The sequence below is a fragment of the Sitophilus oryzae genome, unplaced genomic scaffold (assembly GCF_002938485.1).
Source record: "Sitophilus oryzae breed Bouriz unplaced genomic scaffold, Soryzae_2.0 scaffold_1625_pilon_pilon, whole genome shotgun sequence".
Lineage (NCBI taxonomy): Eukaryota > Metazoa > Arthropoda > Insecta > Coleoptera > Curculionidae > Sitophilus > Sitophilus oryzae.
In genome coordinates this window covers 666,591-719,791 of record NW_022146309.1, presented here as the reverse complement: position 1 = coordinate 719,791, position 53,201 = coordinate 666,591, and the positions used below count along the sequence as shown (strand labels likewise).

Here is a 53,201-nt window from a genome sequence, read left to right as displayed (position 1 = left end):
ATCATTGTACTTCGTTCAGTTACGTATTGTAAACTTATTTCTAAAATTTTAAAAATAATTAATTTATACAGGGTGCTACAAATTTGGGGTACGAGCATTGGTATCGTGTATTGGTAATTGTAATAGATACGAACATGGTTAAAGTGAGACAAAGTTTTGCTCTTTGGGATGTTCACCAAGATGTTATCAAAACAGTTTTTAAAAATTTCAAAATTGCTGAGTTTTTGGAAATGAAGGGATTTTTGAAAAGTCAATTTTATTTTCCTGTGAATTACTTTAAAAGAAACAAATTATACATTCTCACTAGCCACTTTATTAGGGCTATCTGATAATGTTTTTAGACTTGCAAATTAGCTGACAATTTGTGAGATACCAACAATTTCATAGGCCAAATCTGTGATAGACTAACTTAAAAATAAATAAAATTGATTTTCAAAAATTTTTTTTTTTTTTAAAAAAAACTCAGCAATCATGGGGGTACGTCTTTTTGATTGCATCTTGGTAGAACATCCAAAGCGCAACTAATTTAACCAGCAATTAAACCTAATACAGTTATAAAATATCCATATATAATGTTCGTACCTCGAATTTCTAGTACCCTGAATATAGAAACAATAGGAATAGATAAAAATATACAGGGGTATTATTCCCCGAGGGGTATCTCACTTGGGTACAAAATGTGCATGTACTGCCAAAATATCATTTTACAATGGCGACTGCTAATGACTGCGAAGAAGACTGCCACATAATTGTAGTCGACTGCTGTAAGACTGAAGCCAACGACTGGCCAAGAAAATGAACAAATGAACATGTAATTCCAACACTAAGACACCCCTCGGTCTCTACTGTGTGGGCCACCAGGAGTAAGCAATAATTATTTAGAGGATATTGCATTAAAATTTGAACTGTCAAAAATCTGTTGTTTTGTTTTGATTCGGTATTTACTATACACAAATGGTACATAAGAAATAAGTATACGTTAATAATAATATAAAGGTATATCATCATATTTTCTAATACTTAGGTGATTATATGATTGGATTACCAGTTTGTGGTGATGGAAATTCATACAATAAAGAACTTCATGAAACGCTTTGTCTCAGATGGTACATAGCAGCAGCGTCCATGCCTTATTTCCGCATATCTTCAGGTAACTAAACAACCAAGCAGGGGCGGATACAGGAATTTATTTTAGGGGCCCAAAATATAAAATATTAATGTAGAATATGCTTTTTAGGGCGCCATTTTTAACTCAAAAGCATAATATTTAACACAATTTACAAATTTCAGGGGGGGGGCCTCTGTATCCGCCACTGCAACCAAGTTTACAGAATAATAATGTGAAACTTTTAATGACATATTTTTTTTTAGAATTTAGAATGAGTGGGAGGGGGGTTAATCACTTCGACCTTACAGATCCATTGTGTCCCCCTGTCTTGAATCATAACTCATCATACAGTCCCAGGGCTTTTGGCAAAGCCATTATCTGGGACGGTTTTTTATAGAAAGGGAAGCCAGTTCTCCATCTCAATATCAGTCGTGGGCTGCTTTGAATGGTTGTCGTCTCGGCGCGCTCAGTGATGAGGTGTACTGATATTCATCTTCCCAGAATCTGCATTGTAGATTTTCAGCGCTTGGTTTTCAATCTATTGAGGTGTTCATTGAGGAGACAGTGTCCTGTTAAAAACCCCGTGACAATCAGAATATTGTTCTTACTCGAACCCAGGAAGATCTCTGATTTTTCTTGATCATAAGCCCTCAGAAACTGTCGAGTGTTTTTAGACCATTGCAGATTTCCATTCCAGGTTGCGGATGGAATCTTCCGGATGGAAGTTCTTGAGTTCCGCCTTGAGTTGGTTACCACTTGGAAAGCAGAACGTTCTGGTCAGTTATTTGGGTGTTCGCTCCTTTCCTAGCTAGATTATTTGCTTTTTGTTGCCTTCTATCCCTTGGTGAGCAGGCACCCAGTGTAGGAGGACTTTGTTTTCTTTGCCCAATTTATTAAGCTTCTCTATGCATTCTTTGACCAATTTCGAATTGATTGATGCTGGAGTTTAGTCGCGCTTTACTTAAGCTATAGATGAGTAAACTTCTTCTGCTAACTTTGATAGTTCCTCTCAAAAGATAGTTGTACACTTCAATGGCATGGAATTTCCTACCCTGCAGAGATACTAGGGTAAGTGCCCATTGGTTCGGAGTAATTGGCTCTCGGCCCAAACACTCCGATCCCTGTTCCGTATTGGTTTTGGAAGCATCAGTATACCAAGTTATGGTATGGTCTTTTTTAACTGCTACAGACAAGCCCGTTTCGCTCTTCAATCCCTTCTTATTGCTCAATACTACATGACATGTTGTCAAAGTTGTACGTTCTTGGCATATCGTCCACTGGGAGTTGCAGGAGTGGGATTTCCTTTTTTTGAGGGGTGTTCCAAGGCCCTGATCTGACAATTCTACCAGTATTGTTTCCGACACTGACCATTCTAATCATTGTCGCATTGGCATATCTACCAATGACAATGTGCAGTAGTGTTAGATCTAGAATGACCTCCATTGCTGCTGTTGGACAGGTTCTCATGGCTCCTGTGATGCAAACACATGCTAGTCTCTGGACTTTGCATAGGTTTAGCCTTGCCGTCCGTTGCTCTAGTTTTGTGAACCAGGCAACTGCTCCATAAGTAATCATTTTTTTTATCATTACTATCATGGTATAAATCCAGCCCAAAATGTTAGAGGAGCAGCCCCATCTATTTCCGGCCAGTCTTCTGCATATCATGAGAGCCTTTATGGCTTTGCTGGTAGTGTTCTTAATATGCCTGTTCCACAGGAGTTTACTGTCCAGGGTTATTCCCAGGTAATTAACTTCCTGTGTTGGCGTCCTTTTCATCTAGTTGGATTCTTTTCAAGTTTTCGGACTTCGCCTTCTGGTGAATGGCACTATCGCAGTTTTGTCTGAGTTATTACTCAGCCCGACAGTCCTACACCATCTCAGTGATACGGAGTCCTCTTTGGATAATATCACACAAAGTGCCTTCATGTTTCCCCAGAGCGATCATGACTATGTCATCTGCATACCCAATGCAGTGTATTCCCGCTAGAGTTAATTCATCTAGTAGTTCATCCACCACCAAGCTCCACAGCAAAGGGAGGTTACTCCACCTTGTGTGTGGGTTCCTTACTGTTTAACAGCTACAGTTTTGGTGCCCATCTGAGCCTCTGTTGTTCGTGTTGACAGCATTTTCCAAAACCAGCGAATAATAGTTCTGTTCACCCCTCTTGTTTCTAGAGATCGTCTGACCACCTTATGTGGTATATTGTCAAACGCCCCTCCAATGTCCAAGAAGGCACATAGTGCTGTTTCTTTGCTATCCAGACTTGCCTGTATTAGCTCCGTTAATTGGTACAGAGCAGTTTCTGCGGATCTGCCCGTTCTATATGCATGCTGACTATCATGCAGTGGTTTAATCTTTAGATGATTTTCTCCAATATGGTTGTCAACTACTTTTTCCAGCGTTTTTAGTATGAACAATGTGAGACTAATAGGCCTAAATGACTTGGGATTTGTCCAGTCAGTTTTGCCTATTTTGGGTATGAAGATTACTTTTGCTCTTCTCCATGTGGTTGGTATATATCCCATCGCTAGACTGCTTCTTGTAATGCTTAGTAGATGGTGAGTAGCTATTTGCTGACCCTCCTTTAGAAGGGCAGGAAAGATCCCATCCACTCCTGCTGCTTTATAGGGCTGAAAGGTGTCGATCGCCCATTTCAGCTTTTGTTCTCTTATTACTAGCTTGGCCACTGGACGTTAATTTTAATTTATCATTGACATTTTTAGACGATCCATATCGCGATCCGAATAGCTTAAATACGCTGTATACAACAAATGCCGTCACAACGACCATATCAAGGAGAAAATTATTTCAAGAGTATTTTTACACGATACTCAGTAAAAAGGAACCACTTATACGTCCAATGTATTACGATTATTATAGTAATAATGCTACATATTCATTAGAAAGGTATGTATATAATTTTAAATTAGTATAAATCTAAATAAATCTAATAAACGAAGGGAAATATAATACCTTATTAATTTCTAATAAAAGAAGGGAAATTAACAACTATTATATAACTATCTCTAAAACTTTTAAAATTGTTTAGAAATTGATATGTTATGTAAAATCACAGAAAATTAAATAAAAAATAATATATTTCTATATTTGCTAAATACAAACTACACTCACCGGCACGAAAAACGGGCACCTAAAAATTTTGATGTATTTTAAAAATTAATAGATTTTGTTCTATTGGGCCGACTTTGATGATTTTTTAAGCAGTTTGTAGCTGAATTATTTGACTTTTTAGTATCTCTTTCCAAATTCAAATTGAAAGTTTCCATCTGTCAATTATACGAGGTAAAACAAGGTTTGGTGAAAGTTTGAAACATCCCGTGGAATATGTTAACAAAGCAAAGAATTTAAAAATCATTTTATATCACAGTTTATTTTTTTATTCATCTCAATAGCTTTATTTTATTGGAGATATTAGTTTTTGAATAAGACAGTAATGATTTACAGCAATTTTAGCATTGATATTAGGTTCTCATTAATACACTTATAAAATAGTGTTTATTGTTTTTGTAATAGCATTGTCATTGAAAAGTCATACTATTATTGTTTTTTAATGTTTAGTAGAGATGGTTTTAACTTCTAAATTATCGGCTATTGTGTTGCTTTAATTGATCGTGGTACAGATTAACTTTTGAACTGAAGACAATGACATTACATAAATCATAAACACTGTTTTATAGGTCTGTTGACTAGGACCAAAAGCGAAGGCACGGTTTGGTCTTCAAAAGTCAATATGTCAAAAAAAATAAAGCTATTGAGATGAATCCAAAAACAAACTATTGAGAAATGATACACCTAAACGATGAAATGATTTTTAAAGGCCTTGCTCTTTTGACGTACTCCACAGGATGTTTCAAACTTTCATGGAAATGTAGTAGTTTAGGCTTTCGCGGCCATCGTTTGAAGAATTTTGGTTTTTCGGGTTATTAGGCCGTCGTCGGTTAGAATTGCTTCCTAACGTTTCGCTAGCGCGAGTGGCTAGCATCTTCAGAGGTGTGTTTGCTCCGATTGCTCACACTAGACTGATGGTGAGTGTGTCTAGTGTGAGCAATCGGAGCAAACACACCTCTGAAGATGCTAGCCACTCGTGCTAGCGAAACGTTAGGAAGCAATTCTAACCGACGACGGCCTAATAACCCGAAAAACCAAAATTCTTTCATGGAAATATCAACATTTTGTTTTCCCTCGTGTAATTTACAGATGACAACTTTCATTTTTAATTTAGAAAAAGGTACTAAAAAGTCAAATAATTTAGCTACAAATTGCTTAAAATCTCATCAAAATCGGCTAGAACACCAGATATAAACCTTGTGAGTATAAAAATTATTTAAATAGTCCAGTCAATAAGCCAATAATAATCAAAAATCCTAGAATCCAATAACTCCTATAAAGACCTACATTGGAACAAGACCTATGTGTATGGAAGTGATGTTATAACAATAAGACTGAAAAAAGTACTACTTGATACGTTCAGTAATTTTTTATAATTGATTATGATGCCTTCTCTACATACTTTTGTAATATTTCTTTTTTAGTCAATATGCTATTGGTACAGATGTTATAGTTGCTCAACCTCTGACATCGGGTAAATCAAAGCTTCAAGTATATCTGCCCGAAAAGAGAAAGATATGGTATGAATTATGGGGAGGTGCTATGTTTACTCCGGCGAAAAAAGATAATTATTATGTTACTATTGATATTATCGAAACGGATTGGATTGCATTTGTAGCTCAAGGATCTATAGTTGCCCTCACTGTAAGATTTTATCGTTATTTAAGACATCTGCAAACTTAATAAAATTCTGCCATAAAAAATATTAATTATAATTGATGCGGGTAAGGTATAACGACATTCATCATCTATAAAATTTAAAAAAACTTTACTGATGTTAAAAGCACAAAAAATAATGTGCCGTTTACTACACAATTCGATTAATTGCACTTTTGGTAAGTCTTAATTTTCAGTGTAAAACCACTTAGTATATTCATAACTTGTTTTTATTAAGGTGCCCGTTTTTCTTGCGCATCTTTCCAAATATTAGAAAATGGTACCCTCTGATGTTTGGAAGAATGTTATAAATGTAAAAAAAATATAAATATCTCAAGTGGTTTCACACTTAATTTTAAGATTTTTCAAATAGTGGAGTAAATCGAATTGTGTGAACGACTCAAATGCACTGTCAATTTTATTAAAAAAAAAATAACAAAATAAAAACACTAAATCACCACAATACACCAAAACACTTTTACTTGCGAAACGCGCGTCCAGTGTAAAAGTAAAAGTGTTTTGGTGTATTGTGGTGATTTAGTGTTTTTATTTTGCTGTGTAACATCAAAGGTTTCAACCCCCAACTGTAATAAAAAAAAATTTAAACAAACAAAATATTTGGTTACTTAAGCAGTATTTAATTATTAGGGAACAACTAGATGAGATACTTCTTCATAATTGTTTAGATATCATGTAAAAAATAAAAAAAAATATTTTGATTGTACGTGTATTTAAAGGCTGACTTATGTTTTACTGAAGTTATTAGCTGTTTGACTTAAGCTATTTTCAATAATTATTTTGGATTCCTTTTGCATTTTGCTTTTTACGACAATAGAAGATTTATCCATCAAGTGTTTTTTGTTGGTTAGACGAGTGTTTGAAGTGAAATTTCTTTACCCGCGATGGAAGTAAAAATTCAAGGCCGTGACACACGAGCGAGAGAAAAGTGGTAACGGCAGTGTTGCCACAGCCACCCCATTCGGGGTAGATCTACCCCTTCATAAAACAATTTAACCCCTCTATCTCGATGAAAAATAAGCTTGTGGCAACACTGGGTAACGATCTGTGCCATAAGCGGCGCGGTTAAGAAAATCAATATAATAAACTTGATATTGTACCAACCTTGATGTTGTACCTCTGGTTGTGTCCTAGAAGGTAAATTTTCATGCATATTTTCATCGATAGGTTTGAAGCTTCTGAAGCATCTACCATCATTTGCCAGCTCAGAATTAGAATTATTAGAGCTAGTAACTCGCATTTTCATTGGAGGACTGTCATATTTATTTCAAACCAATAATCAACTAGAATATTTGCATAATTTAATAAAATTACTGCAAATCACTATAAATAATGAATAATGAACAAAACATTTAAACAAAAACAGACCACAGACACACAAAACAACTTGTTGGTTAGTAGTAGTCAAAGTAGATTGATTTAGTAGTACATATTTTGGTTTAATGGTCACAGCTGCCAGGGCTATCCGGCCGGTTGATAGAATTATGTTTTTTTGATGAAATGTAAAAACACATTATAAAATTATAAAGCTAGAATAGCTTACGGTTTTATATTAACTCTAATTTTTTTGAAGTTTATAAAAAGCATTCATAAAAAAATATATATCCTTCAAATCCTTTAATGTAATAGTTATTAGTAAGAAGTTTTACTTCAAATATGCGCACATAGTGCACACACTGATTTTTTTGGAAGTAAAAAGCTACTGAGTAGCTGTTTATGTTTGGAACTGACACAGTGGCATATTCTAAACACCAAACTTTGTTTGTTCTGGTTCAGTAGCAATAATGTTGCAGTTTTTTAATTGGTAAAATACTTTCAACATTTTGTAATATTTTATAAAAAATATGGTTTCTATGTCTAAGTTTTATATTAATTCTACTGAACAGTTTTTTCGTAATACAACGGTAACTGATATTCTTTGACATCACGTCGTATAAGTTTGAGGAGGATTGGATATATTTCCTATTGCAAAATACAACACTAATTCATCACAATATACCAAAACACTTTTGCTGCAATGGACGCGATTCACTAACCATGTTTACGTTATCAGCAGGTGATTAAAACGATCGTCCAGTGTTTAAAAAGTATATTGGTGTATGTGGTACTGCGAGAGTGGTGTATTGTGGTACTGCTAATGAGAGTTTTATTTTGCTATTGTGACACCAAAGGTTTTAACCCCCAACTGTAATATTATCTATCACAACTATTTTACAGTTTTTTCACTGTCAAAGTCAAAGCCCGCTCGATCATAAAACTTTTTGGTTGTACGATACTTTAAATTTATCATGTTAACCTCATACTTACTTCTTTCAGGATTCTAATAAAGTTAACTTATACATAGCATTGGACTGCACTAAAGAATGCACCGCAAATGGCGAATTATACAAGGATGATGTGTATATTTCGTTCACCGCCACTAATACAACTGTCACAGTGAATAATTTGCCCAACAGTTGCCAATATACTCTTGGATATCTAAAATATTACGGATATAATACAACCTCTGGATATGCAGGAAGATACGAAAATAATGAAAATTTATGCCCAGGAGGAGGAAGTTCTACAACGATAACTTATATTACTGATTCTAAATAGGATAAAGCATAATTAAGTAAATGTGTTTATGTATTTTTTATTCAATAAAAATATAAATTATTTTTTTAAAATTAATCGTTCTCTGGAGGAGGAATCCATCCACCAAAATGCCTCTCTAATTCCTCTGCCACGGCTATGCATAATCTGTCTTGATATGGAGCTGCTATTACCTAAATTGAAACCAAAAAAGCATCTGATGTTATTGCAGTTCAAATAAAGAAAAAACAAAGATTAATTCAGTAATCTCTAAATTTAAACAATTATGTACACTACTAAATGACTGGATTATTTCCGATTTGATAAATTTTTAGTAAAATCTAGATTAATTTTCAAATTTTAAACAAAAATAACAATGTGATAATGTTTAAAAATATAACATAAAAATAAATAAAAGTCTCACAGACGGTTGATAAATAGCTATTAATATGCTACTATTAACAGGCAAACTATTAACTTCAATAGCAAAATAAAAATTGAATTTGTGCAGCTTTTAGAAAACAAGCTGTCAATCAGAGTTAATGCTGTCCAGCACGACAATTAATTATTCATAAATTAATGAGCGAATTAATGATATGCCACTGAACTAAAAAATTAAACTAAAACTAGTTTTATTGAACCCTAATCGACATTTGATTTCGGAAAATCGACTATACATATATCATACGCAAAATTGCAAAATTTTCAGGTATTTTGTGCTTAAACGGTTCATTTTAGCGAAAATTTTCATAGAACATATTTTATAGGAAATTCTCTTTAATTTTACTCTCTTCAAATTTTTGCGAAACACGCATAGTTTTCGAGATATTTACAAAATACCAATTTTTGGGCGCCGGCGGCAAGTCTGGAAATGTACATTTTATGGATTTTAGTTAGGGACCCCAAAACCTATAAACCTGCAAAGTTTCAAAACTTCCGGATTTTTTTCCAAGCAGGCCCCTTTTTTGATCCCCAATGACTCAACTATAAGTCTCATCCTGTATATTAACCTTCTGTCTAGTCACATCAGAAACTACTACTAATCAACGCTAGTACTTTAGCAGATAACACATACCTGAACACCAATAGGCATACCATCTTTATCAAATCCGCATGGTATACTTGTAGCAGGTAGACCCAGCGCATTAGCAATAATCATGTAAGCATATCCATTTTTTAAAATCGCCTGATTATGCTTGTGCGCTGGTTCGTGAAACGTCGGTAAAATAATGACACCATTATCTTTAAGTTTTTCCTTAAAATTGAAGTAAATATACTCATAAATTACAGTTAAGCGATAAAGAAAAAATGGTATTAGAACTTACCACTATAAACGTTTTTAATTTGGCATTATCTTGACTGTAATCGCCAACAACATATTTAAAAAGAAGTTCGAAGAAATAGAAAACCATGAGATTATGGGTAAATTTTGATCTTCCAAAAAGGGACTTTGTTAATTCTACTATAAATAAACTATTTTCCTAAAATAGAAATTAAATATAGTTAATAAAAAGTATTTTTTTATTGTTATTTAAAATATTATTATATCTTTTTTGCAATAATTAATTTAGAGAAATTTTATGCTATACCTGGTGCGTCTCAAAAGAGGCTCACCCCTATAACTTTTTTATTTTTATAGATTAAAAAACGAGATTTGATATTTTAGTATATGATATAAATTTGGATTGATTGACGTATTCATTTGTTTTTGGTGTCTTCTTGTTTCACCGGAAATTACTACAACTTTTGATTTTTAAATGGCACTGTCGATTTTTTTATTTTATTCGATAAAAAATGACATTCTAATAGAATGACATATCATATGTCAGCTTTTAATATCCTCTCTTAATAAAAAATCGTATTTCAAAATTCAATCTAGAGTATCATGGCGATGTTAAAAATACTAATTCTTAATCAAGGAGCCTTGGAAAAATATATTTGACCATCTAATGTTTTTAGTGTCTTGTCCTGGCCAGTTAGAAAATGCTCAAATCGTATTTTTAATCATATCTCAATTTTTTCAAATGGAACGAGGGTGGCTCATTAGCATATTTGAAAAAAACATTTTTTTATGGATAATTTGATACCACACACTTGATATTTCGTGTCAAATTTTCGTTACGAACCGCAAGTTATAACTTCAGATAAACCATATGCGAAAATGTCAAAAGTTGACATATGATATGTCATTCTATTCAAAGTGTTATTCTATATCGAATAAAGTAAAAAAACCGAGGGTGCATTCTAAAAAAGTTTTAGTCATTTCCGGTGAAACAGGAAGTGACCGAAAATAATTGAATACGTCAATCAATTCTAATTTATGTCATATACTAACATACCAAATCTCGTTTTTTAAACTAAAAAAAAATAAAAAAGTTATAGGGGTGTGCGGTTTTTAAGACGCACGCGGTATAACAAATTATTTTTCTTTATATTTAATCATGCAATTTGGACTAAACAATTCAGAACTCTCGGTATTATTATCAACTTCTTACCCCCTTCAAAACGTTCGGGATATCTTTTAATGAAAATATCGACGATCCACATACAACAGATACATTTTTGAATTCATCAAATTTATAGTCATGTACTTTTGCACCACAGTGACTCTTCAAATGGCTAACGGAGTCCCTCACAGCTGCTTGTATCTCTTTCGACACTCTAGGCAACGTAACATTAAAATTTAGACTTTCCAAGTAGAAAACGTTTAATTTACTTAAGTCAACCTAAAAATAATAAACGTCTAAATTAAAATAGTCATAGAAAATTGCGTATTAGTATTCGTTACGTGTTCATATAAATTTAATTCTGATCCTATTCGGCTACCACACATTGCGTTCATGATCAATTTAAAATCGCAGGCATATCTTACTAATGGTCCAATTACTAAAAAATCGTAGTATTTCTCATCATGTCCGATTGGAAAATGACCTTTGAGAGGAACTGTTCCTGAAATATTAAAAATTTTGCCTTATGACTTTTATATTTCAGTTTTCAATCTTACTAGGTGTAGGTTTGTGACCAAAAACCCCATTAAAAGCTGCTGGTAATCTCACAGAACCTGCTATGTCTGATCCTATACCTATTAGTGAAGCACAGGCACCGAGAAGTGCCCCCTGAAAATAACTTTAATCATACAAAAAGCTAATGTATGGTTTCATTAAGTAAAACTTAGTGACCCACTACGAATTGATTTATGAAAAGATTTATCAAATAATATATTTGCATGATACATTATTTAATAACTGGTCACTAGCTTCAGAGAACTTTATTTCCATCTTACTAGTAAGTATAATACATTCCTAGTGAACATCTTTTTAATGTCTTCTTTTATATTTTTAATATTTCTTAGAAGAAAAAGATGCAATGTGATGAGAATTTTGCTTTTTTTTTAAATGTTAAGTTCTATTTCTAATAGGTTAAGATATATGGTATTTGGTCAAGTTGGCATATACAGAGAAGACCAGGCTACTAGTAACATAGCAAGTTGCCGGACGAATTTACGTTTACCCGATTGGCGTTCCTACTAGAGATTCACAGAAGTGTCTAGACCTAGATGCAACTATTAAGCTTGACCAATCAGGTTGATTAGCGTAGTTATTTGGAGTGAGTTAATTCATTGGTTTTTGTCAAAAACTCTGACGTGATTGGTCGGGCTTAATAGTTGCCTGCTAGGACTAGACACAAGTGAGATTCACTGCCGGCTAGTCGGCTGGTCAGGCAGTACGCAGTTGCAGTTGTGCTTGGACGGGTCGGTCGTGACAGACTAGGAATACGACGCGAGGAGTGCCGAGTATTTATTATTTTCATTTTACCTTCATTTAAGGTAACATTAAAAATAAAAATACTTAAATATTTATTATTTGAGTGTGTTTACAAGCCAAAATTAAAAATAAATAAATTCTCTAAACCCGAAAAAAACTAAAATATTACTCTAAATAAAAAAAAAGTTATAACAAGTGTTCAAAAAGACCACCTTCTTGTGCTAGACAGAAGCCTAGGCGGTCGTGAAATCCCCGTCTGACATTGGCTAACATATTAGGGCTAATAGTTTGGAAAGCCTCTCATATTTTTACTTGAAGCTCATTTAGATTATTAGCCCTATTATGACCATACACTTTGGATTTTACATAACCCTACAAAAAGAAATCATTGGGAGAAAAATCTGGTGATCTAGCGGGCCACAAAATAGTTCCATATCCACTAATTAAACGGTTGGGAAAAGTATTGTTCAAATATTCATCATTAATCAACACATCAGGCATTTTGTGTTTTTGTGCGGACACGCACCCATGTGTTTCAAAATTATTAATAACTCTTGATGTAGTAGGTAAAGATGGAATTGCCTGTTTACAAAAGTTTGTGGAAAAATTGTTTGTATATCCCGATAAGACCTATATTGGAAATACCATTTTACAATTTACAATTTGAATTTTCTCACGAACTTCGTAAATATCCATTATTTTACTTAAAAAATAAATTTTACACGAGAGCTGTAGCGAGAATCTATGTATTCGTTTTGACTATTAAAACACGAATAAATACAAATTCCGTAACATTCTTATCACATATCTACTTATTTTTATTTTATCGCATTTTTTCGCCTGCTTTTTATCCGGCGGACGGGTATACGCTAATTCGTCCGGTTCTGCCTATGTTACTACTACGGTGATCCGGTCTGTATAAGCTGTTAAATGTCACACCTATCCATAATATAACTACATTTTTGGAAAATAACATACCTAATCACTTTTTTATGTATTGTCTTATTTTAAAAATATTTCTAATTGGTTCTAAGGTAGACATAGTTGGAAGTTGAACTTACGTCCAACAAGAACTAATAACTTTTAAGAAGCTATATAGCTTATATAAGAAGCTATAATTTTTTTTAAGAAGCTGTTGTATAGCTAAACAAGTAAATAAAGTGTAACAAGGCTGCACTGAGTGACATTTATTTTTGTTGCAAAAATACTTTAACTGTCTGACAAGTTGACCAGCTGATTTTCAAAGTATGTCTCAACCGTTGATTAGAAAAATAAGAAGATGCGCAAACCTTATGGAAGATTTTCGTTGTACAAAATATGTCCAAGATATAGGTGGTGTTACCGTTATATGTCCAAGATCAAGTTTAGTTCTGCTCCGCTGTGCGCTGATGTCGTCTACAGCGCAGCAAATAAAGAATATTGTAGCGTAGTTCTGCTTTTAGTCGACAGACTGGCTGGTTGACCAAGACAGTGTTGCCAGAACTACGGATTAATCTGTAGATTTATGTATTTTGAGTACAGTATGTTAATAATACGGATTTTGTGTATCATTAAACAATTTAATATAGTATTATATGATTATACAAAGGCGTCAGAATAGGCTTGGAAATGAAGATCGGTGCTATTTCATATGTAAAATATTATGCAAAATGTTGATCATATGAAATATTCAATACCTATTAAAGAATTTTTATTTTTGTTGTTTATTCTATGTTTAACACGAATACATTTTCAATACATAAAAGCGGATTGTTCATCCAAAGATATTTTCGTCAAATACATTACAGATATTACACATTTTAATATGGCAACACTGTCACTTTCAGTTCCACACCTTGTCACAGCCTTGTTCGATATGCCTTCGTTAGCCGAATTAGAGAAAATGAGTGTTTTATGCGTTGGTCGCAGAACAAGCAAAGGCTCCACCGTACACCACTTGAGACGTAAGAGGAAATCAAATCAGCCTTGCCACGAATTCGCCCATTAGGTTGCGTATCTTCCCAATTCTTCAATCAATGCTTCAACATTAAGCTCCATTAAAAAGGGCCTAACCAAATCAAGCATAAAATAAAATACCTATAATATATAAGAATTTTGAAATTTAAAAAAACGTCAATATTTTATATTAATAATATATTCGATTGTTTTTTTTCGTAATTTGTAATGTTCCCTTATATTAAAAAATAATGATAATTACTGTATGCTGCCACCCTATATAGTCATTTATCACATTATTTATTTTTTTTGATGAAACTAAAAATTAATTTCAGATTGATAATATATCTCTAACATTTTTTTTTTGTATTATATATTCTAACAAAACATTAAACCATCTTTATTATATACTTTTGTATTTTGGTGTTTCAATAACATGTGTATTTAAAGTAACATCTGGTGTAAGCAACATAACGATTAGTACCTATGTTTAATTAATACATTAGAATCTATTTATACTGTTTTGCTTTAAGGTGAAACTAATTTTACATTAATTATCTATTTATTTTAATTTAATTGCATATATGGATATATATTATATATTAATGTTAAAATTATTGGAGCAGTAAAGAACAGTATCGTAAGCAACAACACTGTCAATGTAATTATTATTTTTAAACAATATAAAAAGTTTTTACCATATTTTAGTGACAAACTACATATATTATAGGTACTTTGTACCGGTGTATTGCCTATTAAATTAATTAAATACTTTATTAATAAAATTATAATCATTAAAATGTATAAATTTTCATAGAAATAAAGGAAAAAAAGATAGCAAATTAAATCGTTTTTTATTTATTCAATTCGTCTCTTAGACATCTTAGACAACTCTTAAGAATAAAATGGTTCCATCATGTCTCAAACGTGTCGGTCCTTGAAAAAGCTAACTGCGAGTGTATTGAAGTCATGATTACAAAGTCCCGCTTAAGATGGGCTGGTCACTATGCAGAATGCAAGAAAACCGCATATCAAAATCTCTGCTTTACGGTGAGCTTGTAGACGGTAAGAGGAAGCCGGGTGGACAACTCAAAAGGTACAAGGATATTTTCCACGAAAACTTAAAGGGAATTAACAAGCAGAATGAGTGGGAAGAAGGAGCTCACAATAGAACGGAATGGAGAAGAATTGTAAAGTCGACAACCAAAAAGTAAAGAGGCAACAAAGCAATGAGATTTTTGAATGTCTGGAGTGCGGTAGACAGATAACATCACCTATCGGGCTTTTTAGTCACAGAAAAGCACATGAAAGAAAACGCCTTGCGTGACCATCTTCTGATGGGTGTCAAATACTCATCAGCGAGTAATGGCAGTATGTATGTATGTATGCAATTCGTCTAGATACATTCATTTTATTTAGACAAAAGCAGGTATATGTTATTATAGGTATATATATATATATATATATATATATATATATATATATATATATATATATATATATATATATATATATATATATATATATATATTAGGTATGTTTATTTTCAAGTTATTGAAGTAAATATTCAGCAAAATAAAACACTAGGTAGTTCACCAATACGCAAAAAAACTTTACTTTTAAACACTAAATGTTACAGTGTTTAAAAGTAAAGTCTTTTGCTGTATTGAGCTGAATTGTTGTTTTATTTTCCTGTTGTAACACCCAGATTCCAAAATATTTCAACCCTCAATTGTAATAACTAATATTCAGTAAACTTACTTCACCTCCAGATGATCCTCCAGAAGTACATGTGGTATCGTAGGGATTATTAGTGTAACCATTTACATGATTATAGCATTCCCAAGCCATAGCCATTTCAGGTGCAGCGGATACTAAAAGTACGATTCCTCCACTACTTCTTATCTTTGCTACAGCTTCTCCGTCAGTTTCGGCTTTAAATCCTTTCCTAGATTGGAGCCCAACGCACAAACTTAGATCTAAAAGCACATTATGTATGTAGTTTTTAGAAATGCTATTAGAAATTCTTATATTAGTATACCACGTTATTGATATAACGTATGTCGGATAAAAGTTTATGACATTTAAAAATCGGGTAGTAAAGTCGGTACGATATCAATATATCGTATTGTCTTTTGAATTTTTAAAAATTAAGAAACAATTTTTGATAGTTTAATAACATTATATTTAAATAACATCTATACCTATGTGGCGGGTTCATTTCTTGAAAAAGAGCCTAGGATTTTCGCCGCTGGAAGAGAAATCTGCAAAAAACTTAAATTTTTGTGGAAGCACTGCTACTTAAGCCGGGTCCACATATGTAGCACTCTATTGTATCAGGATCATGTATAACGTATCAAGAGCTTGTATCGTAAGTATGGACGTTTATTTGGGCTGTGTCGACTGAATATGCATATCGTGCCAAAGTAAGCGTCCATACTTATAAAATTCATACGTACCAACGTACAAGCGTGCGTATCATTGTATATGGACGGTACAACAAATCACCTTGTATCGTCGTATCATGTTCATCAATTCTTGTCCAGCGAACCCTCAATGCCTTTGATGATCGGAGAAAAACCGCACAAGACGGGTCACGGCGTATCAAGTCAATTGTATCGTTATACTGTATCAAAACACGTCCAAATGACAGATCGTGATACGTGTATCTGATACGCAGTGTTAAGATACGCGCCAAAATTCGGATTGGCATGTATCAGATACGGTATCACAAAGGTGTACCATATGATCGCGTTAATTCGGCGTCCAAACCAGCGATCATGAAACATGTTGGTGCAACGCGATGGAGATATGATACACGAAGATGCTACATATGTGGACCCGGCTTTACATTGAATCCAAACGGACCAGCTTTACAAAGCCGGGTCCACATATGTAGCACTCTATTGTATCAGGATCATGTATCACGTATCAAGAGCTTGTATCGTAAGTATGGACGTTTATTTGGGCTCTGTCGACTGAATATGCATATCGTGCCAAAGTAAGCGTCCATACTTATAAAATTCATACGTATCAGCGTACAAGCGTGCGTATCAGTGTATGTGGACGGTACAACCCATCACCTTGTATCGTCGTATCATGTTCATCAATATTTTCATTTATATTATCAGGACGGTCAGTACAGTGTCAGCTGTGATTGAATCATGTCATCGTCCGTGACTGCATACGAGAGTTTGTCGTTGTTCATCCCAAGCATCTTTTTTTAATAATCTATTGTAGTAATCCTGTTGGTGGGATTCACAAAACTTCTTTTCTCTTTGTACGCATCAATCCGGTTTTAATACACTTTCACGTTATCCCAACTCATAGTAAAGCGTGTACACTCAGTGCATGGTGGTTACCAAATGGCAATCGACATCAATCGCGTCCGAACTTGTCAGCAGACCCTCGATGCCTTTGATGATCGGAGAAAAACCGCCTCAAGACGGGTCACGGCGTATCAAGTCAATTGTATCGTTATACTGTATCAAAACACGTCCAAATGACAGACCGTGATACGTGTATCCGATACCGCAGTGTTAAGATACGCTCCAAAATTCCGGATTGGCATGTATCCAGATACGGTATCACAAAAGGTGTACCATATGATCGCGTTAATTCGGCGTCAAACTCGCGATCATGATACATGTTGGTGCAACGCGACGGAGATATGATACACAAGATGCTACATATGTAGACCCGGCCTAGCGGCTTTTTACTAGTACAACAAATTTGCCTAACCACTAAAATGCTTATCGTTCCAGATTTTCTAATTATTGCTTCTTTGATTATTTATATACTTCCTTTTTATCTTTTTTATCTTTTTTTATCTTTTTTCTTTTCTATTTTTTACCTTTTTTTTTATTTAACACTACATGACATAAATAAACATAATATAACTGAAAATTATAAAACAAATAAGAAATGATATACAGAAGTATTCTTATTCAAGGTAAGTAATTTTAACAGATCGTCAATAGTTTATAGTAAACGGTATCTGCTGAAAACTAAAAGTATTCTGTGAATTGTTAATATTTGTACTTAAACATGTTTATTTTATTTAATAATATTTTTCAAGATATATTTTCCTTTCTCTTTTTTTCATTTTTTGCTTCTGACGACGGGAAGAGATATATCTCCTGAAACGTTAAGCATTTTGTAATAATATTAAGGTAAGGCAAATTTGTTTACATGGTTATTGCCAAGCTCGCTGGTGTTTGAGTTCGACACTGGTGTTTTGAAAAAATAACTTTTTATTTTTGAGATTTCTCTTCTAGGAGCGAAAAACTTTTGGAGATATATAATGCTTGAGTCAGCAGGTATCGTTAAATTTCCGTTTCAACATGACATTCTGTGATGGAAAACAAAACTTACAATAATATTGACAGTTATTATTAATAAAACTAGTTAGAGTCTAAGAATTTAAAAAAAAGTGTTGATACATTTACACCCTCTTCACTATGCCGAAAAAGCAGTCCGAAGAGAGTCCAAAGCAGATCAAGGTCGTATTTTCTTGTCTAATTTTGTCTTGTCTCGGCTTATCTACGGTTGTCTCCGCTTGAATTGGCCTATTTTCATTTCTTAGAAAGGCCTCGAAACTACTCGTAACAATTATTTCCTTCACTACGCGTGGAGAGATTTTTTTGACTACTTTCGGTTGTCTCTTTTTATCTCGTTTAATTTCGTTTTGTCTCGAGCTACTTCCACGACGCCGTGCCGGCTTCTAAACCCGAGACAAAGGATTTTGTTTCATAAATCTCAGTGAAATAAGTAAACCTAGACATTTCTAAAATGTATGTTGTTACAATGATAATTTGTTAATCACACCTCGTTTTATGTTGATATATAAATATTCCACAATACTAATATTTGAACACGCGTTTATAATATATATATATATATATATATAATATATATATATATATATATATATATATATATATATATATATATATATATATATATATATATATATATATATATATATATAGTAGATATTCAAGAACAACTCTTTTCACATAATCTGCAGGTAATTGCAATACTTTTATTATTTAATTTTATTATAATGAATTAGTAGATATATGTATATAAAATTGTATATGTTATATTTGTTTATGGCTTTAATTGATTAATATAACAATTACATTGCTTGGTGAGCAATACTGGTAACATCATCAATATGTCGAGATGATTACGAAAAGGATTGATTGACCCGATGCCAACAAAAGAAAATATTTTATAACAAAGCAAAAGTATTTCGAGAAATGCTTCAGAAAATGTTTCCAGAATCACGAAAAGAATGTTTTTATTACGAAATATTTCCAGTAACATTTCGGGCATAGTGTAGATGGTTTTTTATACATGCTTATACTATGAAATTAACTTTTATTTACATCTTGTGCATAACATACTATTTTTAAAATCGTGTATTTTATAAGTAGAGAGAGTACTAGTTGCATATTACCAGTTTTTTAAATGAGTATAAAATATTAAATCGACAAATGTATAAGAATTAAGTTGCCTTAAACATTACCGACAACAAACAATAGACAGATTTTTGAATTATGGCTACCATGTTATCAGAAATAATAGGTAATTTAAATAATTACCTACTATTTATTTAGATTCTTTAGACAATTACATAATTATATATCGATCGTAAATTTGAAGGAAATGCTTAATATCACGAATGTGTTTGGATCAAGTGTAATATAATGGCAAGAAAGACTGTAATCACCTTATTCGTAGTAACTTTCACATTTTCCATAAAATTACTGCTATTTTTAAGGAAATTAAAATTAACGCACCACTTATACAATGAAGCACCATTTTTGTTTCAATCGACTATTATATTAGATACTCTCCTACTTTAGTTTATAGCTATTAAATGTTCATATTTAATTATTTACATATATGTCTAAAATTATGGTACCGGGTAGTGCATCGTCGGACGGGACATAGGAATTAATGGGGTCAATTATTGGCTTCCCTAATTATTTTAGAGAATAATTCTATTTAGGTTTATTGAAGAGCAGCACTAAAACCCACATTCAAAAGAATAACTTTACATATTTTTGATTAGCCCGTTTACGAGTTATCGCCGATTTCTTTTTAAATATTTCTCCTTTCTTATGGCCCTGTATTTACTTATGAGCACCAGTCAAGGTAAAAGATAACTGTCAAATGAAGTTGTCATTTCAGAAATTTATCTATTTAGTACTTTATTATTATTATTAAAAACTCATACCTACATCGAAAATATTAACCATGAATTACACTACCGAAGAAAACGAATTGATGATTAAATGGTATTATCAAGGAAATAGTTATCAAAAGGTGTCGGACATGTTTGCTGCTCGCCGTTTCATGAAATGGATATCCATTTCACGAACTGGTTGGGTTAGGTTAGTTTAGGTTCGCAAACTGGTTAGGTTTCAGTTCGCGAAGTGGATATCCATTTCATAAAACGGACAATTACACTAAGTGGGTGCGACATATCCATTAGAGATAGATGTCATCGAATACATGTCTATTAAAAAGTAGTGATGTGTGTTTTGATCACTATGTAATATGTGTTCTTATGTCATAAGCAAAGGGCTGGAGGATTTTAAGGCACTCTTCAATATATTCGAGATAAATTTATTTCGTTCGTCTTTCCGGCTACATATCGGAGTCGGGGATTTGACACTTGAAAGACAACAGACTCACTACGCACGCGTAACACGACACATAATCAAAACTGGTTCCGAAAAACTAACATTTTATTTATTAGTGGTATTGAACATTGTTTTTATTCTGCTGCTTGGCTGCCGCCCATCAATTTAAAAAGAAATGCTCCTTTTAAAAATGTATCATGAAAATATATAAAAATCTGACTTAAGCCTTTTACAAAAAAATTTTTTAATGACTTAATTGTTTTATAAAAAGACTTAAATCTTTTTAATGACTTAAGTCTTTTCTAAAAAGACTTAAATCTCTTTCTATTTGGGAATAAAGATTTAAATCACAAGTCATTTGAAAACGACTTAAACTTTAAATCTGTCAGCTCTCGAAAAACGACTTAAAATCAAATGATTTAAGTAAAAAAAAAGACTTAAGTTTTCTGTGAGCTTGCAGCTCTGTGTATGATCCACCAGATCAAAAGCATTACTGAGGTCCATAAAAAGACCGATGTACTTCGAGCGGTCATTCAGTTTGTCCTACAAATTATAGAGAAATTCGCAAATTGCAGTATGAGTAGATGACCTTCGCAAAAACCATGTTGAAATAAACTTAATATGTTATATTTCCGAAGAAAATCCATAAATTGTCTATGAAATAATTTTTCTATTATTTTCGAAATTGTTCGTAAAATTGCTATGGGTCTATAATTTTCAACATTAAGGGGATCAAATATTTTTAAAAATGGAACTATTTTAGAGATTTTCAAAATTTCAGGAAAAATAGTTATTTCAAATTCAAATGACCAATTTATCAGATAAGTCAACGGAATTAGTAATAGATCGGCAACTCGTTTTAACACTACAAACGAAATACAATCAAGACCCGCGGAGTTTGAGTTTTTTCTCATTATAATAACTTATTTTTATAACTATATCCATTATTTCTAATTAATTGACCGGTCTCAATATTATTGTTCTATGTTCTATGCCTCTGACTCGCCTGATGTCGAGGTATTATATTGATTATTATATTGTTAATGGAATACTTTTTGGCAAATCGTTGAAATAATGGTTTAAATAATTTGCAATTTCATATTGATCATTTAACATCAAGCCCTCTTCATCATTATCAGTATCAGTATAAAAATTATTAATTTTAAAATCCCCATATGCAATAAACATAACCAACCTTTAACAGAACAGCATTCTTTGACTGTTATTGGAACACCCAAAAGAGGTTTTATTTTCTCCAATTCCCTGATCGACAAAGATGTGGTTTTCAAATATCCGTCTACGTTTTTAGCTTCTCTCATTGCATATCTGAATCTTTCTTCTACAACCGCGTTCAAAATTGGATTGACTTCTTTTATTCTATCGATATAAACCTGACATATTTCTTCACTGGAGATCTAAAATTAAGGTACAATTTAGTAATTTATTTTGTATTAATAATTTGACTCTATCAATATTAAATAATTTAGCTTTTCAGATGTAACTAACGAAAGGACAAACACAACTTTAACAATTTGACTCGGCGATGTCGAATTGTGTTAGTGAGATATTAAGGCACACTTGATGGCACACTGGGGGCAAAGACGAAATCCGCACAAAAATAGTGTTAAGAAATAAACCACTACAGCAAATATCGCACTTCAGCTTCTTTGGATGCGACGTAACCTATGATAAAGATAATGACTAAATGAAAAAAAAATAAAAAATTTAAAAGCAAAGCACGGCTAGAAACGCAAGTAAGCCTAATACATTAGCGGTACCGATAGTATTATATGGAAGTGAAGCCTGGACTACTACAAAAGTTAAAGAACAAAGACTTAGAACAACGAAGATGACATTCTTACGAAAAATAAAAGGAATAAGTAGAGAAGATAAAATAATAAATGACACAATAAGAAATGAACTAAAAATACAACCATTAGAATAAAAAGAAAAAGTATATAAAAACAAATGGAAGAAACGTATGTAAAAACAACAAAAAAAGTATATAAAAACAAATGAAAGAATGACAGATGATATAATTTCACATAAAATGCTACGATATCAATCTATGATAGAATATAGATATGGTGAAGCGAAACAGGTTTTTAAACCTAAACCGAAAAAGGATACGACGACGACGGACAATATATTAAGGATCTCGCGCCAAACGATGGAAAAGAGGATATTCTTCGGCCGCTCTAATATAAAGCTAAAGTTTTCTTGCAGCTTTAGTATAAATTGCTAAATACAAAATTCTTGCATTGAGAGATGTTGTTGGAGTACCAACCTCTGGACAGCCCACCTGATGAAGGGTAGGCCCAGAAACCGGTCGGAGGGAGTTGGAGTTGGTTCCTCTCTTAACGATAAATATAACTCTAACTAATCATCACTTGTTTTTGGTCACTTCCTGTTTCACTGAAAATGACTACAACTTTTGATATTTAAATGGCACCCTCGGTATATTTCTACTTTAATCGATAGAAAATGACACTTTGAATAGAATGACATATCATATGTGAACTTTTGACATTTTCGCATATGGTTTATTTGAAATTGTAACATGCGGTTTATAACGACAATTTGACTTGAATTGTGTAATAATTATTTATAAAAAAATGTTTTTTTTTTCCAAATAAGCTTATGAGCCACCCTTTTTCCATTTGAAAAAATTGAAATATGATTAAAAATTCCATTTGGGTATCTTTTAACCGGTCAGGAAAAGACAGGAAAAACATTGAACCATCAACACTATTTTTCCAAGGCTCCTTGATTAAAAATTTGTGTTTTGAACACATCCATTATAGTCTAAGAGCTAGCAACGTTTTCGAGAAAGTATTTTAAGACATCTGGCTCTTTGATATATCTTTTACTATGCTCTCTGGAACAGCATGTTGCCCGTCTGGCTGCCGAGACCCGTTGCATTTACTACTGCGCATCGGAAGAAGATCCTATATTTTTTATTAATTTAGTCCTATAAATTCTAGTATTGAATATAAATCGAACATGTCTCCATAGCGCAGTGCGTAGAGATTCTGACCACGAACCGATGATTCAGAGTTCGAATACGGGTCAGGTCAAAGACTTTTTTATTTTATTTCCGTTTATATTCTGTTAGTAAAGTATTAAATAATTCTGGTAATTAAAGAAAAACAAATATTTAATACTTTACTATCAGAATATAAACGAAAATAAAATAAAAAAGTATTTGTCCTGACCCAGATTCGAACTTTGAATCATCGGTTCGTGGTCGGAAACTCTACGCACTGCGCCATGGAGACATGTTCGATTTATATTCAATACTAGAAATTAAAGGAGTAATAAAGATATAGGATCATCTTTTAATGCGCAGTAGGGAACGCAACGTTTACCGGCAGCCAGACGGGCCGCATGCTATTCTAGAGAGCATAGTAAAAGATATATCAAAGAGCCAGATGTCTTAAAATACTTGTTTTACCGACCTTGCTAGCTCTCGTACTATTAGCCATTACTCTAGATTGAAATTTAAAATACCTATTATTTGTTTTTAAGCGAAAATGTACAAAAGTTGACATATGATATGTCATTCTATTCAGTGAGTGTCATTTTCTATAGAATAAAGTAGAACATTTCTACTTTATTATTTATTACCTCGGTATATACCCAGGATGCCAATTAAAAATCAAAAGTAGTCATTTCCTGTAAAACAGATGATCAAAAACACATGAATCCGTCAATCAATCCTAATTTATATCATATACTAACATACCAAATCTCGTTTTTTATCTGAAAAATTAAAAAAGTTATAGGAGTGAGCCATTTTGGAGACGTACCCGGTATACTTAGTTATATACAGGGTATCCAATATTATACATAAAATTTTTGCAAGCATTTTTGGGCTGCTATATTTCGACCCCCGAATCTTTCGCAAAAAAAAAAGATTTTGTATTGAACTTTTTGAATTTATATTTTTTTTCTTGAATTTTTCTAATTTTGAATTAAAAAGGATAACATTTTTGTAATATATGACAACATAGATAGATTAAATTTACGGAAACAAAAAAGGCATAAAAAATCCAGCGGTTTTTAAAATTTAAACAAAATAGTTATTTGTGTAACAAGTGGAAAAAGGACATACTTGTTGCACGACGCATGGATTTTGCAGACGGAGACAAAGTTGAGAGCTGCAATCATGCTGAGTGCAACAAATATGCTTTTTGCACTTGTTGCACACAACATTTTTCTACGATAGAATTGAAACTCTTATTTAAATGTTTATTAAAGAGTTTTTATAGTAATTCATAGAATAATATTACCACTCACAATGACACTTTTATTTTTTTATAACTTTTTTTGAGTTCATTTCAATTTTAATGTCGCAGGTTGAAAAAATAATTGATGGATAAACTTCATTTCCAGTAGTCTTTTGAATTTCATTTTGGTTTTTGCTTGTGGAGGTTTCGGGTTCTTTCTCTTAACTTAAAACTCTTTTTTGGAATGTTGCTGCGAGGTGTCCAGAACTGGTACTTGGTTTATCTTCCAGGATTTAACAAATTTTTACAAACATTTACAGTTTTTTTTCTTTGGAAGTCGTCATTACTAATATCAAGGTGTTTTTTGCACTAGTGCAAAAGATAAGTTACTTTTTGCACTGGTGTAAAAAAATTGACTTTTAATACGGTAGATTGTGTAAAAAATAGCTACTCTTCGTAGAAGAAAAAAATTATTTTTGAAACCTTCAAAGTAAAATAACTCGATTATTTTGAACTTATTTGAAAAATGGCAAAGAGAAAATATGTTTATTTTACCAAGATCTATCAGCCCTGAAAATATTTGCACTAATTTAAGACTCACCCTGTATGCGGTGCGTCTTAAGTTATAGGGGGTAGCTCACCCCTACACCTTTTTTAATTTTTCAGATAAAAAAAACAGATTTAGTATATTAGTATATGATATAAATTAGGAGTGATTGACGTATTGAATTGTTTTTGGTCACTTCGTGTTTTACCGGAAATGACTACAACTTTTGATTTTTAAATGACATCCTCGGTATTTTTTTAATTTATTTGAATTTTTGTACGTACTAGAGACTCGCCCTGTATAATCAATTATTATACTAAAAACTATTTTGTGTTAACAAAGAAAGGACTGCATAGCATTTACAAGGCTACTTAATACATACCTCCTTATTTCGAATTTTCTTCGCCAACTCTGTAGCACTAATCCTCAACAGATCACTTTTTAACGGTGGCAAAAATTTCCGCGCGCCTTTCGATCGATATTTGAATATCGGCGTCGTTAAAAAATCGAAAAATCGCATCAACAAAAACAATATCGACAGTATTATCTCCATTTTCACTGCAATACCGGTCTAAGAAGAAAGCCGATTCTTTTTCAACGCAAGATGTTACACCGAGCTCACCCAACTAACCTCATTTCGACTATTACCAGTTTTAATTACTATTATAAAAATATTGTTAGATAAATATTACTCGGAAAAAGAAGGCGCAACACTGATAAAATATCGTTAGTACTTTTAAAAATATGAGTGAGCGCGTTTTTGACTTTGACCGTTTAATGTGTTTGGATTGTATGTAATGTGTGCGAAAAACTGGTATAGTTGTTGAAAAAAATTGAGCGTCAACGTTTGGTTTACCTTCAACTAAACCAACTTTTTTATGTTTGCTACACTTTGAACTTATACGGAGACGTTAAAAGTAGGCGAAAAAATACGGAAAATGTTATAATAACTTAGCGCCAAGGTGCTTACTACTTGTGTTGGAAAAATACTGATTTCGTGATAGACGAATCAAAATATTCCGCTACAAGAACGAAGACTTAGAAAACTTGTTTATAATATACAATGCATATTACATTAAAGATAGATTTTATTTGTTTAACTTAAAGGTGTTGTGTATTTTAATACAGGTTTAGGCCAATTTTATAATACAGAATAACCAGTTTTAAAGTTACTGCTGAGATGCAACTACTTCTTATGTCTGGTTGTCATAATTACATTATTCAATATTATTATATTAATAATAACGGCGACTGGTTACATCCACCTACTACTATGTAAAACGGTATGGACCTACCCAAGTAGCAAAAAGAAGTTCTAAAAGGATTGAATTATTTTATAACAGTCGAATAGCGTTGTCTTAAGGACTGCTTGATTTTATTAAGCGTTTGGTTTCGACCATTCTGTTTTTTAATAAAAGTTGTCATATTAAACTATTTTCTAGTGATTTTTACAACGTATCTTATAACGAATTAAACGATAATTTCTTTTAGTATGATATAAAACTTAATAAGACAATGCTATATGATAACAAACATATTATTTTATTAGACTCTTATACCCACCATGTAAAAGTTCTATAATATTCATATAACTAGTAGTCACAAGATCATATAATAGTTACTTAAACTTGTCTTATTAAAGTTGTATTACGTTGTATGATAGAATGTTTTATTGCGTTAACTACGGTGCTGTATACAACACTAGTTATATAGCTTTATATGATAAAATTGTGATTAACAAAATAAATTCGCTGTCATATCTGCATTATAAAACTGGTAATGTATAATATAACCTCATTTTAAATTAAATGGTATACGTAGTTATTTATTTTGTTATTGTTGTTGTTGCAAAAGTAATATCTACGTACGAGTATAATCACATCACAGCTATTATGAATTCTGGACAAAGTTGGAAAAAGTTAACATACGCAGTGGTAGTTATAAAGAGCATGTAAGAAAACAATAATGGCAAATAATCCCGAGAATTCCGTGGGTTCCCAAAAGCCAAAATCTCTCGGGTTGTCTGGTTTCTTCAAAGCATTGTTGCCACGTTGATGTAAAAGTTTTACTGTAGTAATGTTTGTATTGTTTTATTGTTGTTTTTCCAAGTCCTTAGGTTGCCGCTCACTCGTCGGGCATGCATGAAATGCATTGCGTGCATGAATCCATGAAAACCTGATCATGTTTGTTAGTTTAAATACTAATCCAATGAGATTTGGCAACATCCATTTGTCACAAATCTCAATATGTCAAAAATAGTTCTATAGTACCTGGAAATTCTGCGTAATGATAGATATTTTTCTTATACCGTTTTATTTTACAACAAAGACTTATTTAAGGGATTCATTTATAATAAAATGGTTGCATTATAATTCGCCATGTTTAAGGCAGAATTTTTGTATGGCCTATGGCCGCCATTATATGAAGCAAAATTAAAAACATCAAAATAAATTGTAAAATGTTTTTTTTGAGAACTATTTTTGTGATAAGATTCCCACTTGATATAGTAATAAACTGTTTAATTAAATTAAAAACAAGAATTTTTGAAAATTTTATTTTATTTTATTGTTTAAATTTATACGTAAACCTAAATCGAAATTAATGCGCTTTAATTTTTTGCCAAATACATACCTATAATCTACCAGTAAAATTTTCGGCGCAACAACAATTGTCCCTAATTTTCAAACCCTATTAATGATTTTTTATATTACATATTTGTTGTACCTTCTGGCTCTACCCGCCATTTTCACCCTCGAGTAAAGTCTCCTTTTTAACAATCCACATCCTCTAGATTCATTTTACGACACGCTTAAAATATAATTTGCTCCTAATATTCTTTGGTAAAAAATAAAATACTCATTTACCTCGCTAAATGATCAAATGTTTTTATTGTTCTGTTTCTTAGATGTGACCACGTAATACACAATAAAACTAGTTTTATAATAGATATATAACGCTGTGTAAAATACTTGCATAAGAGTTGTGTACCCTTTTTATAGAACTTCTATACTACTAAACGGTTGTATAAAAATGGGCCTTTTTGCTTGTAAAGCCAACGGTCTTACGGTCTTATAGCACGTTATATGAATTGAGGTATCCTATAAAAATGATCACATAGCTGTTTCTACTGCCTTTATAAAATAAAATTTGCTGCTTGGGTTTGGAAAAGTGTAAACGGGATTAACCATTTTAGAGCAAGCAAAACTTATTATGAAGTTATTTTTATTATTGATATTTTTCTCAAAATGACATTAATAAAAATGTGTATTTTGTAAAAACCACCTGGAGACATACTGCATGCACACTCTGGAGACATATAGGGTGTTCCAGGCTGAGCGTGCATTAGAAGTTTCGAGAGAACTACAACGTAACGTTTCTAGAGAATTACAAATCGAACATCTAGGTCGGCGATTTTTTGCAGATCATTGTTTTGCAACGAAATCTATGGATTAAAAATATTTTCAATATGGCGGCACTTCCGGAAATACTGGAAGTTGACAGCAACTTTCTTATTTTAAGTAGGTACCCTCATTTTTTATTACATACTTAAATTCTCTGTAAAATTTTATGAAATTTGATATGAACACTCTATACTTAACATTAACCGTTTTTGAGAAAAAAAAAACATTTAAAGTTTTTGGACGAAAAAAACTACCTGTCAAAAAAATGTCTACAGCCTACTGCATAAAGGGGAAATTTAGTGATTACCAAAATCACTGCTACATAAAGAGAAGACATGCGGCTATTTTAAATATTAAATTGTTTGAATGTCATAGAATAATGACTGCAGCTGTCATGGAATTGAGCGATTAAAAAAATTATCGTAAATATTTCAAATGGAAACCCACTTTTTTATTTTATTAGTGAAAAGGTTTTTCAATTACTTTTTGCCTATACATGTTCCTATTACCTAAAATAAATCGTTTTTAAGTTATTTAAGATTTTGTTTTAAAGGGTATATTTTTCTTGATTTTAACCAGCAAGTGATGTAAAACAAAAGATCTGTTCATTGTGTTTATGAAGATAATACCTAGTGACTTCTTCTTTCAGTGCCTATCCTCTATGGATGTTGGCAATCATGTTGGTCCACATAATCCTATTGACAGCCGCCCTGAATAGATGTACTTTCGTCATTCCCGTCCACCGTCTAATATTTTTCAGCCGTGATGTTCGTCGGCGTCCCTGACCTCTTCTACTATCTATTTTGCCCTGTAGTATCAGATGGATAGGTTGGAATTTATCATTACGCATCACATGCCCAAGGTATGCCATTTTTCTCACTTTCACACTATGTTATATTTCTAGTTCCTTTTGCATTCTCTGGATCACGGTGTTGTTTGTGACATGGTAAGTGTATGAGATCCTGAGCATGCGGCGATAGCACCACATTTCAAAGGCTTTCAAGCGTCTAGATGTAGCATCTGTCAGGGTCCAAGCTCTATATAGGAGTGTGGAGAATACGTAGCACCTTAGGACCTGTGTTCTTATAGCAATATTCAGGTGCATATTGCATAGGATTTTTCTAAGACGGTTAAAAACGGTTCTGGCTTTTTCTATGCGGCATCTGACCTCTCGTGAGTGATCCCATTCCTTGTTCAAGCTGCAGCCCAAATACATGATTGTATCTGCTGTTTCCAAGGTTTCGTTATTCGCCCTAAACTGGTGGTACTGCGCCTCATCATTTTTACTAACTACTAGAATTTTGGTCTTCTTGCAGTTAAGCCTCATACCATACATATCACATGCCTCTACTACTCGGTCTAATAATTTCTGCAATCCCTCAGCACTATCTGCTATGAGAACTGTATCGTCCGCGTACCTTAAATTATTGATGGTTTCTCCATTGATCTTAATTCCTTCTTCTGTTTCACTGAGCACTTGTCTAAACAATATTTCGGAGTACGTGTTAAACAGAATTGGTGACAGTATGCATCCCTGACGCACTCCCCGACTCACTGTAAATTCTTGGGAGGTTTCGTTGTCTAACGCACGGTCGCTCTCTGGTGCAGATACAAATTTGCTATAAGGCGAAAGTCTTTGTCGTCGATACCATATTCCATTAATATTTCAAATAATTTGTGATGTTGCACCCTATCAAACGCCTTCTCGAAGTCGATAAAACAAGCGTAGACATCGCAGTTCACGTCTCTGGCCCTCTGTATCAGGACCTGTATAGAAAATAGGGCTTCTCGCGTTCCCATTCCACTTCTGAATCCAAACTGAACTTTGCTCATGTTTTCTTCAAGCTTTCTATATATGCGAGAGAGTGAATGATATTAAGTAGGATTTTCAATGCATGGCTCATCAAGCTTATAATTCGGTAGTCAGAGCACCTAGTAGCATTTGCTCTCTTAGGAACGGGAATAAACGTGGAAATCAGCCAGTCGCTAGGCAATTCTCCTGTTTCGTATATTTTATTGAGTAGCTTTGTCAGAAGTTTAAGTTGGTTGTCTTCCAACAGCTTCAGTATTTCGGCTTGAACGTTGTCTGGTCCAGTTGCTTTGTTATTTTTTAGCCGTGTTATTGGGTGCCGTACCTCATCTAGTGTTATTTATGGACCTGAATCAGCATGGACAATGGTTTCCGCCTGTTGCTCCTCATCAAACAGCTCTCCCATGTATTCTCTCCACCTTTCAAGTATTCCTCCGGTGTCAGTTATAAAACCACCTTGTTTATAAGACCACCTTGTGTAATACCAAGTTACTGCTGCGTGAGCTAGTCCTTCCCGTCATGGTCTTGATTTTCTTGTGCAGGTTGAAGGTGTCATGTTTTTGTTCCAAGGCTTCAATCTCCCTACATTGGATCTGTAACCATTGTTCCTTTGTTTCTTTGATCTTTTTGTTGATTTTGTTGTTTATTTTCTTTTTTGTTCTTTATTCCTGTGTTTTCGTCGTTCCTCCATAAGATCCAAGATTTCTTCTGTCATCCATGGCTGTTTTTTTAAACCTTTTTCAGGTTTAAGCATATTATCTGCTACATATGACCTAGTGACACTTTGTTCAAAAAGCAGTATGTCATCGATCATCATTTCCAAGCCAACTTTGCGCCGTTTTTTTTCGATTATACGGTATATAATTAATAATATCAACTATTAGATATCATTACAGAACGAAAATACGAGTTATATTTTTATAAATACACTTTTTAAACTCTTAAGGCAGCAATATTTATAATATATGAAATTCAAATAATTAGTTTTCAGACAAATGGAAATAAAAAAATGTCTGATAAAGGAAGCTAGATAAAATCAAGAAAAATGTACGTTTTAAAACTTAATCTTAAATAACTTAAAAACGATTTATTTTTGGGACAGGTACATTTATAGCCAAAAAGTAACGAATTGAGAAACCTTTTCACTAGTGAAATAAAAAAGTGGGTTTCCATTTGAAAAAAATGATTTATGATAATTTTTTAATCGCTCTCAAATTGACAGCAACTTTCTTATTTTAAGTAGGTACCCTCATTTTTTATTACATACTTAAATTCTCTGTAAAATTTTATGAAATTTGATATTAACACTCTATACTTAACATTAACCGTTTTTGAGAAAAAAAAAGTTTTTGGACGAAAAAAACTACCTGTCAAAAAAATGTGTACAGCCTACTGCCTAAACGGCAAATTTAGTGATTACCACAATCACTGCTACATAAAGAGAAGACATGCGGCTATTTTAAAAATTAAATTGTTTGAATGTCATACAATAATAACCGCAGCTGTCATGGAATTGAGCGATTAAAAAAATTATCGTAAATATTTTTTTTCAAATGGAAACCCACTTTTTTATTTTACTAGTGAAAAGGGTTTTCAATTACTTTTTGCCTATACATGTTCCTATTACCTAAAATAAATCGTTTTTAAGTTATTTAAGATTTAGTTTTAAAGGGTACATTTTTCTTGAATTTAACCAGCAAGTGATGTAAAACAAAAGATCTGTTCATTGTGTTCATGAAGATAATACCTAGTGACACTTTGTTCAAAAAGCAGTATGTCATCAATCATAATTTCCATTTAAAGTAACGAATTGAGAAACCTTTTCACTAGTGAAATAAAAAAGTGGGTTTCCATTTGAAAAAAATGATTTATGATAATTTTTTAATCGCTCTCAAATTCTATGACAGCTACCGCCATTATTATACCTATGACATTCGAACAATTCAATTTTTGAAATGGATAGCCACATGTCTTCTCTTTATGTCACAGTGACTGTGGTAATCACTATATTTGACTTTTAGGCTATACACATTTTTTTGAGAGTACTTTTTTCGTCAAAAAATTTTAAGTATTTTTTTTTCTCAAAAACGGTTAATGTTAGGTATAGAGTGTTTAAAATAAGAAAGTTGCTGTCAACTTACTGTATTTCCAGAAGTACAGTCACATTGAAAATATTTTTAATCGATAGATCTCATTGTAAAACAATGATGTGCAAAAAATCTCCGATCTAGATGTTGTAGTTCTCTAGAAACTTCTAATGCACGCTCAGCCTGGGACACCCTGTATACACTACCTGCATACACACCGCCTGACCGCCTCTACGGGTTATTGTAATGGGACCACACATCATTTTAGAGAGTAGTAGTAGGCCTACCAGATTTTTTTTGTTATATCGTGAAAAAAAGTATAACCGCTGGGAAAATACAACGCTTTATTAAATTTTTTGTTTGAGCCGGAAATTAGGAAATAAAATAAGGGATAGAGTATCAAAACTCGTTTTATCTATGGGTAATCATAATATCTTGGTAATTTTTTGTTGCACAATATTCGGTATAATTATTGTTGTGGCATATCTCATTGTATTCTGATAATTTACATGTTAAAGTCGTGCATTTGGTCTAAAACTAATCTTATCCGCGTGTACATTGGTAGCAATACTAACTTTACTAGAGGCACAAAAAAGGCGACTATCATGGTCTTTCTGCCGAGGAGCAAGGGGAAAGACACCACCTACCTGCTGAGCTTTATCCTGACCCAGAAATCCAATGTAAAGACATCAAATTGGCGAGTCCAGGGACATGATATGTATCTGTTTCTCTCATCACTAACCAGATCCTTATCACAAACCAGTTATTTCTATCAGAACAACAAATTACACAGACTTGATCACTATGTATCATAAGTACTTTGTATCGCGAAGTAAAGAAAAATGAATGTCTCAAACAATGCAAGGAAAAAAAACAATGATTCTGTTTTCTTCAGAAATCAGTATCAGGACCATTGTCAATGCCATTTATATGTTTCAGTGTGTACTGAAATGATGAAGGTTAATGATATTGGTCAGGGTTGGTGTCAATTGTCAATGCTCTGTGATTTTCCTAACACAATGAAAGTATGTTGCTCGCTTCAACCCAGATATGTATATGTAAATGCTTCAACTAATTTGCATTTGTATGCTATGGTTAAATAATAAAATCATAAAATTTAAGTAAATAAAACAAACCCGGGTTAGTTGCACTATTTATAACTCAAGAACGGCTATAGACCGAATAACAAAATATCTATAAGTATTAAAATTTCGGAAAAAATCGCGAAAACATACACTATACAGAAAATTAATGTTTAAATAAATTAGGTTTGGAACTATGTCATCTTTCTCAATTGATAGCTCACGTTACGCAGGCTTACAGCTTATTTGTACTCAATAATTGATGTCCGCAACAAATCAGATACATACTAGACATTATATAATAGAAATTCAATGGGAAATAGTGGGAAACTAGCATATTGATATCTAGAGTGATATTGAACTACATGGAAAATACTGGAATCGGAATGCAAACAAGAGTACAATATGGAGAACAAATAAAAACTGTATAATTGAGTGGTCTCAATCATTCCAGATCATTCGATAAATCAGTCAACCGTATCATAAATGGATACTAAGGTAAGGATCAGCTAGTCAGATATAGGGTTTCCATAAAGGCTTTTTTAAATCCCGGACAAAATCCGGACAAATAAACTCTGAAATCCGGTCAAAATCTGGACGTGCGTCGCCGCAAAAAAGAAACTATAAATTTATTTATGAACTTTTTATATAGGACGCAAATAATAGCCCCGGAACCAACAAAATGTATACCAAAAAACATTCACTTTTCAGGAGTGAATGTTTTTTGGTATATATTTTTTGGTACCACAAGCGAAAAATTTGAGCGCCAAAGTATAGAAAGTAAAGTAAAGTAAAGGTTTCAGTTAACGTCTCCTTTTTGCTACCAAGGTTAAGCTGGACGGGGCCTACTTTGTTTACGCGGAATCCGAACCGCGGTCCTCGGCCATATCATGGTCAGTGGCCTACCGACTTAGGAAGTGTCTAAATTAACTCTTACTCACGAGATATCCGATCTCATCCGGCCTCGAACCGGCATGAATGAGCAGTGTGTATCAATAGATTTTACACTTTTCCCTTGGACAACAGCACGATGCAGAGTTTCGAACCGGTCACCCGTCCATCCACCAATATCGCCTTACGTCGCTTAACTTCGGTGTTTTAATGGGAACCGATGTTTCAATGTAGCTAGGCCGTTGCCCCAAAGTATAGAAATGGATACTTTCGTACATGCGTCGGTTAAGCATCGTAGAGACGAAAATATTCAAGAAAGTAACTGAGAAATTAATTCAACTGTAAATGTAAAATATTTTATAACGTTAAAATACGCTTCGAAGTGTTAAAAGTGTTGAAAATTAATTAAAATCTGTTAGGTTTAAGATATTGGTGAGTACTTTTTGAGTTTTAAGTTAAGTATATAGGTGAGAGAAATATTATGTGATTTATTCGATTGTATAAGCCGTGAAGCTAATAGGGTGTGTGTTATATTTCATGAATATTTCATTTTATTTTGTTCGTTTTCGACTATAGGTACGTGTTAAATAAAACAGCCAAAAATAAAAGTAAGAAGTGTTGCATATGTTAAATTAAACCGAAAAACCTGTGTATTGGAAAATGAAAGTGTGTTTCAATTAGTGATACAAGAATTACAAACAAGGGTTATCTTTAATAAAACAAGTGAAAAATAAAAAAGGTAAGTACCTACTTAGTGAAGTAGTGGAGCTTTTTTACTACCTACTCGTATATGTATAATAATAGAGTATAGGAGGCAGTGTGTTTTTTTTTTCGCGGGTCATAAGATTTTACGTGCCAAATTTTCAGTCCCATCTTAGAGCTTCTTCTAGTGCAGTGATAGGGCTGAAATTTATAACAGGTTTAGGAAAACTACCATCTCAGCAAAAAGATTTTTTTTTAATTTTTAAAAATCTTTTTTTTTTTGATAGAAAATTTATATTTTTCTTTACCCTGTAATCTTTGTCTATTTACTTTAAAACATTAGAGGCAACGTAATGTCTTAGTCTATGTCAAAAAATAATAATTTTGATTTGTCTATGGGACCTAACGTTATTGCTCTTCTGTGATGAAAACTGATGGCAACATAACGAAACTGTGGGTTCGAGGTGCTATTGCAAATTATTGGAATTAATTCTATGTACACTTTCATAAAAAGCCATCACGATAAAAATTAAATATCAAAATTATTTAACGTTGCGAACGGTTCACTTGTTCACTATACGTATCTGGAATATATTTGCGACGAGCGCGAGACATTCCAAATTCGCTGTGTGGACGAGTCTCGCAAGAGCCTTGCGAGTCAATCCACGGAGCCTCGTTGCTATCTGTCCCCTGTCTGGTTTTTCAATGGCCTATCAAAGAAAGCTCGAAAGTCTGGACGTGTTTTTGGTAGGCTCGCCCGACTGCGACATATTAGCTCTGGTTTATAAATTTCGACTATTTAAAATTAAGTAATCTCAAATTTTTAAACCGCACACCGTATGTATTATCATTTTTTCTGATAGAATTTACAAATTTTGCGTCACTGATAATTTTTACCCTACCGAAATCCAACATTTCTTTAAACAAATTTAATTATTACAACATCTATTAATTTTAGATATATAATATCAAAAAATGCAAAAAAAGTTACCGAATTGTTCGTATGTATAACCCAATAATAAAATAAAAAATAGGGTATTACCGTTAGAAAATATGTTATATCCGCAACACTTTTTTGAAGTACCCTGTATACTCTATAGTAATGTTAAAATGTGCTTCTTAACCTTACCAATAACTTTTCTATTTAACATTTTGTTCTACAAACGTTAAATGTATTAGGTAAAAAACGTCGTGTAAGGGATAAAGAGGAAAATAGTCAAAAGGGGGAAAACCGACGATGAATACCATGTTAAAGACCGAATACCATTAAAGATACAAAAATGTATTACTGTATGCGTTATTATTTGGCTATCGTTTGTTATATTCAATTGCAATTTAATATGTGTTTGGCTTCCTTTCACTATGATCCCACTCGGCTTGTCTCGCTCTCGTCTCGCTCTCGTCTCGCTCTTGTTTCGCTCTTGTCTTGTTCTCGTCTCGCGCTCGGCTCGTCAGGTCTGGACGCACCATAGACTGCCGGAGTGCTGACGTCACGAATGTCAAATTGCTTTGCAAACAAGGTTTAGTTCTTTTATATTTCTTTTGAGCTCTTCCAAATGACGTCACAAGTTAATATGAAATGTAAAAAAACAGGTGATTGCCGACAACCGCCGACTTGTGTCTGGTATTTTCAATACGCCTATGATGGTTGCGCATGTTGCAAAATCTGTGAATTTTTTATTCTTTTAAGAATTTTTGGAGTCTATTTTTAAATATTTTGTTTATTAGTTTTTGTGGATAGTTATTTTCTTTCAATGCATTTTTTGCTTTTTGTATTGCACCATCTCTATATTCTGGGTCCGATAGACGAATTGATCTGTCCGCCAAGCCAATTATAACCGATCTTTTTTGGTTAGCTGGATGGTTAGATAAAAAATTGAGATATCTTGAAGATCAAGTTTCTTTGTACACCATTCGGTTTATATGGTTTGATTGGTATGCTGTAAAGTAATATCTAAAAAGTTATTTTTTTTATCGTTCTCTATTTCTGACGTAAATTGAATATGTTTATTATGGGCATTAAATTTTTCTTCTATATAACTAATTTTTTCCTTTAGTATGGCTGTTAGACATTCATCAACATACCGATAAAAATGTACTTAAAGAGACTTGAAAAAGACATCTACTGTCGTCGATAAAAATAAAATAATGAACAAAATCCAGTAACATCTTTACAACCCCAACGACCTAAAGCCAAGAATAAAAAGAAAAAAATATGTAGTATACCAGATCAAAGAAATAAAACAAAAAAAATATACCGGGTGGGTCTCAAAAGTGGCTCACCCTTATAACTTTTTTATTTCTTTAGATAAAACAACGAGATTTGGTATGTTAGTATATGACATAAATCTGGATTGATTGACATACCTACTGAACTGTTTTCGGCCACTTCCGGTTTCACCGGCAATGACTACAACTTTTGATTTTTAAATAGCACCCTCGGTATTTGTTTACTTTATTCGATAGAAAATGACACTCTGAATAGAATGTCATATCATATGTCAACTTTTGACATTTTCGCATATGGTTTATTTGAAATTGTAACCTGCGGTTCATAACGACAATTTGACTCGAAATACCAAGTGTGTGGTATCAAATTATTCGTAAAAAAATGCTTTTTCCGAATATCCTAATGAGCCACCCTCGTTCCATTTGAAAAAATTGAGATACGATTAAAAATACGATTCGGGCATCTTTTAAGCGGCCAGGACAAGACACTAAAAACATTAGACCATCAAATCTATTTTTCCAAGGCTCCTTGATTAAAAATTAGTGTTTTTAACACAGCCATGGCACTCTAGATTGAAATTTAAAATGCAATTTGTTTTTGAACGAATATGTCAAATAAATGAACAAAAATACGAGTAGCGGAAAAAGGGGCCAAAATATGTCAAGGAATATGTCAAAAGGTGACATATGATATGTCATTCGATTCAGAACGTGATTTTCTATCGAATAAAGTAAAAAAATACCGAGGGTGCTATTTAAAAATCAAAAGTTGTAGTAATTTCCGGTGAAACAGAAAGTGACCGAATACAATTGAATACGTCAATCAATCCTAATTTATGTCATATACTAACATACCAAATCCCGTTTTTTTATCTGAAAAAATAAAAAAGTTATAGGGGGTGAGCCACTTTTGAGACGCACCCGGTATAGTTTATTATATGAAAATCAAAATCATTACACAACTACATGATATATTAATCTTTTCTTTGTCTTTTGCCCAAAAAGTCATTGTACGGTTATGTTGAGAACCTTGTTTATTTTGCCACGATTCCGTTTATTCTTTGTGATTAATAATTTTAAGTTTTATAGTAAGTATGCCTGTTTTTCTTTATCAATTTTATTCTTATATAATTAAGTAAGTAAAGTTATTTTTAAAAACAGTTGATAATATACCTATACACTTGATAATTAGTGACGAAACCAAATTATGTAAAACAGGTTTTATGATGGTTCAAACTTAAAAACTAAAACATTTTTTTAAGTTAAATAATACTGTTTTAATTGATGAATACATAATATGAGAGGCTAGAACCGGTAATATAAAGGAATAATGGTAAGTGGGCTTAAATATCAATTCCGATTTTTCTTTTTCCTTTCTAAAGACAAATAAATTCTCTAGTTAAATCGGATATTTGTAATTGCACAAAACCCTAAGAAATATTCCCTAATTTTCATACTGCTGCTGACAGAAAACTCGAAATATTTTTTTTATTTGCAGTAGCATTCTTTAGATTTTAGTTTTATAATATTTACAATTAAAAAAAGTGATGAATCCGAATTTAACATATCAATTTCGGGCTTTTATGTCCTCATGCGTATTTATATAAATGGTAGTCGAATAACAGAAAGTGTTGTAATTAGGGTTCCCAACTTGAGCATCGGCGATTCCGGGACTATTATTTTTAAGTTTTTAAATAATTGAAACAAAACATTAAATATTAGAAATTCAAATATACAGGATTGTTCACCACATACGACACGAAGTATTGTAGCTAAACGACTAGATTTTTACAAATTGTAAGTTTTGGATTCGTTGAAGGACTATTAGAGCTACAATTTAAAATTATTTTTACAAAATACAGAGTGTCCCAAATAAATAAAAAATAGGTATCAAAGTTGTATTGTTTTAAATGAAACACCCTATATATTATTACATTTTTAGTTTCTACGCTTAAAATAAAGGTAAATTTGATGAAGGTTTATTACACATAAACCTTACCGTTTTTGAAATATTTTCAATTTTGTGAAATTGCAGTATAAATTTTAAGGCTTCATTTCTCCGAGGATATCAAAGTTTTTATTACTAAATATTTACTGAAATTTATTTATTGATCAGTTATTGTGTTGCAATAATAAAAACTTTACTACCTTATACAGAGTGTCTAAAAATTAATTTTAAATAATTACTAGCTTTAAACGGCAATAATTTGTTTAATTTAAATGGAACACCCTGTATATTTTATGATAGTCAGATGCACAATTTAATTGTCTATCAAATTGTATTATACCATTTTTTACCTATCTCTTCAAGTTTCCGTAGAAAATGCATTTTCTTGTAATTTAGAACTCATTTATCAATATACCCATGGAATACTGACATTTTAGATTATTTTTAAAGATGTACCAAATTTTTAAAGAGTACAGATACTAATATTGTCGATATAGTTCGTTTATTTCATTAAAAAAACTGTTTAAATATTTGTTAAAAAGGACCAATTAATATGATTCCAGTATTCAAACTACATTAATTGACTGTTTGCGTATAATATAATAATAATTGCTCCAAATACTAAAAAGCTGAATTATGTATGTGTATTAGACAGTGTGGTAAAAAGTAACACCTCAAAAAATGATATTTAATTTTTCGACAAATGCCTATTTATAACAACAGAGACGTTCATTTTCATAACTTATTATTATATTGATTTCTGATTCAAATCCACATTTATTTAGAATAATTTATTAACGAACACAATTAAGTATGTAATTAATTAGTATATGGGCGGAAATAATGGTGTTATATTTAATTAATGGTATAGGTACTCTTTTATAAAGATTTAAATAGTTTTCTTTTTGCATACAAATGGGCTAGTAATATTATCGTTTTGCTAAAAACGATAATATTACTAGCCTGTACATTTTGTACATTTGTTGCTTTAAAAACAATCTAAAATGTCAATATTCCATGGGTATATTGATAAATAGGGTCTAAATTATAAGAAAATGCATTTTCTACGAAAACTTGAAGGGATAGGTAAAATAGTATAATACAATTTGATAGACAATTAAATTGTGCATCTGATTCTCCTAAAATATACAGAGCGTTCCATTTAAATTAAAGAAGTTATTATGCTTAAAGCTAGAAATTATTTAAAATAAATTTTTAGACACTCTGTATAAGGTAGTATTATTTTTTATTATTGCAACACAATAACTGATCAATAAATAAACTTCAGTAAATATTTAGTATTAAAAACTTTGATACCCTTGGAGAAATGAAGCCTGAAATTTTTACTGCAATTTCCCAAAATTGAAAATATTTCAAAAAACGGTAAGGTTTAAGTGTAATAAACCTTAATCAAATTTACCTTTATTTTAATCGTAGAAACTAAAAATGAAATAATATACAGGGTGTTCCATTTAAAAAAATACAACTTTGATATTTTTTACTTATTTGGGACACTCTGTATCTTGTCAAATTATTTTTAAATTGTACCTCTAATAGTCCTTCATCGAACCCAAAACTTGAAATTTGTAAAAATATAATCGTTTAGCTATAATACTCCGTGTCGTATGTGGTGAACAACCCTGTATTATATGTAAATGTGATTTTTTGGTCCCGGCCAAGACAAAATTTTCGCCGGGACAAACTTTTTGATTCCTGGTTAATCCCGGTCAAACCGGGACGGTTGGGAACCCTAGTTGTAATAGAGAGAATTCTATATTCTCTAATAAATAGTATTGTGCGGAAACGTTTCTTTATAAAATCATGTCTGGTGGCCTACTAAGAATAGCTCTCGGCTGTATCTCGGAAAGTAATTAGCCGTAGGGTCCACGGAACAAAATATTTCTAACTAAAGAGACTATGGGAAATTGCTGGAAATTATTTTGAAATTTGTAGAACGGCCGCTAGAGGGCGCAACTGCTATGGAAAATAAGAAAATAGAATTTTTACAATATTCTGCCTAGATAAGGGGTATTATAAATAATAGCTTTATAATATTCAGTAAATTTGTTTTTTTTTGTTAGGACCATTTTTTCCTATCTGCCAAAATATAGTGGCGGGAGAAGGTTAGATCCGTTTTTTTTAAATGTTAATAACTCCGGACTCTAAAATCCAACAACGAGGGCTATTAAAAGAGCGTTCCTTGCTCTATATTATACCATAAAATTAATTACAATAAGCTGTTGAACGTAGAAAAAAATAAATGCGATTAGATGCGCCAATAATTTCCAGCAATTTCTCATAGCCTCTTTAGTTATACCAAGTTATACATATTCACAGATATATATCTAAGCACAAACGGGAATGTAGGTATCTTTATACCTTTCAGTTTTATTATACTTGAATTAAAGACAAAAAAATGAAACTAAATCTAGTTGGTTTTGAAATGCTGATCGATGACATTCCCATATAATTTTACCCTAGATCATATATACTTACGTGGATAAGTCAACGCCATAAGTTTAGCATAAAAAATATGTCTCCAACATCACGACATTCCATTTTCGAACCTTCTTTATTGCAGTTATGAAACATTCCATAGGTTTGTCTTTCTCGAGGACCTTACTTTGCGCATGCGCATTAAAAGTGGCACGTATATCCAAAATAATTACAATTTTATCCGGTTTAGAAAGTACAAATTATTCATTGTTATGGAAACCAACTTTTCATTGTCATCGTATTGTCATAATCTTGTCATAATCATATGTCATGATGTTATTTCCATTGTGTAACGATGCTTGTTTTTTGGGTCTTTTATTTTAAACATTGTATTAATACTCTTTTATCGACCGCTTTTATATAGCCAAGGATGCAAGTGTGTTCAGTGGGAAGTTAATTTTAAGTTTGTGTAATTATATTTCTATTTTTTACTCGTTGGGTTTTAATTTTTGGGTAAATACTCGTAAAAATGACAAGGAAGTGTTTGGTGTGTTGAAATTATAATATAAATGTCCCCGAATTATCTTTTCACAGGCAAGTAAAGTATTCAGTTGTTCTTTTATGTATATTAAACCACATGCATACTTTCTGGTTAGATTTCCTAAGAATATTGATATTCGTACGGAGTGGCTAATTTATTTTTCATTTAATTTATTTTTGTGACAGTAACATTCAATTATTGTTCAAATATATGCATTTTAAAAATTGAATTTTTAAAATTAATTTTCAAATTTGACGCGTGGACGATAGGCCCTCGACAAGGATAGAAAGAGTATTGTAGAAGCACCGCGTGTGCAACAAAAAAAGAAGATAAATGGAAGTCGTTGATATGTTTGGGACAGTTTCCATAGTGATTTACTTATCCACGTAAGTATATATGGTCTAGGAATTTTACATATAAAATGACACCGATCTTCATTTCATAGCCGTCACTGACGCCGTTTTTTTCTCTATCATATTGTATTTAGTATTTGTGAATCTACACTGTATATATTATGTGGCTCAATCACATAAAACGTGAGTAACCCGAATATCACTAATATTGAACTTATTATAATATACCTTTTAATATACCAATTTTAAAGCTGTTAGATCAGTTAATGATTTGGTATTATTTATGTTTATACTTTGATATTATAAATTCGCAATGCCATTAATTTTATCATAAATTCTTAAGCCGCATCTTTTATATTTCCAAAAATATATATGAATTAATATCATAGAGATAAGACAATTATTAATAGTGATTTTTGACTTCTAAGTTTTGATTTTGAACTTGTGATATTACTAAAAACTTGGATGACTCATTCTTATTATTAAACCATTTGACGATCATAACAAAATCGCGTTCCATTTATATACACTTTTTTATTACGGAAGCATCAAAATAGTCCTTTCCCAAGAGTAATTTTAACTGAATATTATGACGCCACTTTTTTCGACAGTACGGTATACAGGGTGGCGCCTTTCATACGCCGCGGAAGCTCCAAGGAGAACGGTAGTATATATCGAAATAAAATTTTGGCAGCATATGTAGGTTAACTGAAAGCATTTTATAAAAAATATATAGACTTATACAGGGTGTCCCCAAAAAAAGTTATAACACATAGTTATATATTAATTGATTTTCGGATTCTAGGAAAAAAATAAAGGTGAGTTATATTAAAGAAACATATACCAAAAATCTAAGGATTTTGACATATTTCACATTTTGTGAAAATGAAGAGTAAATTTTAAATTTCGATAACAGCTACCTAAATTTTAGTTGACCTTGTATAGCCTGATATTTAATTACAGTAACCATTGTATGTTAAACCAAATTGAAATTTGACCCGAAAAGTTATACAGGGTGAGACAAAATTAATATGGAACATTAGTCACCTTTAAAAGCAAGTTACTCCTTTATTTTAAATGGAACACCTAGTATATTTTTCCGGTGTTCAATGAGAAATTTATATATCTTCAAAATATTATTAAGGTTTCCTACCCCTCAGACAAAGATTTTCCCAGATATTTTAATTTTTATGATTTTGCGTCAGTAAATCTTTATTATTTGAAAAAATCTAGGTGGCTGTGTGATATAACTTTTGTTAATTTAACAAAAATTAAAGATTGTTGAGTATTCAGTACTCAAAGGTAATAAAAAGATACACGTTTAAAACATGCAAAAAAAACTGCATAAAATTGCTGTCTTTTCAAATGGATCTTTCCATTTTAAAAGGCATTTATGTGGAGTTCTACCTCGAAAAGCAGCTACAATAATTTATTATTATTACAATTAGATAACTATGTTGAACGTCAGACATATCACAGCCATCTAGATTTTACCAAATAATAAAGATCTACTCAGGTCAAATCATGTAAATGAAAATATCTAGGAAAATATTTGTTTTAGGGGTAGGCAACCTTAATAGTATTTTGAAGAGACATGAATTCTCCATTGAATGTCGGAATAATATACTGGGTGTTCCATATAAAATTAAAAAGAGATTAACATGCTTTTAAAAGTGACCAATGTTCAATATTAATTTTGTCTCACCTTGTATAACTTTCTGGATCAAGTTTTAATTTGATTTAAAGTACAATATAACTACATACAGTTTAGCTAGCTTTTATTGTAATTTAAAAATTGTTCTTTATTTCTAGATAATGTTAAATATGTCAAAAACCTTTCATTTTAGTCATATACTTCTCTTATAAAACTCACCTTTATTTTTCTCCCAGAAACCGAAAATCAATTAATATATAGAGTGTTCCATTACAAAAAACACAACTTTGATATGTAACTTTGTTTGGGGACACCCTGTAGAACTCTCTATATTTTTAAAAAGTGCTCTAAATTAACCTACATATGCTCACAAAATTTCATTTTAATACAAACACCCGTTCTCCTTAGAGCCTCCGCGGCGTATGAGAGGCGCCACCCTGTATTAATCATGTAAATTATTTAAGACGTATTAGTAAAAAAAAGCTGTTTTATTTCCAAAAAAACAAAATTTTTGTCTATAAATTTCGATTCGGGTTATAAAAGGTAAAAAATTGCTAAAATTTGTGTTGATTTCTAAAATAAATATAAAATAAAAAGTGTTCTATTTTAAATGGCTTTGAAATGCATTGGTATATCACAAGCAATTTCTTGGAACTTCAATTCAAAAAGTTGGAAGGAAATGAAAGTATCGCATCCCTGTAGCCAAAAGTGAGTTTATTATTTTGTTAAAATATCATACAATTACTTCCGTGTTAAAACTATATTAATAAATATTCATCAATCAGTCTTCTCTAACAATTAATTAATTGTAAATGTAGTTAGTACGTTATTAAGTATTAGGGTATTATTTAGTACGAAAATTAGCTGTGTAAATTTATTTATGTATTAAAATAATATCGAGTTAATTACTAAAAAATAAATTAAAAAATAAACTAAAATTAATTTATCACACTGAAATATATCTTACTAATCTCATACATTTATTAAGTTAGTTTATATTAACTAAAACTAATGTTAAAATATATATAATTATTTTATTAGAGTATTAGATAATCTCAAATATTCGATATATTTATTCTAAATAAATATCTATGGTTATTCTTCAAAGATTTTGCAAGAATGTATTTTCTTGCAGGGTTCGTATTCGTGCGGTTTTGCGCCACTATCGCAGTAGTGGTCAGGAAGCGCCATCTCTTGGCCATCAATGCACATTACGTTTCTTCGTCTCATAGGCATCCTTCCCTAAGAAATAAAAACAATTATTACAAACGGCGACATCTGTTTATAGAAAGATAAATTAGTTCATTTTATTAAACGAAATAGTAGAGAAATTTCTAAAAAAGTGCATTACTGTTTTATAATAACACTAATAGGGCCCGCAACAAGCTCCATTATTCAATATTCTACTGGGTGTGAGAAGTTATTTTCTATTTTCTAATATCCTTAACTATTTTGATAACATTTATTCCGGTACATTTACACAACTTCATTTGTAGTTTATATCGTTTATATATTTATCGGTGCTATTTTATCTAAACCTAATTTAGATACCGGATATTAAAAGCCTTAGATTAAAACCTAATCAGATTCTTTTTGATAATGTCTTTTGGGAAGATTAAATTTAGAAATCCAAACTATTCAGATCTAATTTATAATCGTGCGTTTGGTTTGGTTTGGTTACATATCTCCGATATCAGTCGTACCACATAATATATAACTATGCAAATACCGTATGATCGAAAAAAAAAACGGTGTGGAAATGATGATCACCCTTGACAGTCCCCATATAATTTTACATATAAAACCGATCTTCATTTCATAGCTATCGCTGACACCGTTTTTTTTTCCAATTATAGTCTAGCCTGTCACATATTTAGGTACTCTCTTTGTAGTTGGGCCCATTGTTGTCTATTATCACAGGTCTGCGAAAAAAAAGTTTTTGAAAATTGTTTTTATTTTAACGGCTGATTTTTAACTAACTTTGAGCGCTGATTCCAAAAATAAAATTCATTTTTTTCTATCACGTCTGGTTATCACACAAAAAGGACCTACTTTGGGGGAAAAAATCAATTAAACAAAATTTTTAAAATAATTCTTAGGGCTTTAATTTTTATTTAACATTAAGGAGTACTATATTTTTTTACATTCATATAATGATATACTAAAAAAAATCATTTTATTCAAAAGTCTTTATAAAACCGCTTTCGCTTGACATCGATACTTCTTTTAGTGCTTTTCTTGCTGTGGGTACACTCAGGATCGTATCTTTTTAACATCCAGCAGTAATCTGCTATCATATTGACATTCCATCTTCCTTGATACATTCTTTCCATTTCTTTGATGTCTTCATGAAATCTCTCTCCCTGTTCTTCACTGACTTCATATCTTGGTGATAGATATGAAGGAAAGTAGTCCAGATGGGAGTAGAGAAAATGGATTTTAATGCTCATGTTGCAGTTTAATTTCTGAAAATTATCCAATATTGTATCAATGATCGCTTGGTATTTGGGGTCTTTTTTGTTTCCCAGAAAATTTATGACGACTTCTTTGAAGTATACCCATGATGCTTTTTCTCTGGCATTCATTTGCTGCTGAAAGTTAGCATCCCTCATCAGATTCCTGACGTCAGGTCCAGTAAATACGCCTTCTTTTAGTTTCGCCTCGGATAAACCAGGAAACTGCCCACAAACATATTGTAGTAATATCTTATTAGGATCTACAAGGCTCTCCCTAACAACATTTTTATCTCCAGCCTGCAAAGTTTTTCTCATTGGCCATTCTTTTTTAACAGTGTTGTTTTCGATCGCGACTATCCCACTCGCAAACAAAGCAAGGAAACTTTGTGTAGCCACTTTGTTGTCCAAGCAACATGGAAGTGCAGGCAAATGATGAGTGATGCAGTTCTGAAAGAATTCTTTTAGCTTGTGCTAGTACAGCTCTCGAGTGAAAAATAGAATGCTTATTGCAAAAGCAAAATTATTTTCTGTTTTTATTTAATTTCTTGCAGTATTTACACATCAAATATAAAAATTATTTAACAATATTTCTACCGTTCTCGAATTAAAAAGGGCTAATATATTTAAAAAATAAGCAAACTAGCCTATAGTGGCTATGCCATTTGTAAGAAAACTGTACGTGATGGTTTTTTTTACTATTTTTGCCGTAATCAACGTTAAACATATTACAAAAATCACTGGTAATAGTTCAGAGAATTTTTCCGTCGCAGACCTGTATTGGCTATGCGGGCCCAAGTTATCCCTGCTAATTGTATAATATCATGGTTCCATCTCAGATTCGGTGTTCTTCTAGGTCTTCATTCATTCCTCATGGGTACCATGCTGTAATTTTTGTGGTTCATCGGTTGTCCATCCTTCTTGCCAAGTATCCTGCCCATTGCCACTTGAGGGATTTGACTCTGTGGATGACATCTATTACATCTGGGTCTTTTGTCGTATCCATTCTAGTCTTTTACGGTCTCTCTTGATTATTCCCAGCATATTTAGTTCCATTGAGCATTGTGTGACCTGCAGTTTCCTTATTGGGCACTTAAGACGGACATAATACCGTCTTAAGTGACCAGGTTTCGCACACATGGGTCATCACTGGTAGTACACATTGGTCGAATGTTTTCTTCTTTAGATAAAATGGCGTTCTAGTTTCTTCCATAAGTACTCCACGCTAACTTAATTCTTCTGTTGATTTCTGGTAGAAGAGATTCCGAGCTGTGTATTAGTTGTCCCAAATATACGTATTCTTCTACTCTTTCCAGTGTTGTTTTATTTATTAGAATGTCTTTTCTGTCCACTAGTTCTACATTATTTCAGTTTTTGCTAAGTTCATTTTGAGACCAACTTTATTGCTGGCTGTATTTGTTTCGTTAATTTGTGCTTGTAGTTCTTCAGGGCTATTGGCAATTATGACTATGTTATCAGTGAATCTGAAGATTTCTCCTAATGTTGCTGTAAACAGCTTTGGGGATATTGCGTCTCCCTGAAGCCGCTTCTAAAGCCTGCTTGTTCTCGTGGTTGTGCAGTGTCTAGTGTGTTTTGTATTCTGTTGTTTATTATTTTTGTAAATATCATGTTGTTCTTTGCGAATATCTTTTTAGATCATATTGTATATTATATAGTCGTACCAAAGTTTGTAGCACGAATGGTTGTCATCCTGGCGGACTCAGAATTTGTATTCGTCGTTGTTTTTTAACTTCAATCTACTAGTGTTCATTGAGGAGTTCTGTTAAAACCCTGTGATAATCCGAAGATCTCTCTTACTTAAATCTAGGAAAATCTTTGATTCTTCTCGGTCTGAGAAATTTGAGTGTTGGAGGACACCCATTCCAGTTTACAGATAGGGTCTACTAGGTTCTTAAGTTCCGCTCTAAGTTGGTTGATCCCCATGAGAAGCAGAACGGTTCTGGTCCAGTTAGTTGAGTGTTTTTTTTTCTAGCTAGATATACAAAAACCACAACCCAACCCAAATCAAACCCACAAGTAATACTAGCATTATTGGTTCTAATGGATAATGATACTAACATTAATGGCTTCGCACAGGCTAGCTCTTATTCTCAGTTATTGCCATAAAAAATGTTCTAAAGTGGTATGTTTTGTACTTATGTTGTAGGGAAGTTTATGCCCATTTTTTTTAAATTTAAACGAAGATAATAATCATTAAAATTTAATAAGCTTATGTTCAGTTAAATAAGATAAGCTTTAATATAACTAAAGATAAGCTGTAATGTTTAATATATACCTCGAAAGAAGTGAAATCTTTCATGACACACATATATAATATATTCTGAAAAATTATTTTTATCAAACAGTGATTGGTGTGTTTGTTACTGTTACTTTTGATTTTTCGATCATATAAAATGTATGTATCACAAAGTATTCGTAACTCATTCCTCTTTTTTGTACTTTTGAAAACTTTTGCTGGTCTGACCAAAAAACATTTTGCTGCAACAGAAGATAAAACTTCAACAACTTCATACATCATTGGTCACGTGTAAATGATCATAAAAATTTTACATTTTACTTATCTCTTACTAAAAAATACTTGAACTTTTGGACTAGCAAAACATGCATTATTCTACTTTTTACTACAATTTAAATTAGGTACATAATTCTTATTCTCATTATATAACAAAAATTAAAAATGCACCTTAAAGTAATTTATTCAAAAAATATAATAATGGAAAATTTTATCCAAACATTAATTCAATATGTAAACATCCTTTCCCGTTAACAATAATTAACTTAGTACAATAAAAAATCAAATTACAAATATGTATCAATACTTACTCCATTATGGCAAGTTATTGGGCAAGACTGCCATGGACCAATCCACCATTTGTATGGACATGGATCAGCATTACATATCCTAGTTTTCTCCTTTGGTTTTGGAAGATAATCACACAGTTCTTCCGCTACTATATTGGGACTTTCTAGATCGGAAGCAACTGGAGATATTGTTCTTTCCTGGCAGAGAGGCTTTCTAAATTGAACACCTATAAACAAAATTGTATTTCTTAAATTAGAGCCTGAGAGTATTCAGCGCCAACCGGCCAAATTTGCGTGTTCGAGAGTGTCTGCGTCCAACCTACTTAGTTTATTTTACTACGCATGCGAATAGTCAGAATACAAGAATCAATATAGCTCAGTATACTGAGGGCTGGCAAAGGTTAGTCTTGGGTCGAGATTTCCGTATGTAAGAAGAGTACAATACGTTTATAATGTACTGAACAAAGAGAGAACAGTAAAACGTTGCCAAAAGTATGAAATAAACCGAGAAACTGTGCGCATTGCGAAGACACGTGGAAGGGGATATAGCAGATTTGTCACAGTCGACCGGTTGACCCAATCAGTACCTCTGTCAGTACTTAACGTTCTAGGGAAAGGTGTACATCATGCGTTCAGCTTCACGATTTAATTACGTCTCGTGATACTTTATTTGTTTATTTATTAACGAGTCGTTGTAATTTTCCCTATAGCTTGAAAAATTTTAAGTGCAAGTTAGAAACACTTGCCTTTTTGGTAAAAATAAGTGGAATTGAGTTGGTGTTCGACAGTGGTCGCGCTATTAGAACTCTGAATTCAAAAATCGATATCTCAAAATCTATCAAAAATCTTCTTAATATCTCGAAATATATCTTTTCGAAAAGAAATCTTTTAAAAATAAGCGGTTTGCGAACGTGATTTCACTTTACTTGGGTACTTCATTGGGTACCGGCAACGCCGCAACAGCATACCGTCGCATTTCTCTCACTCCGACTTAATAAGATCCCTATGCGACTTATTTCCACACATGTAAATACCGACCCAAAAGTAGCAGTTGACAGCACGGTATGACTGGTTAAGTAACATAATATAATCAAATATATAATGTGAGTCTTACATAAGTACAAATATTTTCAGGGATGGTAAATCTTGATAAAAGAAACATATTTTCTCTTTACCGTTGTTCAAATAAGTCCACAATAACCGAGATATTTTACTTCAAAAATTAAAAAAAATGATTTTTGGCGTAAATTATGAGAAGCACTGTATCTTTTTTGGGTTTTCTTTTTTGTAAATTCAATCTACTACATATGTTGCCATATTATGAAGATATTATGTTTTTTAACTAAAAATTAAAAACATTTCCAATTTTTTTTTCAGAATTCCGAATTTTCAAAAAAAGATCCGTTAGAAAAACCTCATTGATGGATTTCTAAGATCGAAATATACAACCCCTAAAAGTATTTGCCCTATTTAAGACTCACCCTGTAGGTATAGTCGGCCAAACGCGAAAAGTGTGCTTTTTGCCATCTACCCGGAATGGTTGGATAGACTTCATCGGCTGGTACTTATATAACTGTGGCTACGAGCGTCACAGAGCAACGATCGCCTTCTCTTAAGGAGCCAAACGATGCACATGTGATGCCCAAGTGATGACGCTCGTGCCATATTCTTAGTTAGTTCGCACTCTACGGTAGTTAAATTGCAATAACGAAAAACTAATGTACCAAAATTGGTGATTATTTCAATTTACTTTGAGAAACCCTATTGAAAAATGAAGAAAAACTATTTATATTAAATAAAGGCCACACTGTGTATTGTTTGTTTTAAATGAATATTCAGTTATAATGTTATGTTAAATACTTATTGCTTTTCTATATATTCAATTACTTGCATTCTAATTGTATATAGCCTGTTTTCTGTAATCAAACATAACGTGCCTCAGCTCTTATTTGAATTTAGATAAAACTCATTTAAGTGGAGTAGTTATTTATGGAAGTCACGCACGTTTACCTTTGTATAGTTTCCACGTAAGTATAATTTAAAGATATACTTTCTGATTTTTTTTATTCAACGTAAATTTGATACAGACAGGTAATACTTTAATCGCAGAAAATTAAATAAATAAAATGTTATTTAAGACAATAAAAATACAGTGCGATTTAACTAAAATTGCGAATAGTTTTAAGACAACAAATTCTTGTAGTTTGGACGTAATTACTAATTATGATGATATGAATGCAAATTTGTACGTTAATATATTTACACGATTTCAGAAATCTATGTAATTTAAATATTTTTAAATACTTTATCTAGACATTTCATGAAATACCTGGGCATTTTATAGAATGTCTATATAACATTAGGAAAGGTATAAAATGTAAACTTATAAGAGTATTAATTAAACTTTACCTTTAATTACAGAAACATTTAACTTAACAAAAGTAACAGGAACATAACAAATAAAAAAAGATAAAAAATTGTAGACTTTCTTGCAGTGCAAGTGGCGAAATACCCAGAAGGTTTTTTGTAAAACGTAAAAAATATCTCACAAATATGTCTTAACACCTATTAAAATCGATTTTTCTATTTATTTTTGCAGGGAAAACTCGACATTTACTTGAACGTGAACATTTTGCTTGTTTCTTTTTACACAAGCATGTGACCAAATTTAATAGCGGCAGGCTTTATGCCGTAGAGGTGGGAATTCTAATTCCTTGGGAGGAACTAGTTCTAGAGCACTAGTTCCTCCAGAGTAATAGTTCATTCAACTAGGTCTTTAGTTCACATTAGTTCCCGACTAACATTTATAGCCCCGTTGCTTGCTCGTGAGTTTTGTTATAAATCAGAACTATTCCTAGTATGATCTGATGATATGTATTTTACGAATAATTGTATTTTTCATCACTTCAATCTCTGTATAAGCGTCAATATTATTAGAATTTCACGTTAAGTAAAATGATAATGTCTTTCAAAGGTCAAAAGATGTTCTTCTTCTGCGTCCTCCCCTCTTGGACTCTCTTGGACCAGTCCATTTTCTAACTGCACCTTACAGGGTTGCCGTAGTTAACCCAACATACCGCCCCCCTTGAAAGCACTCCGTGTTTCAAAGATGTTAGTCTTCGTTGCTCGGGAAAACACTAATCTTTGTAACAGGACGTTTGAATGTTCCATTGA

The 53,201-nt window shown here is 32.2% G+C and overlaps 3 protein-coding genes across 3 annotated transcripts in view; 1 reads left to right on the top strand and 2 right to left on the bottom strand.

Moving 5' to 3' along the window:
- The first annotated feature begins 1,014 nt into the window (after positions 1-1,014).
- On the top strand, positions 1,015-8,580 carry LOC115880529 (neutral alpha-glucosidase AB-like). Its single transcript, XM_030897748.1, has 4 exons — positions 1,015-1,150; positions 3,833-4,016; positions 5,663-5,882; positions 8,229-8,580. The coding sequence occupies exons 1-4, from the start codon at positions 1,033-1,035 to the stop codon at positions 8,508-8,510; spliced, it is 804 nt and encodes a 267-aa protein (XP_030753608.1). The 5' UTR covers positions 1,015-1,032; the 3' UTR covers positions 8,511-8,580.
- Positions 8,530-26,583, bottom strand: LOC115880528 (fatty-acid amide hydrolase 2-like). Its single transcript, XM_030897747.1, has 9 exons — positions 26,000-26,583; positions 22,037-22,256; positions 15,947-16,164; positions 11,491-11,602; positions 11,275-11,435; positions 10,982-11,212; positions 9,812-9,967; positions 9,562-9,741; positions 8,530-8,680 (listed from the first exon to the last, which is right to left on the bottom strand). The coding sequence occupies exons 1-9, from the start codon at positions 26,168-26,170 to the stop codon at positions 8,582-8,584; spliced, it is 1,548 nt and encodes a 515-aa protein (XP_030753607.1). The 5' UTR covers positions 26,171-26,583; the 3' UTR covers positions 8,530-8,581.
- An 18,869-nt stretch (positions 26,584-45,452) lies between these two features.
- LOC115880540 (A disintegrin and metalloproteinase with thrombospondin motifs 7) overlaps positions 45,453-53,201 on the bottom strand; it is a 276,261-nt gene continuing 268,512 nt past the window's right edge. Inside the window, exons 17-18 of the mRNA XM_030897765.1 lie at positions 50,049-50,254; positions 45,453-45,993 (exon numbers count right to left, since the gene is read on the bottom strand). Coding sequence (XP_030753625.1) covers positions 45,847-45,993; positions 50,049-50,254 — 353 coding nt within the window. The 3' untranslated portion in view covers positions 45,453-45,846. The remainder of the gene's footprint in view (positions 45,994-50,048; positions 50,255-53,201) is intronic.

What these genes read in the sequence shown, in the direction of transcription:
- LOC115880529 (XM_030897748.1), top strand. Translation starts at nt 1,033, where the DNA reads ATGATTGGATTACCAGTTTGTGGTGATGGAAATTCATACAATAAAGAA. An exon ending in TTATTTCCGCATATCTTCAG is followed by an intron (nt 1,151 to 3,832) that starts GTAACTAAACAA and finishes TGACATTTTTAG; the next exon opens with ACGATCCATATCGCGATCCG. An exon ending in GCTACATATTCATTAGAAAG is followed by an intron (nt 4,017 to 5,662) that starts GTATGTATATAA and finishes TTTCTTTTTTAG; the next exon opens with TCAATATGCTATTGGTACAG.
- LOC115880528 (XM_030897747.1), bottom strand. Translation starts at nt 26,170, where the DNA reads ATGGAGATAATACTGTCGATATTGTTTTTGTTGATGCGATTTTTCGAT. An exon ending in AATTAAATTTATATGAACAC is followed by an intron (nt 11,213 to 11,274) that starts GTAACGAATACT and finishes TATTATTTTTAG; the next exon opens with GTTGACTTAAGTAAATTAAA. An exon ending in AATTAAAAACGTTTATAGTG is followed by an intron (nt 9,742 to 9,811) that starts GTAAGTTCTAAT and finishes TTCAATTTTAAG; the next exon opens with GAAAAACTTAAAGATAATGG.